This window comes from Helianthus annuus, chromosome 6, assembly GCF_002127325.2.
Source record: "Helianthus annuus cultivar XRQ/B chromosome 6, HanXRQr2.0-SUNRISE, whole genome shotgun sequence".
Lineage (NCBI taxonomy): Eukaryota > Viridiplantae > Streptophyta > Magnoliopsida > Asterales > Asteraceae > Helianthus > Helianthus annuus.
In genome coordinates, this window is record NC_035438.2 from 99752553 (window position 1) to 99824641 (window position 72089).

Below are 72089 nucleotides of genomic sequence, written 5' to 3' on the forward strand. Positions count from 1 at the left end.
GGTGCTAGTCGATCGGTTAGCCCGGCCGATCGGCTGGCATTGTTCGTTCGGTTGGGCTGTTCGATCGAATAGCCTAACCGTTCGACCAGCATCTGACCTGGTTAGCCTATCTCCTAACACTTGGTTATTTCCCGTTACTTGGTGATGTTTTAGAGATAGTTTGATTACGAGTTGAACCATAGAACCTCAGCCTTTACTCGACTCACTGACTCGGCTGGAATCACCCAAGTCCGGTCAGTGGGCGTTTCAGGACCTAAGTCTAACGTTTAACCCGGAATCGGTAAATCTCTCGATAGAACCCGAATCTTGAACCATGTGTTTGTTTAGAATGGTTTATAAATCGGTTCAAGCTTCGTTTTCACCGGTTTTGAGTGTAAAAGAGTTGAAAGATAGATGAAAACCCATCTTCCAATCCTTTCCCACCGTGAAATGTTAAGATCCTTGGTAGATTTTAGGTTATTCATGTGGAAATCGGTTAGATCTAAGTTATTCATGGTGGAATGATGCCAAACTTAGTGTTCTTGAAGAACACCATGATGACATCACCCAAGAACACCTAGATCTTGGTGATTTCACGGTTGGAATTCAGATTTTGAAAGATAGAAAGATGGAGAATCGATCAAGGATCAAAAACGTACAAAGATTGGAGTGAAATACTTACAGGTTTGAGAGAAATCTGAGAAATGGCGAGAATGGAAGGCTGGTCGGTCAGAGCTTTTCCAAAAGTGGAAAGCTTGACAAGGACAGCCCTATTTATAGGCTTCCAAAAGTGGAAAGGGGTTAGCTGATCGAACAGCATCCCTGATCGAGCGGCTGCCCGATCGAACAGCCTGTTCGATCGGCTAGCCTGTTCGATCAGGTTGCCCTGTTCGATCGGCTTGCCTGGTTTTGAGTGTTTCGCGACGATTTTTGATATTTCGAGTTCGATAGTTGAGGAGTGGAGTAGGATAGAGTTTCTATTCAAATTACTTTCAGTCCCAACTACTATATCTAACATACAAGCATCCTTACAACCTATTTTCAAAGTCGGTTTCGATTGAGTTTGATTATCCTTCGATTCTTGATTGATTTTGATTGATTCACCACACACTTTAACATAAAGTAAGCATGCACAAGTAACACGTAAGGCACACACGTATAATAAAGCATTAAAATTATCCACACTTGAGTTCGATGATTGATTTGATTAGCTTGATTATTGATTGACTAGCTTTATTGCATTGTTACTTCCTATCATTCACAGTCGGTCGTTGATTCACAGTTCGATTATCGGCCGATTAGTTTGATTATACAACACTTACTCCAAATAATATGAAAATCAAAATGAAACTAAAATGAAATTAATCTTTATTGATCTTTAATTCCAATAACAGTCAACTCTTGACTTGACTTGACTTTGACTTTTGGGAAAACACGGGGTGTTACAGTCTCCCCTCCTTTAGGGAATTTCGTCCCGAAATTAGGCCGAGAACCGTACATCGCCGTGTGATTTTACCAATTTGATGCTTCAGATCTATCTGAACAACTGCGGGTACTTGGCCTTCATGTCACTTTCGAGTTCCCAAGTGAACTCCGCGCCTCGTTTGCCTTCCCATCGTACTTTTACAATAGGAATGCGAGAGCGTCTGAGTTGCTTGGTCTGTCGGTCCATGATTTCGACAGGCTTTTCCACGAAGTGTAGCGTCTCATTGACCTGAAGATCGTCGAGTGGTATTATTGCGTCGTGGTCGGCTACGCATTTTCGAAGGTTTGAAATATGGAAAGTCGGGTGGACATTGCTGAGTTCCTCCGGTAATTCGAGTTTGTAGGCAACTTTACCGATCCTTTCCAGAATCTTAAAAGGTCCAACAAATCGAGGCGCAAGTTTCCCTCTTTTGCCGAATCGGACTACTCCCTTCCAAGGTGATACCTTTAGGAGTACGTAGTCGCCAACTGCAAATTCGCGGGGCTTGCGTCGTTTATCGGCGTACATCTTTTGTCTGTCCCGGGCCTTCACCAAGTTTTCCCTTATCTGGTGGATCTTGTCAGTCGTTTCTTGCAGAATCTCGGGCCCAGTCAATTGTGAATGACCGACCTCGTGCCATACAATAGGCGAGCGACATCTCCTACCATACAAGGCTTCGAAAGGTGCCATTTCGATGCTGGAGTGATAGCTATTATTGTACGAAAATTCGACCAACGGTAGGTGTTTGCTCCAACTACCACCAAAATCGATAACACACGCACGGAGCATGTCTTCAATAGTACGAATCGTTCTTTCAGTCTGCCCGTCGGTTTGCGGGTGGAATGCGGTACTCAAATTCAGCGTCGTACCAAGAGCTGCTTGAAAAGTTTCCCACAATCTCGATGTAAACCGAGCATCGCGATCAGAAATGATGTCTCGAGGCGTACCATGATTCTTAATGATCTCGTCGGTGTAGATTTGGGCTAACTTGGCCACCTTATAGTCTTCTCGTATTGGCAGAAAGTGGGCTGATTTGGTTAGACGGTCGACTATAACCCAAATACTGTCGTGACCTGATGGCGTGGTCGGAAGCTTAGTTATGAAATCCATAGCTATGCTTTCCCACTTCCATACGGGTATCGGCGGTTGTTCGAGTAAGCCTGAAGGTCTTTGGTGTTCAGCCTTGACTCTTGCACAAGTTAAACAGCTACCAACATATAGAGCAATATCCCTTTTCATCCCAGGCCACCAGTACTTGTAGCGAAGGTCCTGGTACATTTTGTCCGCACCGGGATGAATGGAATATCGGGATTTGTGGGCTTCGTTCATGATGATCTTTCGCAAATCTGTCCTCCTCGGAACCCAGATTCGGTCCAGATAATAGAATATCCCGTTGGCTTTGCTCACGAGCTGAGTTCCATCGTGATAGATTCGTTCTTTCTTCAACGTACGCTCGTTAAAGCAAGCGTGTTGTGCTTCGCGGATGAGAGCTTCGAGGTTATACTGAGCCTGGATGTTTCGAACACCTATCACGTAATTCTTTCTGCTGAGGGCGTCTGCAACTACATTCGCCTTGCCTGGGTGATAACGGATCTCACAGTCGTAATCGTTGAGAAGTTCTACCCATCGGCGTTGACGCATATTGAGTTCTCTCTGGTTAAAGATATGTTGTAGGCTCTTGTGATCGGTGAAGATCGTACACTTTGTACCATACAGGTAGTGTCGCCAAATCTTTAAGGCAAAGACAACTGCGCCTAGCTCAAGGTCATGGGTTGTATAGTTCTTCTCGTGGATTTTGAGCTGTCGAGATGCGTAAGCTATAACCTTGTCTCGTTGCATGAGAACACAGCCAAGTCCAAGGTTTGAAGCATCACAATAGACAACGAAGTCATCGCTTCCGTCCGGCAGTGTAAGAACTGGTGCATGGCACAGCATGTGTTTGAGGGTTTGGAAAGCAGTCTCCTGCGCGGTTCCCCACACAAAAGGCTTGTCTTTATGAGTAAGGGAGGTAAGCGGTACAGCAATCTTTGAGAACCCTTCGATGAATCGCCGGTAGTAACCGGCTAATCCGAGAAAAGAGCGAACTTCTGACGGATTCTTTGGCGTAACCCATCCCTTGACTGCCTCAATCTTTGCAGGATCAACGTGTATACCCCGACTATTCACAATGTGACCCAGAAATTGAACCTCCTCCAACCAGAACTCACACTTGGAGAATTTGGCGTAGAGTTGGTTTCCCTGAAGCAACTCGAGAACCAATCGCAAATGCTGCGCATGTTCGGCCCTCGATCTGGAATAGATCAGGACATCGTCGATAAATACAATGACGAAACGGTCTAAGAACGGTTTACACACGCGATTCATCAGATCCATGAAGACCGCGGGTGCGTTGGTCAACCCAAAAGGCATGACAACAAATTCGTAGTGGCCGTATCGGGTTCGAAAAGCGGTTTTGGGTATGTCTTCCTCTTGAATCCGCAACTGATGGTAGCCTGAACGTAGATCAATCTTGGAGAAACACTGAGCACCTTGTAATTGGTCAAACAGATCATCGATTCTTGGTAAGGGGTATCGGTTCTTGATGGTCAGCTTGTTCAATTCCCGGTAATCGATGCACATTCGGAACGACCCGTCCTTCTTTTTGACGAAAAGGACTGGTGCGCCCCATGGAGAAGTGCTCGGGCGAATGAAGCCTTTTTCAAGTAACTCTTGGAGTTGGTTTGAGAGTTCTCGCATCTCAGATGGAGCGAGTCGATACGGAGCTTTGGCCACTGGGTTGGCTCCTGGAATAAGGTCGATTCGAAAGTCGATATCACGACTTGGAGGTAATCCAGGAAGATCATCAGGGAACACCTGAGGAAATTCTCGGACAACGGGAACATCCTTGACTTCAACTTTCCTTTTCTTGTCCGTCTCTGCTACAACAATGTTGGCCAAGAAGGCTCGATATTCCTTGCGGAGATATTTGCGAGCTTGAAGACATGACATGAGCTTGAGATCTTTTGCAGTAGTTTCACCATAAACACATAGAATATCACCACTAGCTAGCACAAAACGAATCATCTTATCGGAACACACAACTTCAGCATGGTTTTCACGAAGAAAGTCCATGCCTACTATGACATCGAAACTTCCGAGCTGCATTGGAATGAGATTAATCGGGAATATATGATTGTTGAGCTCGAGAGTACAATCACGGAGCACAGAATTGACAGCAATGGTTCTTCCGGTAGCGACTTCTACTTCGAAGGGTGACGAAAGATAAGAGCGCTTACGTCTAAGAAGCTTCTCAAATTCAAATGACACAAAGCAGTTATCGGCTCCAGTATCAAACAAACATGATGCATATATACCATTCACAAGGAACGTACCATTGACCACGTTGTTATCAGCTTGAGCCTGGCGTGTGTTGATGTTGAAAGTTCTGGCGTGAGCGGCTTGTTGTTGAGGCTGTTGTTGTTGTTGCTGGGGTTGTTGGGCTTCTTGTTTCACCACTCTGTTCGGGCACCGGTTTGCGAAGTGGTTAGGGTCACCACATGCAAAGCAGGTCCGAACATTGTTTGCCAGGGCCTGTGCAGCTTGAGGAGCTTGAGGAGCAGGTAGCAGGGCTTGGTTAACAGCGGCTTGAGCTTGCGTTTGACGAGGACCATAGCGGCAATTCGCAGTGAAATGCCCGTAAACGTTGCAGTGGGCACAGTAACGGCAGGCCACACCCACCGGGTGATGATAAGAACATGTAGCACAGAGTGGGTGGGGGCCGGTGTACGCACGCTTAGCCGGCGGCGCATTGATCACTGGCGCAGTGCGCTGTGGTTGTTGCTGTTGTGGCGGTACTGACTGAAGAGTAGCAGCATTGGTTGCGGCGGCGCAACTCTTGTTCTTCTTTCTTCTTCTCGAGGACTTGGAGGTTTGGGCAGCAGGGTTGTCGGTTGATGCGGCAGTAACTTGATGCAACGACTTGGATGGCTTATCCCAGACACCAGCCTTAACTCGCTTGTCGTTAATCTCGGCAGCGAGTAGGTAGGTTTCTTCGATTGATGCGGGTTTGGCGGCGAACACAAAATCTGCAACACAATCCGGAAGAGCACGGATGTATTTCTTGATGGTCATCTCGGGAGTCTTGACCTGGTCTGGACAGATAATGCTCAGTTGTTTGAAACGGGCGGTGAGACCAGCGTTGTCGCCCTCCTTCTGCTTGATGGTCCAGAACTCATCCTCCAACTTTTGGCGTTCGTGGGGAGGACAGAACTCGTCCAGCATGATAGCCTTCAGTTCCTCCCACGTCAGCTCGTAGGCAGCGTCGTTCCCGCGCTTATTCCTTTCGGCTGTCCACCAGTCCAATGCCCGCGACTGGAAGACACCGGTAGCATTGAGAGTTCGAAGATGATCCGGGCATCCGCTTTGACGAAGGGTAACTTCCACAGAGTCAAACCAGTGAAATAAGCCTGTAGGGCCCTCTTCACCGGTGAACTCCTTCGGTCCACATGCCTTAAATTGCTTGAAACTGAACGGAGCTTTGCTGGATTCAGTGAGGGTTCGGGATTCTTCCGACGACTTGCTGGTGTTTTCGTACACCTCACTGACAGCTTTCGCTACAGACCTTGAGATGAGCTTGGCGAGACGTCGGTCTCTCTTTTCCTGACGGGAAAGGTTTTGGCGAGTTCTTGATGATGACGACATGGTCTGCAATAGACATCGCCATAGGGCTCAACACAACGAATTCGAATCTCGTACGTCTTAGTTTACTAAAGCTTAGAATCACGTCGCATCTCACGTCACGTAGCACATATAAACACATAAGCACATAATCATAGAGGCACATAAGCATAGAAGCAATTAGAGCACATAAGCAATTAAGCAAATAGAGCACTTAATTTCCTAAACACGTACGCACTTTTATCACAGAGGCTGTCAGAAAACAGAAACCTATAACCACAAGTCGAGTGTCGTTCGTTTTGCATATCGGATAGCATCACATTGTATCGTCTAACTTAGTCGTATAGCGTAGCATAGCACACTGGTTTCGTTTAGATCACATCAACAGGGATTTGAATCGAGATAGGATAGCAACAAAGGTCACGCAGATTGATAACAAATGGAGCAATCAACGAATCTTAAAACACGTAAACAGATAAATCATATAAAATCAACAAAGCAACACTCAAAATCGGAAAATGGATTGTCCGCGGCTACTAGACTTTGACTAACCATGGCAATTTAACTATTCACAGTTGACTTGTCGTCACTTTCGACTCTAGGGGACATGTTTCTGCCTCGATTCTTGGGCATTATGCATGCGCATTCTAGGCCATACTCGTGAGTTCAGGTCGTTGGAGTCCGTCAATTGCCTTGGCGAGATAAAATAAAGTCGGAATAACTGCCAAGGTTAGGGTTTCACCCCTAGCTCAGCAATTTCTTCCTCGTTTTAAGAAAATTTAGAGGAAAGTTTTCATCAAATTACGGGTTTCAGCCCTGATTTGGTATAATTCTCCCCCGTTTGTTGATAGAAAATCGCACAAAATAATCGGCAAGAATTTGTAATTTAGGCAGGAATTCGCGGGTTTCACTCCTAATCCCGTCCAAATTACGAAATTTGGCTCGGAGTTCGGATGTAATGATAGAATAGAAGGAAACAACATAAAATAAACACATAAACTTGGTCTCTTGGTTCCTAGCTATAGTCTAGGTCTCTAAGACAGCGATCCGGACTAGATCGTGTCTAACCTAATTCCCTATAGTTATGGCTCTGATACCAATCTGTCACACCCCAACCGATGGCGGAATCATCGGGGCGCGGCACTGAGCGAAACAGATTGTTCAGAAGTTTCCACAACAACTATCATACAATTCAGTTATATAACACGTCCCATACCGTGTCCCAAATAATAACAAGTTATCATAGAAATCAACTAAACAATATGGGAACTGTTCCGACAACTCAGATTCTTAATTATTACAAACCGAATTTAAATATTGTTTTAAGACTTCTAGACGGCTAACTGTAGATCTTACTGACTACAGGTGCCAGTACAAGATCTACAGAGAATTATGGCCCTGGAGCAGGTATGTGGACACTGTCCTAAGGTCACAGGCTCCTAGAAGCTTATTATTGCCTCGCTTCCCTAGCACGCTAGTAGCTTAAACACCTGTCACATACGTTAAAATAAAAGTCAATACATATAATGTAAAGGTGAGTACACAAGTTTAATATAGCATATAAAGTTCGAAAGTTTACGCATAACCAAGCACGTACACAAGGGCAAACGATGCATGTAAATTATCAACATGGGACCATCGATACCAACGACTTCGAGTTGACTGTCCGAGACAGTTCGCAATACATGATTACCACTGTAATCCATGCAAGTAATTGTCCTTAGCAACCCCCGTGTGAACGGGTGCTGAGTCCAAACTATAGTACTATGTTGCTAAAGCAGGCAGATAGCACTCCACGTGTAAACATAATAAACAGCAATCATTTAGTCAAGTAATACATGCAAGTAGGTTAGCGTTCAAATAGTTTGTGTCGTTTGTGAATTTGATAGATTACGTATGTAACACCCAAAAGTGCTGAAAGCAAAAAGGGATCGAGTATACTCACAGTGGTTGGTTGTAGATTGAGAGGAGCACTGAGAATAGGTTAGCCTGAATAGTTCGATAACAATACAATGAGTAATGCGGAAAAAGTGAACAGTGGAAACTGGATCGGATAGACCATTCGATCGGACGGCTGTTCGATCGAGTGGGCTGTTCGATTGGGCTAAAGTCCGTTCGAACGTCCCGTTCGATCGGCCGGCTGGCTCGATCGGCTGGTTCTTTCAAGTGGATTGTTTCTTCCTTTGATGTGAAGGATGTGTTTGTGTATGATGGTTTGTACTTTTGAAGTTTTTGCAGCATTACCTTTCAAGTTGGCCGATCGAACGGGCTGTTCGATCGGTTAGCCCAACCGATCGGCTAGCACTTCATTGTTTTCAAATATGTCACTCGATCGGTTGGCATGCTCGATCGGGTGACATTCCAATGTTTCGAAAAGTCTAAGTGTTTTGAAGTGTAGTATCTCATGATTCGAGTAGTAATGATTACAATCGAGTGGCTCGATCGATCGAATAGAACTCTGTCAATATTACACTTTGAGTTTGTGGGCCCAGGTGCTAGTCGATCGGTTAGCCCGGCCGATCGGCTGGCATTGTTCGTTCGGTTGGGCTGTTCGATCGAATAGCCTAACCGTTCGACCAGCATCTGACCTGGTTAGCCTATCTCCTAACACTTGGTTATTTCCCGTTACTTGGTGATGTTTTAGAGATAGTTTGATTACGAGTTGAACCATAGAACCTCAGCCTTTACTCGACTCACTGACTCGGCTGGAATCACCCAAGTCCGGTCAGTGGGCGTTTCAGGACCTAAGTCTAACGTTTAACCCGGAATCGGTAAATCTCTCGATAGAACCCGAATCTTGAACCATGTGTTTGTTTAGAATGGTTTATAAATCGGTTCAAGCTTCGTTTTCACCGGTTTGAGTGTAAAAGAGTTGAAAGATAGATGAAAACCCATCTTCCAATCCTTTCCCACCGTGAAATGTTAAGATCCTTGGTAGATTTTAGGTTATTCATGTGGAAATCGGTTAGATCTAAGTTATTCATGGTGGAATGATGCCAAACTTAGTGTTCTTGAAGAACACCATGATGACATCACCCAAGAACACCTAGATCTTGGTGATTTCACGGTTGGAATTCAGATTTTGAAAGATAGAAAGATGGAGAATCGATCAAGGATCAAAAACGTACAAAGATTGGAGTGAAATACTTACAGGTTTGAGAGAAATCTGAGAAATGGCGAGAATGGAAGGCTGGTCGGTCAGAGCTTTTCCAAAAGTGGAAAGCTTGACAAGGACAGCCCTATTTATAGGCTTCCAAAAGTGGAAAGGGGTTAGCTGATCGAACAGCATCCCTGATCGAGCGGCTGCCCGATCGAACAGCCTGTTCGATCGGCTAGCCTGTTCGATCAGGTTGCCCTGTTCGATCGGCTTGCCTGGTTTTGAGTGTTTCGCGACGATTTTTGATATTTCGAGTTCGATAGTTGAGGAGTGGAGTAGGATAGAGTTTCTATTCAAATTACTTTCAGTCCCAACTACTATATCTAACATACAAGCATCCTTACAACCTATTTTCAAAGTCGGTTTCGATTGAGTTTGATTATCCTTCGATTCTTGATTGATTTTGATTGATTCACCACACACTTTAACATAAAGTAAGCATGCACAAGTAACACGTAAGGCACACACACACGTATAATAAAGCATTAAAATCATCCACACTTGAGTTCGATGATTGATTTGATTAGCTTGATTATTGATTGACTAGCTTTATTGCATTGTTACTTCCTATCATTCACAGTCGGTCGTTGATTCACAGTTCGATTATCGGCCGATTAGTTTGATTATACAACACTTACTCCAAATAATATGAAAATCAAAATGAAACTAAAATGAAATTAATCTTTATTGATCTTTAATTCCAATAACAGTCAACTCTTAACTTTGACTTTGACTTTGACTTTTGGGAAAACACGGGGTGTTACATGTTTCTAATAAAACAACGTCTTTTAATAAGATACCAACAAAAATCCAATGCCTGGGGTATGCAATTTTAAATGATAAAAACTATAATTACTCCCAGGAAATATTTGATGATTTGGTAAAGAACGTTGATAATAAGGCATTTCTGCTTGTCACACCCCCAAAATCCCACACGCAGAGTACCACCGCTTAGGAGCGTGACTGACCAGGATCAAGCCATCAATCATATCAAACATAGCATTTAATAATAATAAAAGTAGTTAAGGTAGTTCATCATGACATGATTGATGTTTCAAAACCAAACATTGTTTAAGTAGCGGAAGCATAGTAATGTAATCTCAAAATAGTTATAAGTTCAGATATTGATCATGATCCGTATCCCACAACGACCTGCTCCTCCTTGTGCAAGCTCCTTAATGTACCTAAGGTCCTGCAAGGCATGCAGCAAATAATCAACAAACTAGTTGAGCGAGTTCACAGGAAGTAAGTGCGTAATAGTAAAGCGTAAGTTCATCTAGTGGGGGGTTTCCCATGTATATACTACTGGTGAGGGATTCTCACGTTTATCCTTTATAATGGGGGATTCCCATTATGGTACTTACTAGACTAGTGCAACCATGTGTTCTTCTTAAAACGAGAACAGGAATACGTACTGGGTCACGTAGGCTTTACATGACGTGCCCTTCCCCGAGGACAGTGGTACGCGTGGGGGCTACGTAGGCTTTACGCAGCGTGTCCTTCCGACCCGGAAGACAGTAGATGGTATTGGGTTACGTAGGCTTTACGTAACGTGTCCTCCCGACCCGGGAGACAAATGGCAATTACTGGGTTACGTAGGCTTTACGTAACGTGTCCTGACTATCCTGAGGACAATGGTCTATAGTCTAGTGAATGCGTAAGTACGAGTAACTCTTTCAATATCAACATTTCCAACCCAATTCCCAACCAGGGAATCCCATGCCTTGGCTGTGTGAACTCACCTTGGTTTGCTCGGCAGATACACAAAGAGTACAGGTAAGCTAGTAAATGGTCAACCACGTCCTATCATGGTTATAATACAAGTCAGGTTTTGACTTCACGTAATGCACGTATAAAACATACAAGTTAACATGTTTCGAGCACTTATAGAACATGGTAACACTTAGCAGTCAAGAGCATACTTGTGCGTTCTAATCTTGGCCCAACATAACCCGGCCCAATATAAGTCCAATGGTATACACAGCCCAAAAACATAACGCATGACAGTCAAATGCATAAGTCCAAAATGTTTAGTCCAGAATGATTGGGCCCGTGACACTGCAGGCCCAAAACAGTGTACGTGCAATACTGGTCTCGAGTCGCAACCGGCGATCTCGAGTCGCAACAGGGGGTTACGAGTCGCGACAGCTGGTTACGAGTCGCAATAGGTGGTCTCGGCTTGTCATGGTCCGGTTACGAGTCGCAACGGGACTCGCAACCATGGTTTCGGCTTGTGCTGTTGTGGTCTCGAGTCGTGATTGTGAGGTTTCGACTCGCAATCTGGGTCGCAACCAAGTGTGTAACTGATTTCCATAACTCATGCAATGATTTATCCGTGATTCTAGCAACATCTAAGGCAGTTTCGGAAATCAGATCAAACAACAGTTTCAAACAATTCAAAGTATATTCATATCATCATCATCAAGAACAGCAATCATCAATTAATCAAGCATAGAATCGGATCATCATTCAAACCAAATTGACTCCTTTATCTAACATGCAACCTAATTCTTTAATCACAGCCGGTTATCAAGCAATATCCGAAAGAATTTAACATGTTACCAACACCAATTCAATTCAATAATTCATGCAGCCGGTTCACAATCATTATTAACTATTATCATAAACAACATGTTAACAAGAAATCCTCGGGTATCAAGCAAACATATCCGGAAACATCAACACCCAAACAATAACAAACATATCAAGTACTAACCGGATTAGAGAAGAAGCAAGGGTGATCCAAGTATGGAATGATCTTGCCGTCGGGTTCAAGCAAAACGAGAGAAAGAGAGAGCAAGTCGCCTAGGGTTTGTGTGATAATGTGTTTTGTAACAATGAGAGAACAAAACCTCCTAACTTGGTTTAGTGTTTGCGAGTGGGGAGTGGGCCGAGCCCAACTCGGCTATCTAATGGAATCCGGTTTCAAGGAGCGGCCCGAATGGCTTGTGTGACCGGTTAGCCTTGTGCGATCAAGTGTGGGTGTGCGGTCGGATCGTTTACAACATACATACATACAATCACATAACATATAGCACAAAGCACATAATAACATAACGTGCATTTAAATCAAAGCTCGTATAATCATAACACGTTCACATACGTTACACAACGATAGGTCTAAAGTTCGAGTTGTCACATTATCCCCAACTAATTGGAAATTTCGTCCCGAAATTTGGTATGCACTCACTGAGGAAGCTAGGTAAACTGTATTGTTCACTGAGGAAGCTAGGTAAACCGTATTGTTCACTGATTTTCCTGGGGTGTCACATCCTCCCCCCGTTGATCTGGAATTTCGTCCCGAAATTCCGAAGTAGTAGCTTCATCCTCAGCAGTGGTTGGATTGGTTTCGAATAACTGGGGGTACTTTTCTGTCATCCTGTCTTCGCGTTCCCAGGTGTACTCTGGGCCACGTTTGGAGTTCCAACGTACTCGAACAAGAGGGATTCTCTTGTTTTTGAGGACCTTCACATCCCGGTCCGTGATTTCGACTGGTTCCTCGACGAACTGCAACCGCTCGTCGATAGTGAGTTCTTTGAAAGGAATGATAAGGGTCTCATCTGATAGGCACTTCTTCAGATTCGACATGTGAAAGACATTGTGAACTGCCCCGAGTTCAGCTGGTAGGTTTAGCTTGTATGCTACTTTGCCAATCTTTTCTACGATTTCGAACGGTCCGACGTATCGCGGATTCAGTTTGCCCCGTTTGCCAAAACGTACCACACCCTTCCAGGGTGAGACTTTCAATAAAACCCGGTCCCCGACCTGAAATTCCAAAGGTTTTCTACGCTTGTCCGCGTAGGCTTTTTGACGGTCGCGTGCTGCCGCCATGCGTTGTCGTATTTGTGCAATCTTTTCTGTGGCGTCCACTACAATCTCTGGACCCGTGATCTGGCTATCCCCCACCTCTGCCCAACAGAGAGGTGACCGGCATTTATGTCCGTACAATGCCTCGAATGGAGCGGCTGGAATGCTGGTGTGATAACTGTTATTGTACGAAAACTCCACCAAAGGGAGATGCTTTTCCCAGCCGTTGCCGAAATCGATAACGCACGCCCGAAGCATGTCTTCGAGAGTTTGGATCGTACGCTCAGACTGCCCATCCGTCTGAGGATGATATGCTGTGCTCATGTCTAACCGTGAGCCGAAAGATTTGTGCATCGCTTGCCAAAGCTCTGACGTGAATCGTGCATCGCGATCCGAAATGATGGAAGTGGGCACCCCGTGCCTCGAAACAACTTCTTTAAGATAAACGTCTGCGAGAGTGGAGAACTTATCCGTTTCCTTTATAGGTAGGAAGTGTGCGGACTTGGTGAGTCGATCCACGATCACCCATATGGTATCATTCCCACGCTGGGATCTAGGTAGGCCTGTAACGAAATCCATGGAAATTTCTTCCCATTTCCACTGAGGTATCTTAGGCTGCTGAAGTAGGCCAGCTGGTTTCTGATATTCAACCTTGACTCTCGCACAGGTCAAGCACTTTCCAACGTACGTAGCAATGTGGGCCTTCATACTAGGCCACCAATAAGTAGTGCTGATGTCGTGGTACATTTTGTCCGACCCTGGATGTATCGAGTAGCGAGACTTGTGTGCTTCGTCCATCACAAGTTCGCGTAGACCACCATAAAGTGGGACCCAAATACGCCCCGTTACATAGTAGGCGCCGTCTGCCTTCTGTTCCATTTGCTGTCGTGAGCCGCGTAAGGCTTCCGCCTTGACGTTTTCGGGCTTCAATGCTTCTATCTGAGCATTTCGTATCTGTGTAGGAAGGCTAGACTGAATCGTAAGCTGTAGCGCTCGCACGCGCCGAGGTAAAGTGCCTTTCCGACTGAGGGCGTCAGCCACAACATTGGCTTTGCCTGGATGGTACTTGATAGCGCATTCGTAATCGTTCAGTAATTCAACCCATCGCCGTTGACGCATGTTCAAATCCTTCTGCTTAAGGATATGCTCGAGACTCCTGTGATCGGTGTAAATCGTGCACCTGGTACCGTACAGGTAGTGTCGCCATATCTTAAGCGCGAAAACAACAGCTCCCAGCTCTAAATCGTGCGTCGTGTAGTTCCGTTCATGAACCTTGAGTTGACGAGAGGCGTAAGCAATAACCTTGTCGCGCTGCATTAACACACATCCAAGTCCCCGAATGGATGCATCACACTAAACCACGAAGTCATCTGTGCCCTCTGGCAGAGAGAGGATAGGTGCGCTGCAAAGTCTATCCTTTAAGTGCTGAAAAGCAGTCTCTTGGGGGTCTCCCCAACGGTAGGTGACACCCTTCTGCGTCAGTATCGTAAGCGGCTGAGCAATCTTCGAGAAATCCTTGATAAACCGTCTGTAGTAACCCGCCAAACCCAAGAATTGGCGTATTTCCGTTGGCGTTCGTGGTGCAGGCCAGTTCCTGATCGAGTCTACCTTGGATGGATCGACATGGATCCCATCCTGGTTTACTACGTGGCCTAAGAAATGGACTTCACGAAGCCAGAAGTCGCATTTCGAAAACTTAGCGTATAGCTGCTCCTTCCGAAGGAGTTCCAAAATAAGGCGAAGATGCTGCTCGTGTTCCTCCTGACTCTTGGAGTAGATCAGAATGTCGTCGATGAAAACAATGACGAACTTGTCGAGATAGGGTTTGCACACCCTGTTCATAAGATCCATAAATACGGCAGGCGCGTTCGTTAACCCGAACGGCATGACAAGAAACTCGTAGTGGCCATAACGAGTTCTGAATGCAGTCTTGGAGACGTCCTCATCCCGGACTCTCAGCTGATGGTACCCCGACCTCAAGTCTATCTTCGAGTAGTAGCACGACCCTTGTAACTGGTCGAATAAGTCGTCGATGCGCGGAAGAGGATAACGGTTCTTCACCGTCACCTTGTTGAGTTCACGGTAGTCTATGCACATTCTGAACGTACCGTCTTTCTTTTTCACGAATAGCACTGGAGCTCCCCAAGGCGAAGAGCTTGGACGAATGAAGCCCTTTTCCAAGAGCTCTTGTAGCTGCTTTGACAATTCTTCCAATTCTGATGGAGCTAGACGGTATGGTGCGCGAGCTATGGGTGCTGCTCCTGGAGCGAGCTCGATTTGAAATTCGACCTGACGATGAGGCGGTAAGCCAGGTAAGTCTTCAGGAAACACCTGAGGGTAATCGCGTACAATTGGAATATCCTCCAATTTCTTTTCTTTTGCTGATGCGTCTGTAACGAGTGCCAAGATTGCGGTGTGACCCTTCCGCAGGCACTTCTGAGCCTTCAAGAAAGAGATGATGCCAACCACAGCACCACTCCTGTCGCCTTGAACTTCCAGAGGTTCCTGACCAGAACGTGGAATACGAATTATCTTCTCGCTGCATAGGATTTCTGCCTGGTGTTGGGATAACCAATCCATCCCAATCACGACGTCGAAGCTACCCAAAACTATGGGAATGAGGTCGATAGTGAAAGCTTGACCAGCTAGGATAAGATTACAACCCTGAACTACGTGCGTGGCTTCTAGACTTTTACTGTTAGCTAACTCTATTACATGTTTGGTGGGTAAAAGTGTTGGTGCACGTTTTAGCAGTTGACACATTTTCACAGACATATAGCTTGTATCCGCACCCGAATCAAACAAAACAGTAACGTAAATATTGTCGAGGAGAAACTTACCCATAACTACGTTGGGATCGTTCACTGCGTCGCCTCGACCTAGTACGAATGCACGACCCCTTGCCTCGTTGCCGTTGTTGTTTCCCCCGTTGTTGTTATTCCCGTTGCCCTGGTTGTTGTTGCGGTTCTGGTTCAACTGAGGGCAATCGCGCTTGAAGTGACCTTCAGCCCCACACTGGAAACATCCCCGGTTTCCACGCTGTGGCTGCTGTTGCTGCTGCTGGTTCTGTGGAGCTGGTTGTTGTGGTTGCTGGTTCTGATTTGCAGGACGAGGGCTCCTACAGTCTTTAGCCTCGTGCCCCATCTTGAGACACCTTTGGCAACGACCCTTGTTGCATGGGCCGCTATGGTGCCTGTTGCAATTGTGACACTTGGGGTGAAATCCCTGATATCTTCCCCGTCTATGACCACCAGAGGATTGCTGACTGGGACTCTGGTAGTGGTCAGTCTTCTGTTGCTGAGCTTGAGACTGAACGGATGCTGAACCTTTACTAGAATCTCCATCCCACTTTCTTTTGCTGTCACTAGTAGTAGCAGGAGTAGCTGAAGGAGTGACTGTAGCAGTAGCGCTGACACGCTTAGGTAGTTTGTTCTGATCCACTGCCTGGTCGGTAAAGCGATGAGCGAGGCGTTGAATCTCCTGGATGTTATCGAGATTAGCCGAGGTAACATGACTCTGGATCTCTGGCGCCAATCCCTTGAGATACATCTCAATGCGCTTGTATGGAGGGTCCACCATAGTTGGGCACAGAACAGCCAGCTCATTCGACCGTTTAGTATACGCTTCAATCTCTGACCCAACCATCTTCAAATTATACAGCTCGTCTTCCAGCTTGTGAATATCTTCATGCGTGCAATACTCACGCTTGATGAGTTCCTTGAAATCGTTCCATGGGGTGGCTTTAGCAGCTGCCAACCCCAGAATTTGCACCTGCGCATTCCACCAGGTTAGCGCGATTCCTTCCAAGGTGCCAGTTGCATACTTAACCTTGCGAGCCTCAGGGCACTCGCACATTTCGAATACTGACTCTAGCTTTTCAAACCAATGGAGGAGTCCCACTGCCCCCTCTGTGTCGCTGAAAGTACTTGGACGACAGTCCATGAAGTTCTTAAAGGTGCAAACTTGCTGCGCTGGTTGACCTATTGTGTACGAATAGGGCAAAGTTTAAATACAAGGGCTAGTTTAGGAGTGTAGGATCTAAAGATCCTAGCGTAAGTTATGACTACAGGATATACTACCTGCTTGAGCAGCTGCAAGTGCCGCAGCAACTTGAGCTTGGACGAGAGCCTCTAGCTGGGCTTGTGTCATGTTAATTCTTCCAGACATGATCTTCATAGTAAAAAGTAACGTAAATGAGAGTGGTTCGCGAGTAGGGCGATGACAGAAAAGTGTAAGCACGTAGGGATTCTCATGCTATAGTATCATGTGTATCTAAACGTAATGCGAGCAAAGTTCTAAGCAGTTCTAGCAAACAGGCAATAAACATAAACCTTATTACCTAGGATGTCGAGTCTTGCACGTGGAGTGAAGCGTCGTTGTGGATCGTTGAGAGCACTGTTCTGGTTATAGTCTGGTTTTAATAAAAACGTTTTCCCATATTAAAACCAAGTTCTCTATAACCAATGGCTCTGATACCAATCTGTCACACCCCCAAAATCCCACACGCAGAGTACCACCGCTTGGGAGCGTGACTGACCAGGATCAAGCCATCAATCATATCAAACATAGCATTTAATAATAATAAAAGTTGTTAAGGTAGTTCATCATGACATGATTGATGTTTCAAAAGCAAACATTGTTTAAGTAGCGGAAGCATAGTAATGTAATCTCAAAATAGTTATAAGTTCAGATATTGATCATGATCCGTATCCCACAACGACCTGCTCCTCCTTGTGCAAGCTCCTTAATGTACCTAAGGTCCTGCAAGGCATGCTTCAAATAATCAACAAACTAGTTGAGCGAGTTCACAGGAAGTAAGTGCGTAATAGTAAAGCGTAAGTTCATCTAGTGGGGGGTTTCCCATGTATATACTACTGGTGAGGGATTCTCACATTTATCCTTTATAATGGGGGATTCCCATTATGGTACTTACTAGACTAGTGCAACCATGTGTTCTTCTTAAAACGAGAACAGGAATACGTACTGGGTCACGTAGGCTTTACGTGACGTGCCCTTCCCCGAGGACAGTGGTACGCGTGGGGGCTACGTAGGCTTTACGCAGAGTGTCCTTCCGACCCGGAAGACAGTAGATGGTATTGGGTTACGTAGACTTTACGTAACGTGTCCTCCCGACCCGGGAGACAAATGGCAATTACTGGGTTACGTAGGCTTTACGTAACGTGTCCTGACTATCCTGAGGACAATGGTCTATAGTCTAGTGAATGCGTAAGTACGAGTAACTCTTTCAATATCAACATTTCCAACCCAATTCCCAACCCGGGAATCCCATGCCTTGGCTGTGTGAACTCACCTTGGTTTGCTCGGCAGATACACAAAGAGTACAGGTAAGCTAGTAAATGGTCAACCACGTCCTATCATGGTTATAATACAAGTCAGGTTTTGACTTCACGTAATGCACGTATAAAACATACAAGTTAACATGTTTCGAGCACTTATAGAACATGGTAACACTTAGCAGTCAAGAGCATACTTGTGCGTTCTAATCTTGGCCCAACATAACCCGGCCCAATATAAGTCCAATGGTATACACAGCCCAAAAACATAACGCATGACAGTCAAATGCATAAGTCTAAAATGTTTAGTCCAGAATGATTGGGCCCGTGACAGTGCAGGCCCAAAACAGTGTACGTGCAATACTGGTCTCGAGTCGCAACCGGCGATCTCGAGTCGCAACAGGGGGTTACGAGTCGCGACAGCTGGTTACGAGTCGCAATAGGTGGTCTCGGCTCGTCATGGTCCGGTTACGAGTCGCAACGGGACTCGCAACCATGGTTTCGGCTTGTGCTGTTGTGGTCTCGAGTCGTGATTGTGAGGTTTCGACTCGCAATCTGGGTCGCAACCAAGTGTGTAACTGATTTCCATAACTCATGCAATGATTTATCCGTGATTCTAGCAACATCTAAGGCAGTTTCGGAAATCAGATCAAACAACAGTTTCAAACAATTCAAAGTATATTCATATCATCATCATCAAGAACAGCAATCATCAATTAATCAAGCATAGAATCGGATCATCATTCAAACCAAATCGACTCCTTTATCTAACATGCAACCTAATTCTTTAATCACAGCCGGTTATCAAGCAATATCCGAAACAATTTAACATGTTACCAACACCAATTCAATTCAATAATTCATGCAGCCGGTTCACAATCATTATTAACTATTATCATAAACAACATGTTAACAAGAAATCCTCGGGTATCAAGCAAACATATCCGGAAACATCAACACCCAAACAATAACAAACATATCAAGTACTAACAGGATTAGAGAAGAAGCAAGGGTGATCCAAGTATGGAATGATCTTGCCGTCGGGTTCAAGCAAAACGAGAGAAAGAGAGAGCAAGTCGCCTAGGGTTTGTGTGATAATGTGTTTTGTAACAATGAGAGAACAAAACCTCCTAACTTGGTTTAGTGTTTGCGAGTGGGGAGTGGGCCGAGCCCAACTCGGCTATCTTATGGAATCCGGTTTCAAGGAGCGGCCCGAATGGCTTGTGTGACCGGTTAGCCTTGTGCGATCAAGTGTGGGTGTGCGGTCGGATCGTTTACAACATACATACATACAATCACATAACATATAGCACAAAGCACATAATAACATAACGTGCATTTAAATCAAAGCTCGTATAATCATAACACGTTCACATACGTTACACAACGATAGGTCTAAAGTTCGAGTTGTCACACTGCTCTTTCCAAGATTTCTAAGCTACTATTTTGAACAAAAATTTGTAGAGAAAGATGCAGAATTACCCAAACAAGGTGTCTCTTTCAAAATAAATTGTTTAACAATTGAAACATTTTCAAGAATGATGGCACCAATAAAATTAAAAACAAAGGAGCCTGAGCAGGTTTTAGAAACTGCCACTAATCCTCAGGCAACCTCTGCTGAGCCCACTGCTCCAGGTGATCAAAGTAGCACACCCACTGCTTTGAAACCCACACCTGCCACCAAAAAGACCAAAAGAAAAACATCCAGAAAACCCACCAAACCCAAATCAAAGGCATCTCTGGAAGATGAGATCCCAGAGACAATGCCAGTGACAGCACAAAAGTCACCAATAACCACTGCTGCTACTTCCTCACAGCAGTTGGAAGAAAGATCTCAAACCCAGCCTAAAACTCCTACTGCATCCTCACAAAAGGATCAGGTTGTAAGCACAGGGACACCACAATATGAAGCTCTGGACCCACTCGGATCTATCTTCCACAGTCCTGATCCCAAGGACATGTCTCTTTCAACACCCATACCCTCACCAATCATATTGCCACAATCAATAATACCCCTGTTGCATGCAGTTGATATGGCACAGACACAAACCAGTTCCTCTCTATCACCCATTACTGAGAGTATACCTCCACAAGTGACTGGGTCTGATGCTCATACCTCTGCTATCCCAGCAACAGCTGAGGAGGTTACACCCCCTGAGTTACAAGTAACTCTCGGAGGTAGTTCAAGTGGAGCAGCAACTACAACTGATGGATCAACAGATCTTCAGTTGGACAGTTGTTACATTACTAAGACTCCCTTGAAGGCAATTTCTTCCATGGCAACATCGGTAACCACCGGTGAGTTAATTTTAACCACCGGTACCATCAAAGGTTTATCGGTTGCTGAAGAAAGAAGTCCCCAGTACCAAGAAAAAGGGGCATCAATGGATGATTTTTGGGACTCAACTCCTAAGTCACACATTGATACAACCACCACTGGTGGGGACTCAGATGATCCTACCAATGTAGGTGTTGATTCAAATTATCAGGAATTGACGAATAGAGTTGAAAAACTTGAAGATTCAGTTGCTGAAATTAAAGAAATGGTGCAAGAGATCTTAAAATCTCAAAAAGCACAAGCTACTGCAGTTCCTGCTCAAGCACCTGCCCCACAAGCATTTGCTGCAAATGAGCTATGGAATATTTTCCAACCAATGCTTGAAAAACAACAACAAATGGCTGATAAAAAGCATGCTATTCAAGTACAAATGTTGACCAATATGGTTGAATCAAGGTTCAAAGACACTCAAGCAGATATCAAGGCTATAAAGGCTAGCTTACAAAAGACTGCTCAGAGTGAAAAAGGTCCGTCTACCATCTTCTTCATGGATACACCCCTGGCAGATAATGCCAAAAAGGGGGAGAAAATCAAGTTGAGAAAGAAAGGTATAGAAGATGGGCTGTACATTGAACCAGAGGAACCCAAAACCTCAAAAACTTCAACTCAAACAGCTGATACACCAGTAGTTACAAAAACTACTGTCAATAGCCAAACAGCTATCATATCATCAACACACACACCTTCAACACACACCACCTCAACACACACTACAACCACTGTTCCACCACCATCATCTGTGTCCACAGCACAAAAACCACCATCAAAACCAAAAACTACCAAATCATCATCACCCCCTGCCAAAAAGCAGAAGACAACAGATATAACATCTGTTGTAATGGCAACAGTGGTTGAAACACAAGTTGTTTCAACTACTGCTAGTCAACCACTGATCACCACCCAAATAACTGCCACAATAACCCCTGCTCAAAAGCAGAAGACATTTGTTGATACATCAGTAGTTGTAATGACAACAGCAGTTGAGACACCAGTTGTTTCAGCATCTGTTAGTCAATCATCCACCTCTGCTCTCACTTCTCTTACATCACAACCAAAGCTTCTTAGTAGAAAAAGAAAGCCAATACCTGCCATGAGGGAACACATGATCCTAATGCTGCAAAATATCCATTGGAAATTGAAGCTCTCAAAAATGAGATGAGGCAATTCTTTACAGAAGAAGATCCTTCAAAAAGAAGATTCTCCTCACTCATAGGCTACATGCCACCAGAGGATATGGATGATTATCTCAAAATAAAGGCAAGGCAAGCTAAAGTAAAAGCTAAGGTTGACAGTGAAAAGGAAAGTCTAAGCGAAGAAGGCATTGCTAAAAGACTAGAGTTCTACCTTACAAAGGTAAAGCAGATAGAAGAATTTGCACAAGAACTAGACAAAGAAAAGGCTGATCAAAAGAAGAGGTTAAGAGAACAACTTCTAGCCTTTATCATGAAAGAAAAATTCTATCCTGCTGAAGAACAACAGTTCAAAGAATGGCCATTAGTAGCTTTAAAGCATGAGGCTGAAAGGATCCAAAGAATCAAGAATGATCCTTCAAAGAAGAAAAATGCTCCAAACTGGAGCAAATACAAAAAGCTCATTGCTGATCTCACTGCTGAATACAAAGGAAAGAAACGGGAGCTGGTGGATGCTAAGATGGACACTGCTGAAGCCATATCAAAATGGTCTAGGCAGCAGATTGATGAAGCCTATGAGAGGCTAAAGAAAAGGAAGAAAACTGCTTCAGATGCGTCAAAGAAAAGAGAACATATGATGAAGCTTGAACAGAAAATTGAAAACCTCAAAACAATGTTTAAATCAGCAGACAACCTTACTCTTGTGACAAACCAAGAAGAAGGTAAACAGCTGTCTGATAAGGAGGTCAAAGAAAAGGAAGCAGTGTATCTCAAGGACACCATCATGAAAATGGGTCTAAAAGAAGATAGCTCAACAAGAGTTCAAAACCTTTTTAAGAAAGTTTTGAACAGACCTGCATCACCCAGCACTGCAAAAGACGAGACAGAAATTGAAAGACAAGAGCTTACTAAACAAGAAACTGTAGAAGATATAGCTGTAGCAGACAAAGTCATTGAAGAAGCTTTCAAAAGAATGTCTGAAAGTCTGCAGGTGTTTTCAAGGCCATCATCCCTCAACTCATCAGCAAATAAGTCTCTCCCAAGAAACCCACTTGGCTTAAAAATACTAAAGTGGATGTCTGATCAAAAGACCCACATATTGACCCTGGTCAGAGCCAATGGCGAAGTGAAGTACATATCAAGGAAAGAAGCACTAGGCCTTAGTGTTGAAGATTTGCAGGATCTCCTTGAACTTTCACTGTGTAGGGATGAGGATGACCAGAGTGCAAAGGAATTTGAAGCTGAATTCAAAGAACAAGCTAAGACACTCTTGATGAGTAATAAAGGTCCTGAATAATGAAGGGTTTTGGCATTATCTGTTCCAGGGGGAGATTGTTGGGATTGTACCCTACCAGAGGAACAGATAATGTAAAGCCAAAACCGGATCACATCAGTGGACTACCAATAAGCAGCAATTTACACTTTGCTCTCCCCTTGACAGTGGTATTCTAACAGCTGATGGATCTTAAGTGCTGCTCAACTACAACAACTGATGAATCAAACACTGATGATACTCAAAAGACTGCTGAAGATAAACTCTGTTGCTCTATCTACTGCTGTGTTCTAAGTACTGCTGAAGACTCAAGCACTGCTCATTCAAAGACTGATCACCTTTTGAAGAAAGCACTGTTGTTCAAGTAATCAGTGCTTAGGCTACAACAGTGGAACGTGAAGCAGTAGTTATCTCTAGTTTGTATTATGCTGATTATCAGATGTTGTATATCAGTAGTTTGTATAGAACAGTGTTTATAGTTTGTTAGGTCGTTAGATGTCACTATCATGGTGACGTCAGCTGAGGTACATCAGTAGTTTGGTTTGCCTATAAATGGAGCGGTACTCTGTACTGTTACATTTGATTCGTTTTGAGTGAGTTCTCCTCCTCAATTCAATCCTTTCATCTTGTGCAACCAACTCTGGAGTATCAGGCTGAGGGGGAGTTTAGTATGTGAACATGTTGTAATCATTTGCTTTGTATTGTAATCATTTGACTTAATGTGAAGCAATTGTTTTTCAAACTATATTCTCCTTTGATTGTGTTTACAAAGTTTGCTACTCATTTCCGCTGCACTTACATCATCACATATGTTTTGAATGTTCATTTTATGCAAACAAACACAATCAAGACGGCCTCAGATCCTAACAAAATCTAATCTAAAGCTCTAAGTTGAGGCCTTTGCTTCATACCTGAGCTCCTGGATCGAGATTAGCTTTCGGGGACCCTTCGTAAGTTTTCTTTCGTTCTTTTAATCGCTTTCTAGTCCTAAAGTCAAACTATGTTTGACTTTCTGCGTTGACCAGCCTATGGTCAACACGAAGTTCGTTTGAACTTCATAACGTGAGCATGATCACGATGGTTATAGTCTCTAATGACTACACCTACTGATTACCACGTTATCAAGGCTCGTTGACGAGTCGTAGTTTCGGCCAAAATGCGCACTCTTGCGTATTTTGTAACCAAACTACTCGTGGGTATCAACACCGTTTGTCTTGATACCAAACCTGTCTTTTAAACTTAGTTAAGCATGTGTTAACATGCTTAGCTCGTCACTTTTAGTTTAGTGCTTATATAGGGTCGTAAGGTAAGCGATCTAAACAATCGCTTATGCTTTCAAACTCGACCCATTTGGTCGATCTTTAGGATCCGACCAAACACATTAGGTGACCATAGTATATAGGGAATAACCTTCCGAGGTTATACCTTATGGTCACGATGTTAGGCTTTCCAAACGCGTTTTACGCGAACGACTCGTTAAGATAGCATAAGCTACCTAAACGGGTCGTAATGGGTCGTAAGCACTTAGGTTAAGTTTCATTTTAGAATGTAGGTTTTGTTAAACCATATTACACGAGCCTCTAGACTCGTTTGGTTTACGAACCCTCATTCTATCCAATCTTCCGATTTTGGTCCGGTATATTAATATAGCTACCTATTAGGTGCCGTTTGATATTCTCTGATCTCTAGCATTGTGTGATTATTACACAAGGACTTCTAAGCAATCTCAGGTGAGTACATAGACCCCTCTTTTACTATTTTCCATACTGTTTTGGGGAGAAACACATGTGCCTACTTGTTACTTTCGTGTTTTCCTGTTTTCACATCATATACTTGCTATGCTCATCAGTACACTATTAGTACATGATTTACATTACATTGTTTCGCTATGTATGTTTACTTAGCATACTTAGTACATTGATTTACCTTACATTTCTGCTATGTGTATTGACTGATAGCATGCTAGCACATTGATTTACATGACTTTTATGCTATGTATGCCCATTGTGTGCGTACTTAGTACATTTATTCATCACATGCTCACATTTTGGTATGACATTTGGTTTGTTCAAATTATACAATGTACATTCATTAACACCGATCATGCCGCCCGTTAGTAGGTAATGGTACCATAGGACTTAACAACTCCCATTCCTGAAATCTCGGGTTTGTTTGGATTGGAAGGAATGACCGAATACGATAAACATAACACATATAGACCTTTAATTTGTTTAAAGGTCTATCACCACAGTCACAAAGGCTTGAATGTATGCATTTTCACAATACCACATAAATGTTTGTATCAGTATAGCATGCGTTTGTTCCACAAAACATAACTTTGACTTAAACTATGTTTAATTCAATACCCTGTTTTTGTGCATTTTTACCTATGGCCTAGTTGATATATTTCACATGCCATACATGATATTTTGGATACACATTACATGATTTACATTAAACATAAACAATTTGACATTTATATACACACTTGGTGGTTTACATTAGACATGAACATTTTGACATGGTTTACACAATAACACTTGACAATTGATTTATATATGTACAATTTACATGGTGGTTGGTTTGGGTAAATGGTTTGAGTAACGTGGCGTATGTAATATGATACAAACATGGTGGATACGCCGCTGTTACTTCCTATATATAAATGTTTGTATAATATTACCTATCGTAGCATTATTTAAATCATTTCAGCATAGACATATTACATTTTACACAAATAACATATTCTTCACAAAACGTTATTTTTACAAACAACTTATCTTATACAAACTCATTTTACTAGGATTATTCATTTAACCTTACATTTTATTTATACATATTTTCTGATCTTATCGTTTTTCATATGATTTACATAACAAAACAATTTACAAGGTTCATGACTGACTGTTATTAAACGTTTTCCTTAAACTCAAGTCATGAATCCCATTTTTACAAAACCTATGTATCTCACAGGCATTTTTATGCTGACGTGCCTACTTTCACATGTGTTTTCAGGAGCTATCGCTTAGGATGACGATTGTGACACTAGGGCGGACCTGTGCCTTAGAGACATAAAACAAAGATAGACTTAGTTTAAATATGTTCTGAACACTTTATTTCCTGTTTTGAAACGATGTAACACTCGTGTTTAATAAATAAAATATAACTTTGTATGCCATAGTTGTGAAACAATTAATTCTGTCTCAACACTCCCCGACGTTTCCGCCGCGGTTGCATGTTATACGCGGTCGGGGTGTGACATGAAGTGCCGCAAATTCCTAATTTCTGGACTTATAGGTCATATAGCGAGGGTTTGCCGAGATGCAGCTGCACCAAATCAAGCTGACAACAATCCTGGTCAAGCTCCTTTTCCACAGGGTCTTGCTACAACTATACGCGGTCGGGGTGTGACAGAAGAGTTGGTATCAGAGCCAATGGTTATAGGGAATTAGGTTATTAGTAATGCTTTGACCTAGACTATAACTTTCTAGGACCCTAACACAAGTTATCTTGTGTTTAGATTTTAAAACATGCACTTCACCTATCCTTAGGTGATAACCACAACGAGAACTTCGATTCCGAATCCGCTTTGAAAATTAATCATCTGTTCTAGGATGATTGATTACTAGGTTTTGAACCCTCTGTTATATGGTTTTGAACCCTTTTGAATTTTCAAAATCTTGTCAAAGTTTTGGGTTTTAATAGTGTGAACACGTGCAAACTGGAAGAGTGAATGCCTGTACCCCGGGTTTTCTGTCTAAGGCTAGAGTGTTCGTACAAATCCACATAATCGGAGCAGTCACTCTTACCTGGGAACTCTTGGGGTGAGTGTTCACTTATAGGCGAACATGTCTTCGCGATACATTATTATCGACCCATTTACTTTGATTAGACATTGTGTATCGCTTGTTTGCTTAGCGATGCATAACCACCATCTTTGCTTTTGTTGAAATTGTTTCATCTCATTCTCTTCATCCAATCATCTCACTCGTTCCTTTCATGTTTTCCTCTTTTAGAATGCCTCCTCGACGTGACAATCAGGTAGCAAATGCCGAACTGGCAGAAATTATTGCACAGTAAATGGCTGCTGCACTCCCAAACCTCTTTGCTCAATGGAACCAAGCCAACAACAACAATGATGCTCCATTCAATTTCAAGAACTTTAACTCGGCAAAACCACTCAAGTTTAGTGGTTCTGAGGGAGCAACTGGGCTTCTTCAATGGTTCGAGAGCATTGAGAATACTTTCCGTCACGTGCAGTGTCCTGACAATCGCAAGGTCGAGTTTTCTTCAAGTGTGTTTTAGAAGAGGGCTCTTATGTGGTGGAACGGGGTTATGAGGGATCGCGGTGCAGAAGTTGCTCTAGCTCAGACATGGGCTGAACTTAGGGCAGTAATGATGAGGGAATTCTGTCCTCGTCATGAATAGCGAGCTTTGGAGAAAGAATTTGATGACTTAAAACAATACAGTGGCGAGCACTGGGCATATACTGATAGGTTTGAAGAGTTGAGTCTGCTTTGCCCGACAATGGTTGCCCCACTCGACAAGGCCATCGAAAGGTACACCGACGGCCTACCTGACTCGGTACAAGACATCATTACTGGTAGTAACCCTACCACACTCCGTCAGGCGATCGAGTTATCAGTGACACTGACTGAGTCGCAGATTCGAAAGGGAAAGCTGCACAAAAAGGGTGACAAGGGTAAGAAGCAGGCAGCTGACCAAGAAGATAGCAAGAAAGGTCAAAACAAGAAAGGAAAGGATTCTAGTTCTACAAGGGGGTCTAGGAAGCAGAAGGCTTCCCAAAACTATGCCGTTACTACACAAGCTCAAGCTGTACCAAATCAGCCTGCACAACCACTAGCCAAGAAACCTTATCTTGGCAATGCACCTTTGTGCAACAGGTGTAACGACCATCACCCACCACAGGTTCAGTGTCGTCAATGCACCAACTGTGGAAGAAATGATCATCTTGCTGCCACCTGCCGCATTCCTGCTAACCAGAACCAAGCTCAACAACTTGCTCAGCCTCTTGCTCAGCAACAAGGCCAAGCTGCACGACCTCATTTTCCTCCTGGTTCGTGCTATAATTGTGGGGATTTGACCCACTACAAAAACCGGTGCCCAAGGCTAGCCAACCAGAATCAGAATCAGGCTCAGGCTCGAGGTCGAGTCTTCAACATGAACGCACAAGAGGCACAAGCAGATGATAATGTGGTGAACGGTACGTTCTTTATTAATAATCAGCCAGCATCTGTTCTTTTTTATTCGGGTGCCGATAAGAGTTTTGTGTCGTTATCTTTTGAACCATTGCTTCGCGTGTCTAGAATGAAACTAGGTAAACCATTGACAGTAGAAGTGGCTAGTGGTGAACCAATTGTTCTTGATTCTGTTCTCCGCAACTGCCAGTTGAACCTTAACAACCATCTTTTTCCTATTGACCTCACGCCTATGCAACTTGGAAGCTTCGACGTTATTGTGGGTATGGATTGGTTAGCCAAGTATCGCGCAGAGATAGTTTGTTTTGAGAAGATCATTCGCATGCCGCTTTCGTCAGGTAAGATCCTACAGGTTCGTGGTGAGAAACCTGCTGGTGGTCTCAAACTCATGTCTTGTTTTAAAGCTCGGAAGTATCTGCGAAAGAACTATGTGGCATTTTTGGCACATGTGGTAGCAGATAAGGGCAAAGGTAAGTCTATTCAAGATATTCCTGTTGTTCGGGATTATCCTGAAGTATTTCCTGAAGAGTTACCTGGTCTACCCCCAGCACGCCGAGTCGAGTTCCGTATTGATCTCGTACCTGGTGCAAATCCCATTGACAGAGCTCCATACCGTCTTGCACCGTCTGAGATGCAAGAATTGTCTAAGCAGCTTTAGGAGCTCTCTGACAAATGTTTTATCCGTCCTAGCTTTTCCCCTTGGGGTGCTCCCGTTCTTTTTGTCAAGAAGAAGGATGGATCTTTTAGGATGTGTATCGATTATCGTGAGCTCAACAAGCTCACCATCAAGAATCGATATCCCCTACCTCGCATCGATGATCTCTTTGATCAATTGCAAGGTGCTTCTTATTTTTCAAAGATTGATCTGCGATCTGGATATCATCAACTTCGTGTGCATGAAGAAGATATTCCCAAGACAGCGTTCCGCACTCGTTATAGGCATTATGAGTTCACAGTCATGCCATTTGGTTTGACTAATGCTCCTGCTGTTTTTATGGACTTGATGAATAGGGTCTGCAAACCCTATTTGGATAAGTTCATCATCGTTTTCATTGATGACATCCTGATATATTCTAAGACCGAGCTGATCATGAGCAACATCTTCGTCTTACTTTGGAACTCCTAAAGAAAGAGCAACTTTTCGCCATGTTCTCCAAGTGTGAATTTTGGCTTAAAGAAGTTCAATTCTTGGGACATATTGTCAACAAACAAGGTATTCATGTAGATCCCTCCAAGATCAGTGCGATTAAGGATTGGGATACGCCTACTACTCCTACTGAAGTTCGTTCTTTTCTTGGTCTAGCGGGTTATTATCGCTGCTTCATTGAAAATTTCTCGAAGATTGCACTTCCACTAACTGCTCTAACTCAGAAGAACAAGCCATTTGATTGGGGATTCAAGCAAGAGGAAGCGTTCCTGACTTTGAAACAAAAACTTTGCGACGCGCCTCTCCTAACTTTGCCCGAGGGCAATGATGATTTCGTCGTTTATTGCGATGCATCTAAATTAGGTCTTGGCTGCATCCTGATGCAAAGAAACAAAGTCATAGCATACGCATCAAGGCAGTTGAAGATACATGAGAAGAACTACACCACTCATGATCTTGAGTTGGGTGCAGTTGTCTTCGCTCTTAAGATTTGGAGACACTATTTGTACGGTACAAAATGTGTGGTTTTCACAGACCACAAAAGTCTTCAGCATATCTTCAATCAGAAAGAACTCAACATGAGGCAACGACGTTGGGTGGAGCTTCTAAACGACTATGACTGCGAAATTCGCTACCATCCAGGTAAGGCGAACGTAGTAGCCGATGCTTTGAGTCGCAAGGAACGTACTAAGCTTCATTGTGTTCGTGTCCAATCTGTTATTCAAGCTCAATCCGATATCCAAGCCCGTATTTCTCAGGCTCAACAATCTTGTGTTTCACAAGGTTTGATGGATAAGGAATTTCCTTATCACATAACACCTGCTCTTGAAGTGAAGGACAATGGATCGTATTACTTCATGGACCGTTTGTGGGTCCCAAGCCAAGATAACCTTCGTACCTTGCTTATGGATGAAGCCCATAAGTCTCATTATTCTATTCATCCTGGCTCAGATAAGATGTATAAGGATCTTCGTATTCAGTATTGGTGGCCTGGTATGAAGAAAGACATTGCCTTATATGTATCAAAATGCTTTACTTGTCTTAAGGTTAAGGCTGAACATCAGCATCCTTCTGGTTTATTGGAGCAACCAGAGATCCCAGTTTGGAAGTGGGAAAACATTACTATGGATCTCATTACTAAACTCCCGCGCACAAAGAAAGGTCATGATGCCATCTGGGTAGTCGTTGATCGTCTTACTAAGTCAGCGCATTTCTTGCCAATCCGTGAGGATTTTTCTGCTGACAAACTTGCTAAAATCTATGTGGATGAAATTGTAGCTCGACATGGTGTTCCTTTGAACATTATTTCTGACAGAGATGCTTGTTTCACTTCTCATTTTTGGAGAAGCATGCAATCTGCTATGGGGTCCCAACTTAATCTGAGCACAGCTTATCATCCGCAAACGGACGGTCAGTCTGAAAGAACAATCCATACACTGGAGGATATGCTTAGAGCTTGTGTGATCGATTTTGGTGGTAGTTGGGATTCACATCTTCCATTAATTGAATTCTCCTATAACAACAGTTACCACTCCAGCATCAACACGGCTCCTTTCGAGGCTCTCTATGGTCGAAAATGTCGTTCACCAGTCTGCTGGAATGAGATCGGCGAGGCTCAGCTTACTGGACCTGCCCTCATTTTAGAGACAACAGATAAGGTTAAGAAAGTTCGTGATAACCTTTAGACAGCTAGAAGCCGTCAAAAGAGTTACGTGGACCTAAAACGCAAGCCCTTGGATTTTCAAGTCGGTGATCGTGTATTACTTAAGGTCTCACCTTGGAAAGGTGTGATCAGATTTGGAAAGAAAGGAAAACTTGCACCTAGATACGTTGGACCATTCAAGATCGTCGAAAGAATCGGTAAGCTAGCCTACAGACTTGAGTTACTTCCTGAACTTGGAAATGTTCATCCAACCTTTCACGTGTCCAATCTCAAGAGGTGTTTAGCTGATGAGAACCTCCACATACCACTTGATGAAATTCGTGTTGATAAAACACTGAAATTTGTTGAGAAACCGGTGGAAATCATGGAACGTGAAGTCAAGTGGCTTAAACGCAAGCGCATTCCTTTGGTCAAGGTTCACTGGGAATCTAAACGTGGACCCGAGTTTACTTGGTAACGCGAAGATCAAATGAAGGCAAAGTATCCGCATCTTTTTCCACAAGTTTCCTCTAAATAATTTTCGGGACGAAATTTCCACAAGTAGGGGAGACTGTAACATTTGTGCTTGAAATCATTGTGAACAGTTCAATTATCAATAAAACAATGTTATTTGATCCCAATGTTTGTTTGGTTGTGTTTTACATTTTTCATGTTTTGACTTTTATTCAATTTCAAACTCTACATCGCTTTCTGGAGAATTATACGCAAACTGGTGCGTAAACGTACTCAGTTTAATGCGACAAATACTTCGGAACATCAACATATACTCAACATACCTAAAATAACCTTTACATAACTTAGAAATAAGTTTTGAAGGCTTTGGTATGGCAAAAACAAGTTAATTCGCTTACAGGGACTAAACTTGACAAACTGCGAAAGTATGCCAATTTGAACTATAACAAACATTCCGGAACATGACCATAAGTTAAACATACCATAAATATCCTCTCCATAGCTTAGAAATAGGCTTTGAGGTGTTCGGTGTGCTAAAATAAACTTTTGGGTCATTCAGGGACTAAAAGTGTCAAGAAGTGCATAAATTTGCACTTTCGCGCATAACTTACGTTCTGAATACATCCGGACATCCAAAAATTTATGTAAGCATCCTAATATTATGTTTTAAGGTTTGGCTTGTCAAAAATCCATTCGTCGTGTCATTTGGATCGTTTTTCGCGCTTATGCGCATTCCGTCGTAATTAACCGAACATCGCGATCGTACGGCCAAACGAACCAACATCCGACATATTTTTGAGCATGTTTCATGTCCTCAATGCTTAAGCATCATTTTAGGGCCTTAAAGATGGCTTAACGGGCCTTAAACATGTCGAAAATGGCCCTAAACCACAACAGGGACCTAAACTGCAAATTATGAAACTTATTTTCTGAGCTGGACTCCCAGGCGGGGCGCGTAAGCCCTGTCTAAACTCTCACGCGGGCCGCGTCAGCCCTGCAAATGCAAACACTCGTTTTTCTTGCAAAATTTGGCCTTTCAAGCACCCAAGGGGCAATGCCTCTTCACAATCTCTAGGGTTAGGGTCACATATTGATACCACAACATCTTGACAGTGTACGAATGAGATCAAGGCACGATATTCAAGAAACGATCCTAACGGTCTTGCTTTTCCTATAAATACCCCCCCCCCCCCCCCATTTGGTGTAAAACCCACAAAATCTGATCTAAAGCTCTATGTTGAGGCCTTTGCTTCATACCTGAGCTCCTAGATCGAGATTAGCTTTCGGGGACCCTTCGTAAGTGCTCTTTTGTTCTTTTAATCGCTTTCTAGTCCTAAAGTCAAACTATGTTTGACTTTCTGCGTTGACCAGCCTATGGTCAACACGAAGTTCGTTTGAACTTCATAACATGAGCGTGATCACGATATCTAGGCTCGGTGACGAGTCGTAGTTTCGGCCAAAATGGGCATTCTTGCGTACTTTGTAACCAAACTACTCGTGGGTATCAAAACCATTTGTCTTGATACCAAACCTGTCTTCTAAACTTAGTTAAGCATGTGTTAACATGCTTAGCTCGTCACTTTTAGTTTAGTGCTTATATAGGGTCGTAAGGTAAGTGATCTAAACAATCGCTTATGCTTTCGAACTCGACTCATTTTGTCAATCTTTAGGATCCGACCAAACACATTAGGTGACAATAGTATATAGGGAATAACCTTCTGAGGTTATACCTTATGGTCACAATGTTAGGCGTTCCAAACGCGTTTTACGCGAACGACGCGTTAAGATTGCATAAGCTACCTAAACGGGTCGTAATGGGTCGTAAGCACTTAGGTTAAGTTTCATTTTAGAATGTAGGTTTTGTTAAACCATATTACACGAGCCTCTAGACTCGTTTGGTTTACGAACCCTCATTCTATCCAATCTTCCGATTTTGGTCCGGTATATTAATATAGCTACCTATTAGGTGCCGTTTAATATTCCGTGATCTCTAGCATTGTGTGATTATTACACAAGGACTTCTAAGCAATCTCAGGTGAGTACATAGACCCCTCTTTTACTATTTTCCATACTGTTTTGGGGAGAAACACATGTGCCTACTTGTTACTTTCGTGTTTTCCTGTTTTCACATCATATACTTGCTATGCTCATTAGTACACATTAGTACATGATTTACATTACATTGTTTCGCTATGTATGTTTACTTAGCATACTTAGTACATTGATTTATGTTACATTTCTGCTATGTGTGTTGACTGATAGCATGCTAGCACATTGATTTACATGACTTTTATGCTATGTATGCCCATTGTGTGCGTACTTAGTACATCATTTTACACTACATTTTATGCTATGTATGCCCATTGTGTGCGTACTTAGTACATTTATTCATCACATGCTCACATTTTGGTATGACATTTGGTTTGTTCAAATTATACAATGTACATTCATTAACACCGATCATGCCGCCCGTTAGTAGGTAATGGTACCATAGGACTTGACAACTCCCATTCCTGAAATCTCGGGTTTGTTTGGATTGGAAGGAATGACCGGATACGATAAACATAACACATATAGACCTTTAATTTGTTTAAAGGTCTATCACCACAGTCACAAAGGCTTGAATGTATGCATTTTCACAATACTGCATAAATGTTTGTATCAGTATAGCATGCATTTGTTCAACAAAACATAACTTTGACTTAAACTATGTTTAATTCAATACCCTGTTTTTGTGCATTTTTACCTATGGCCTAGTTGATATATTTCACATGCCATACATGATATTTTGGATACACATTACATGATTTACATTAAACATAAACAATTTGACATTTAGATACACACTTGGTGGTTTACATTAGACATGAACATTTTGATATGGTTTACACAATAACACTTGACAATTGATTTATATATGAACAATTTACATGGTGGTTGGTTTGGGTAAATGGTTTGAGTAACGTGGCATATGTAATATGATACAAACATGGTGGATACGTCGCTGGTACTTCCTATATAAAATGTTTGTATAATATTACCTATCGTAGCATTATTTAAATCATTTCAGCATAGACATATTACATTTTACACAATTAACATATTCTTCACAAGACGTTATTTTTACAAACAACTTATCTTATACAAACTCATTTTACTAGGATTATTCATTTAACCTTACATTTTATTTATACATATTATCTGATCTTATCGTTTTTCATATGATTTACATAACAAAACAATTTACAAGGTTCATGACTGACTGTTATTAAACGTTTTCCTTAAACTCAAGTCATGAATCCCATTTTTACAAAACCTATGTATCTCACAGGCATTTTTATGCTGACGTACCTACTTTCACATGTGTTTTCAGGAGCTATCGCTTAGGATGACGATTGTGACACTAGGGCAGACCTGTGCCTTAGATACATAAAACGAAGATAGACTTAGTTTAAATATGTTCTGAACACTTTATTTCCTGTTTTGAAACGATGTAACACTCGTGTTTAATAAATAAAATATAACTTTGTATGCCATAGTTGTGAAACAATTAATTCTGTCTCAACACTCCCCGACGTTTCCGCCGCGGTTACATGTTATACGCGGTCGGGGTGTGACATGAAGTGCCGCAAATGCCTAATTTCTGGACTTATAGGTCATATAGCGAGGGTTTGCCGAGATGCAGCTGCACCAAATCAAGCTGACAACAATCCTGCTCAAGCTCCTTTTCCACCAGGGTCTTGCTACAACTGTGGCGAGATGGGCCATTTCCGAAAGAATTGCCCAAAGCTTGCTAATGCAAATCCAGCGCAGGGATGAGCATTTGACCGACTGGATGTTGACGTTGTTTAGAAATAATCGAGCCTTATGTATTATTTTCTTTTGTTATCATGGTCTATGAAACAGTTGTTTTTGTTTATAAATAAATCTTTTATTTACATCGCAGTGTACAAATGTGGTTACTTTATGAACGACATATCCCCTACGATACCGACAATCAAGGAACCGCGTTCCTTGTAAAACAATCTACTCTCAAAATTCTTCCATCTTATGATTTCTTGCGATTTCCCCGAAAATCCTAAGTACCCGTTTTTTTCCAAGGAAACGGAGTACAAGACGCAACTTACAACTCTGGACGAATACCCAAAGTACCACTATAAATCCTTAATAGTGTACCTAAGGGTACTTCCGTAAGTCCTTAATTGGATTCCTTGTGTACCTTAATTCGAATGTTACGATTCCTTGTAATCGAAAATCGAATTTTCTTTTTAAGAACATCATATCTTTATAGATAGATTCTTGAGGACGTCGAAGTCCATCGACTGGGTTCCTGGTATACCTTGAATACCCATGTTCAAATCAACAACAAGTTAATAACAATTAATGAAAAACTGATAACAAATTAATAACCAAGAAAACAATTATATGCTTATGTGTTTATGTGTTGACCTAATCAAAGTTATCTCGAGCTTGTTCAAATTCTATCCCCTTCACATTATAAAACAAACTGTGATTACTATGCAAGGAATTACGTAATTATGGATGCATACATAATTATGGAATTTAGTGCACAGAAATCACAGTAAGTTTTGTCATGTATCTAGAGTTAACCCTATTCATTTCCATTTCTGACGAAGAACCCGTTGAGGAAAATGACTCAATCTGTTTATTTTCGCTTCTAAAGAATATCCTTTGAGGGATATGAATATCCTTTTGATTATTCCTTCATTTCCATTTCTGACGAAGAACCCGTTGAGGAAAATGACTCAATCTGTTCATTTTCGCTTCTAAAGAATATCCATTAAGGGAAATGAATATCCTTTTGATTATTCCTTCATTTCCATTTCTGACGAAGAACGCGTTGAGGAAAATGACTCAATCTGTTCATTTTCGCTTCTAAAGAATATCCGTTGAGGGAAATGAATATCCTTTTGATTATTCCTTCATTTCCATTTCTGACGAAGAACCCGTTGAGGAAAATGACTCAATCTGTTCATTTTCGCTTCTAAAGAAAATCTGTTGAGGGAAATGACTATCCTTTTGATTATTCCTTCATTTCCATTTCTGACGAAGAACCCGTTGAGGACAATGACTCAATCCGTTCATTTTCGCTTCTAAAGAATATCTGTTGAGGAAAATGAATATCCTTTTGATTAATCCTTCATTTCCATTTATGACGAAGAACCCGTTGAGGACAGTGACTCAATCCGTTCATTTTCTCTTCTAAAGAATATCCGTTGAGGGAAATGATTATCCTTTTGATTATTCCTTCATTTCCATTTCTGACGAAGAATCCGTTGAGGAAAATGACTCAATCCGTTCATTTTCTCTTCTGAAGAATATCCGTTAAGGGAAATGAATATCGTTTTGATTATTCCGTCATTTCCACTTCTAACGAAGTACCTGTTAAGGAAAAATGAATCATCCATTCATTTTCGTTTCTGAAGTATATTCACTGGAAAATGACAAGATTATGCCTTGCATTTCTTTGATGGGTTACTCTATGAAAATTGATGACACCCTAGATTCCATGCAAGACAATTATTTAACACAAACGTCACAGACAGACTCCTACGAATAAATTTCGGGACGAAATTTCCTAAAGTATGGGAGACTACGACATCTGTGTCTCTTTGACCATCAAACAAATACCAAATCATGAAAGATTGTGTTTCATACTTGGAATTTGTATAAATATGTGTATCATTCGCACATATCAATTCTTGTTCGATTTCGAGCTTTAAATCGCTTTCTAGAAAGTTATGCGCGAACTGATGCGTAAACGTAATCAGTTTAATGCAACAAACACACCGGAACAGTGACACAGGCTTAACATACCTTAAATAACCTTTACATAACTTAGAAATAAGTTTTGAAGGGTTTGGTGTGTCGAAATCAAGTTTATTCGATCGCAGGGACTATTTACGTCAAACTGCAAAAGTATACCAAATCGAATAGTAACAAACATCCCGGAACTTGATTGTAAGTTAAATATACCCTAAATATCCTTTCCATAGATTAGAAATATGCTTTGAGGTGTTTGGTGCGCAAAAATAAACTTTTTGATCAATAGGGACTAAAAGCGTCAAAAAGTGCATAAGTTTGCATTTTCGCGCATATCTTACGTTCTGAACATATCCAGACATCAAAAATGCATCGGAAAGCAAGTTTGACACAAGCAGGGACCTAAATTGACATTCTGTGAAACCCAGCCCTCGCGGGGCGCGTAAGATGGGCTCTCATCTTACGCGGGGCGCGACAGCAGCCCAGTTCCGAAATTATGTTTTCTGTTTCAGCAGCTGGTTTCTTGTTTTGAACATGGTTTTCTTCATACTATGGGCTTGTTTTGCACACCCATAGTATTATAATTCAGTGGGCACACATGGAGGGCCAAGATTGAAGCTCGTTTATTGAGGAAAGATCCTAACGGTGGTCCGAAATCTATAAATACCCACCTTGAATTCACTTGTTTCTTCACACTTGATCTGAGTTTATGCTCTAAGTTGAAGCTTTTGCTTCATACTTGAGTATCTTAGATCAAGTTCTTCCTAGCTTGGACCTTTTATAAGTATTCTTTCATGCTTTTATGCGTTTTTAAGCACGAAAGTCAAACAGTGTTTGACTTTCTGCTTTAACCGGTCAATAGTCAACACAAAGTTCGTTTGAACTTTGCAACATGAGCGTAATCACGATGGTTATAGTCCCGTGTGACTATACCTACTGATTACCACGTTGATTAGGTCTAGTGACGAGTCATAGTTTCGGTCAAAATGCGTATTTATGCGTATTTTGCAACCAAACTATTCTTGGGTATCAAAACCCTTTGTTTTGATATCAAACTTGTTTTCAAACTTCGTTAAACATGTTTAACATGTTTAACTCGTCACTTTTATTTTAGTGCTTACATAGGGTCGTAAGATAAGCGATCTAAACAACCGCTAGACTTTCGAACTCGACCCGTTTGGTCGATCATTAGGATCCGACCAAGCATATATTGTGACCATAGTTGTATAGGGAATAACCTTCCGAGGTTATACCTTATGTCACTTCGTTTAGTTAGTTGTATGATAGGTAGTTTATATGCCTTAGGTAAATGAGCAAAATGCCCTTTTCCTGCATAATTGGTAATTAAGCATATGTAACTTAACTTTTGTCACTTAAACTAATTATGCAACATGTTAGGCATATAATACTTGTCATAGGACTAGTTAGGCGTCTCAAACACGCATTTGCGCGAACGGCGCGTTAAGGTGGCGTAAGCTACCTTAATGGTTCATAACGGGTCGAAAGCACTTAGGATAGGTTCCGATTTTGAATGTAGGCTTTGTTAAACCATATTATATGAGTTCCAACACTCATTTGGGTTACAAAACCTCATCCTATCCGATCTTCCGATTTAGGTCCGATTTATTAACATAGTTACCTATATTAGGTGCCGTTTGATTCCGTGATCCCTCTAGCTTTGCTTGGTTGTTATTCAAGACTTCTAAGTATCCTCAAGTGACTACATAGTTCCCCTCTTTTACCGTATTAAACTGTTTTGGGGTGATTCATATGTGCTAAATGATTTCGAGTCTTTTAAACAAATGCTATGGTTTATAATAATATGTGAAATATTTGAACTGTTTGAACCATTTGGAACTGTTTGATCTATGTGAACCGTTTGGAACTGTTTAATTTGTGTGAACTATTTGAACTGTTTGAACCATTGGGTTAGGGAAGTGATTAGGTAACCGGGTGGGTGTAATGTGGAATAAGCATGGTGGATATGCCGCTGGTACTTACTATATATAAGTTGTCCCACCCCCAAAATCCACAAGCGGAGTATAACCGCAGGAGGCATGACATGACGAGGATTAAGCCACCAATCATATTGAACAATATAGTAAAGTAAATAAAAGTTCAACCACAAAATATAATTGGTGTTCAAAACAAGTTATTCAAGTTTAAGTTAATCAGCGGAAGCATAAAATGTAAAAACCAAAACATAAGTCATAAGTTCATAAAGTAAAACATGGCACACACGGTCCATGTCCCACAACGACTCCTCCTGCTCGTGCAAGCTCTAGCTAAGCATCTAACGACCTGCAAGGCATGTAACAACGAGTAAACAACAAAGTTGAGCGAGTTCACAATTGGTTGTCCATTTTTAAAGTTGTTCTAAAAATCATAAGTTCATTCGAAAACCAGTAGTTAATCAGTTCGTTGTTTCCCAAACCATAAACAGTGGGGGCTACCCCATGTTGTGAACCACTAGACTAGTTATATACATTGGCGTCCTCCCCAACCGAGGACGGAGGTACGTATTCTACCCGTCCGAGAATACGCAGGTTAAATGTAGTCGTCCTTCCCAATCCGAGGACGGGGGTACGTATTCTTCCCAATCCGAGAATACGCAGGTTTAGTGTAGGCGTCCTTCCCTATCCAAGGACGGAGGTACGTATTCTTCCCAATCCGAGAATACGCAGGTTTAATGTAGTCTATTAGTGGTGAATATACAGGCTTGATCTTAGCTTCTTAATCCCATTCCCAACCCACCGGGAATCCCATGCCTTAAGAGTGTGAACTCACCTTTGGTTGCTCGGTTTGACTCTTTAAAAATAGCTAACAGTCAAGGTCGGTCAATCACGTCCTACTACGATTACCAGTTAGTCCATTAGTGGTTTCAAATAGGGCACAAAGTTCGTACACGTATCTAGCATGTAGCACATTTAATCATACAATGCTAATTATCACAACATAGTTTAGCGACGACACAAGTGTCACAAAAGGTTCAAAATACCCATCAATAAAATTCAGCAATATAGTGCATTTTTGGCAGTTTTCAGATTGTTATCCGGAATAGTTCATGCACAACAAAATTCCCAAAAAAAAATCAGAATGTTTTAAACGATCCAAATATTATTGTGTCAAAATCTCGGGATCCAATTCATCACCAATTATTTTATAAAATTCATTTACCGGGCTGCAATCAGATTCGTCACTTTCTGACATTAGTCCACGGAAAAATTCATTTAAAATTCATCATAAGTCCGATTGACGAAATTCCTATTGGAGGTTTGCATGAACACTTAAGAGCATCTACAGTATAAATTTCATGGTCTAAATCTAAGTACGCAGCAAGTTATGTCCAAAAACATATCGCGTAAAATCTGCAGAAAACGCAGCTTAATTTGCTGAAACAAAATAAATTATTTAAAATAGTAAACGATGTCTAAAAATCATGATTCCAGCACCATTAGAAGCGTATTTTGAAATAGCACGTTATAGACTCAAGAAACGCTAATTTTTGTTAAGTTATGACCTCGTTATAGCCAATACAAGTCGGCTGTAACTGCTTGACAGGTTCTGGTTTCGCATCTCTTTTTATAAAAGGGTGTTCCGGGTTTATCTATCATGTTTTGCCATTACATGTACCCTTTTAATCGTTCATGACAGGTTATATGTTACTTTTATATCTGATTCATCGCACAAAACTTCACGATTATCAAGTACACAAATCCCTAATCAACCTATATGTTTCCATACATACATAAGTAGGAACACAAATCCTCATACATGATTTTTATGAATCCAAATCCACAAGTTAACATCACAAACCTCAACACAATAAAGAATAAATACAAACACAGCCATGATCACGGATAATTAGCATGATTATTACAATAGTTAGACGCATTACCGAGTTTAGAAGGGGTGATGGATCGCTAGAGCGTGCGAACCGAACGAACCTTGGATTGATTGTGCCTTGTTAGCGTTCACAAAAGAAAGGAGAAGGGGAGGCAGCTGCATTTGATTGCCAGTGAGGTGAATTAGGGTTTGCTTTTGGGGAACATTATGAGAATATTGTGACAACCCGAGTTTTCAAGGTTTCTACTCGACTTAACCTGGTACTTATTTGCAAAGTGTGTTTTATATATTGATGTGTAATATAAGCATGTATGTTAATAAAATGTTTTGTATTGTGTTGTGTAATTAAAAACAACAAACATGGAACCTTGCCGAACACCCGACCCACGAAAACACCCCACCCGAAATACCCACCCGAAACACCCTTGTGGCGAAAACACTTTACTGTTAAAGTGTTTTCGTCCACTACTGATCGGTGAAAACAACACATGGGCTTCGGCCCAGTAGTAATCGGATAAAAGATTGGTTATAACCTGTGCACGAAATCAATAACTGACAGAAACCCTAATCACATCTCCTCCTCTCTCTCGTTTTTTCTCTAAACCCGACGGCTGCCCCCTCTCATTCGAAGCCAGATTTCCCTTGTTCGATCATCCTTAGTTTGGGTTAGTGATTTACATGTTTAGTTCTTGATTTCGATATGCTTGATTGATTGGTTACGTAACTGTATGCGAAACATGATATCGATTTAGGGTTCTAGGATTGATGATTGAATGTTTAGTCTTGAATGATATTGATGGGATCATAGTCCGAGGGCATGCTAGTATATTGAAAATGTTCGCTTACGTGATTGATATGTTAATCGATTTGATGTGTATGTAAACTAGGGTTCATGTTAGATGTTATGTATGGTACTGTGATGCTTCTGTTATAATGGTTAGTAGTGCTGATGATTGTTATGATTGAATAACAACTGTATGGTTAATGGTAAAGGTGAAACAGTGGTAATCGGTTAAGGTTTCTGGGTTGGGTAGCTGTTAACGAAGATGATGACCAGTTGACGAAAACACAAGGCCGACGAAAACACAAGTCCAGACGAAAACACTAGGTGTTTTCGTCACACCCTAGGCCCAACGAAAACCCTTGGATTTCGTCGCCTAGGGTTTTTGTCCAAAAGTGATTTCGCCATATAGCGGATTTCGCCAAGCATGTGATTTCGTCACACATGATTTCGTGTGTATTCTGGCATAGTAACATTGTTAGCTTATTAATCCTGTTAGTTATTAACTCTGTTAGTCATAAACCCTGTTAGTTTAATTACTCTGCTAGTTTATTAACTTGGTTAAGTTTATTAACTCTGTTAACCTTATTAACTGTGTTAAATTATGTAACTCTGTTAAGTATGCAACTCTAATGGTTTGTTAACCCTGTTAGTTAATTAACCCAGGTAGTTTATTATTCCTGTTATGTATGATAATCCTGTTAGGTTTGTTAACTTTGTTAAGCCTGTTAACCCTGTCAAGTATGTTAGGGGACAACCATGTTAGAATAAACTGTGAAGGACATTTATGTGAAGCATGAATTGCATGAATTTGATTAACTGTCTATGTGTTACATGATGTTAACTGCCAACCACACCCTGTGGTATTGATTGCATGTGAAACTTTACGAACTTGAACTGATTGAGTATATGTGCATACTTTAGGACTTGACTGATTACTTGTGAGCAGATAGTTTAGCATGCCGAGCAAACCAAGGTGAGTTCACACTCTCTACAAGGCATGGGATTCCCGGTGGTTTGGGAATGGGTTAAAGAATTAAAACGGAATCTACATATCCTCCTTGGGTAGGATATGTATGGCCATCCTCCTTGGGTAGGACGCCACTATAAATCCTGTGTATTCTCCTTGGGTAGAACTACGTACGTTCGTCCTCCTTGGTTAGGACAACAACCTTACAACTTACTAGACAAAACTCTATCATGAAGGCCCTCACTTTATATCGACTTAATCGCCGAGGCCAATGGCGAGCGGGTCATTAGTTAATAGCGCTGTTAGGTTTGATAAACCTCACACTGTGTCGTTCGATCGTGTCACACCCTGGCTTTGCGGAAGCGTGGTTAATTTTGGTGTGACTTCTTAATACCATAGCTTAATCATAACAAGCTATATGAATTAAAAATATGCAAGATCATCCATTGATAATAAAAATATTAAACATTGTCTTAACAGGTTAACACCCAACAACCATAAACTTGTCTAAACATTACAAATGCAAACTTAAAGTAAACATGGTTCAGGGACTGTGACTTGTCCAGGAAAGAGTCACAAGTCTCGAACCCTGGATGACCTCGGGCCTAATGCAGCGGAAAACAAGCCATACCGCGCCAGATCGTTAGTTTCCTGAAATACATGTAAGTTGAAAAATCAACAATAATGTTGAGCGAGTTCATGCGATAGTGAGTAAATAAACCTTTATCTTTATCAAAAACCTGGTATGTAGCAAATAAGGAAAAAGAGATCACCAATGGTTTGCAAGGCCATTGATATGTGTGAAGTGCAAGTAGGGATGACTCAAACCTAGCGGATTTATGCGTCGGGCACTAAGTCACCCCGAGGTCCGTTCAGATGGACCTGGGGCTGGGCTCGCTACACCCAGATAGATCTACCGCTCCTGTCCCTCGGTCCTACTATGAGGATTAATGGCCTCAAGTTTCCGCCTACCCACTCACATGATCTAAGTAACAAACTTCCTTACGCTAACCATACCATGTATAAACATATTCATAATCATTGTAACATGTATTTCACCCCCGCAGTTTAGAAAACTGAAAACAGTTAAGAGAAAAGGGGGACATGAACTCACAGTCAGTGCGTAGCTAAATCAAGCACTCCAAATGTCCGAAAGCTGTGCAACGACCTACATGTGCTAATTCTATTAGACGGATGGCCGTGCTTTAGCTTTATAGTTTAATTTTCGGGAAACAGTTAGACAACCGTTCCTTGTATATATTTGGTAGTAAATCTCCTTCCCAAGGATGGGGGAATTAATACATGTGCGTTTATAATATTAAGTCTCACTTAATATATTTATTTCTCATTCCAAAATATAATTATTTTTCTCAAAAAAATAATATATTTTCTCTTCGTATAATACTTTCCAAAATAATACGTTGACAATATCCGCATTTATGAATATTTCCGTATAAAGCGTAAGTTACGTTTTGGCGATTAAGTGGTAATAGTAATTACCGGTGTAACTTATACGTTCGTCGTGTAGGCGTTGGTATTATTTTGGGTTCGTCAAAGTTTGTAAATATTATTTTTACTCTAAAAATAATATTTATATATTTTCACAAAATAATCATAAACAGTGTGGTGAAAAATATATCTATCGAATAAATATTTACCACGTTTAGTTTTGTGAAAAATCCCACCTCCGATTATTTAATAAATAAAGTCATGGCGAAAAATATTTGAAAACATTTCAAAATAGTTTAACACTTGTAAATAATTCTAAGTGTTAGATTTTTAGAAAAATTTCGCCAGAGTTTCCCCTGTAACTGGAGGTGGCCACGCTTTCAAGCGTATCATTTTCTTTTACAAAATCACTTCAACAATTTCTTTAATCAACCAATCAAGTTTTCGATACTTCAAACCAATTTCAATACATCAAACTTGTAGACTAGTATGTAAAGTCGCGTTGTTACATGAACTTGTAATTTTTCCGAAAGTCATAGTGTAGATCACCTTATATTTACTGGATCTATGTATAAAATAGTTTTAGTCTTGTAAAAACCCGTTTTTAAAACAAACCATCCTTTACAACTTCCCGACAACTTTTATAAAAATTATTATTTTGTCGGATCTTTCGTTTCACAAGTGTTTATACACTTGTAGTTTGTAAAAATCATATTTGTTAACATGTCATCCATCTTTTATAAAACATGATTTTTCTCGACACTTGGTTCTACGAATATACCACTTGTACATACGTAGATCGGCTCGTTTTAAATACTATTTTACAAGTCAAAATACTTTTACACAAGTTCATGTTTCTCGTGTGGTGGAGTTTCACCTTTTAACCCTTGTACCGATAGAAACAAGCGTATGTCAAGATTCGTGATCTTAACAAAGTCGGGTTAAACGATGATAAGAGCCACCACATCGTAGATCGGGCCTCAATAATCAACATATTCGAATACTACGACTTTTACACGCGTTATAAGCTTTTAACCAACAATATTCGAGTTCTAGTAGCCTTTAAAGATTCAAAACGCATGATTCCAACTTTTAACCGTTAAAAATCATATTAACCACTTTAGATACGATCAAGAGCGAGTTTTAAACGTTATACCTCTAGCTCGGGGCTAGGGAAGAATCTAGTCGAAAATGGCGTGGATAAAAGCAAATGAACGAGGTCCTTCAACTTCCGCTTGCTTCAAGCTTCCTTATACGTGACCCGAATGCCTTGTATAAGCTTGGAATGGATGAATCAAGAACCGACAATGGAGGTGTGTGTGTGGGTAGCTTCGTCCGAGAGAGAGGGAGCAAGAGGGAGAGAGAGTGAAGTGGTGATTTGTGGGAGAAATCTAATGTGTTTAGTGTGCATTTTATAGACAAAACTTGGTTCATCGTCCAACTGTTTCTATTTCTCTAGATATCCACGAAATCTAATATAATAATAAAAAAGGTGTACTCTTTGGTTCCCTCTTGTTGGCCGAAACCTTTAGGGGGGGGGGTGTATCCGGTTGGATCTCGATTGTTCAGTTAGAGTTCAGTTATGTAAAGTAGGTTAAGTTTAGAGATTAACCCCGTTAGTTGCGTGACGCGTTATACAGCGGGTGTTAGGGTAACCAGGGACCCTAACTGGCTCAGAAAAAGGCTAATAATATTTCTGGCAATGTTTTTATGTTCCGGGTATAGTCCGGTTGTTCGGTTGGATAGTAATCCGTTAAAGTGCTTAAGTAATCCTTTAAGCGTCGTAAATAATATTTTTAGCGACACAATTTATTCTGCAACGTGTCAGGAATATTTTCTCATATTTTGGCACTTTATTAATTAGGTAGAAGCTAGTATGTTGATAAAAGTGCTGTGTTTCGTGCTTAGAGTACGTTTTAGGCACATCCATTCTCTGTATCTTATTCCTAGAGACGCGGTTATACAACCCTTGTATCCCTACACACACTACGGGTGTAGTAAAATATTTCTGGCTCATTCAGGCCTTTAGAGGCAGTGTTTGCCTGATGCTGGCTATATCAGCATGTTCAATAGGTTATCCATCCAAATGCTACTGTGCTTTTGTGCATCATGTTTGTCACTAGCGTTCAGTAAGTAAATAATGTAGTGACGGAAAAATCAAAGTATGATGCAGATATGTACAAGTATCAACAATCAAGTAGCAGTTTATCAGAAATCTCAGTTAAGCACAGTAATTAGGCAACAATTAATAGTTAATTAAGTCGTACGGATACCTGGTTTTGTGAGGGTTGTCACATTCTCCCCCCGTTAAATAAATTTCGTCCCGAAATTTTAAATTCTGCTTGTAGAAGCAGGGTTCTCAGGAAATAAGTGGGGGTATTTCTCTTTCATTCGGTCTTCACGCTCCCAGGTGAACTCAGGACCATGTCTAGCATTCCAGCGAACTTTGACGAGCTTGACACTGCTCCGGCGGGTCTTGTTTACTTTCCAATCCGTGACCTCGACAGGTTCTTCAACGAAGTGGAGCGTGTCGTCAATATGAATTTCGTCGGTAGGAATGGCAACGTTAGCTTGAGTTGGACTTCTCTTCAGATTGGATACATGAAATGTATCGTGAACATTATTCAGTTCGGCAGGTAGATCCAACTTGTATGCTACGGTCCCAATTCTTTCCAAAACCTTGAAAGGACCAATGTAGCGTGGATTCAACTTCCCACGTTTCCCAAATCGTGCCACACCCTTCCAAGGTGATACCTTCAACAAAACCATATCTCCAACCTCAAACTCCTGAGGTTTCCTTTTCAGATCTGCGTAGGTCTTCTGACGGTCACGAGCCGCACTAATGCGATCTCAGATTTGCGCGATCTTATCTGTAGTTTCCTGAACTACATCGGGACCTACCAATTGTCTATCACCTGCGTCAGACCAACAGAGCGGCGACCTGCACTTGCGCCCATATAACGCTTCGAATGGCGCGGCACCAATACTGGTGTGGTAGCTGTTGTTGTATGAAAACTCAACCAGGGGTAAATGCTTATCCCAGCTACCGCCTAAATCCATCACACATGCTCTCAGCATGTCCTCCAACGTCTGAATCGTCCGCTCGCTTTGACCGTCGGTCTGCGGGTGAAAAGCTGTGCTCATATTCAGCTTTGAGCCAAAAGCTTCCTGGAAGGATTGCCATATCCTCGATACGAACCTCCCGTCTCTATCAGAAATAATCGAGAGAGGTACTCCATGGCGTGTAACAATCTCTCTCATGTAGATTTCAGCCAATTTGCTTGTATGATCCTTCTCGCGGATAGGTAAGAAGTGTGCTGACTTCGTTAAGCGATCCACTATCACCTAGATAGTGTCATGGCCTTTTGGCGTCCTTGGCAACTTTGTAATGAAATCCATGGAGATTTCTTCCCACTTCCACTGGGGAATTTTTGGTTGCTGCAGAAGTCCCGAAGGCTTCTGGTATTCCGCCTTAACTTTGGCACAAGTTAAACATTTGCTCACGTAAATAGCAACATCGCCCTTCATCCTAGGCCACCAGTAGTAATCCTTAAGATCCTGGTACATCTTATCCGCTCCAGGGTGGATAGAGTACCGCGATTTGTGAGCTTCATCAAAGATAACCTCTCTTAAACCACCAAACAGAGGAACCCAAATCCTTTTCTCAAAACACAACGTTCCTTCCCTGTTTGGCACCAAAATCTTCTCCACACGGAGATATTCTTCCTCAAGGTTTCCCTCCTTGAGAGCTTCCTTCTGTGCTGCACGAACGCGCGAGGAAAGGTCGGTTTGAATTATCATTTCCATAGCCCTAACCCTTATGGGCTTGATTCTCTCTTTACGACTTAGGGCATCAGCGACCACATTCGCCTTCCCTGGATGATACTTGATCTCGCAGTCGTAATCGTTCAACAACTCGACCCATCGCCTCTGCCTCATATTCAACTCCTTCTGATTGAATATATGCTGGAGGCTCTTGTGATCTGTGAAGATTGTGCACTTTGTACCGTAAAGGTAGTGTCTCCAGATCTTCAAAGCAAAAACCACTGCGCCTAGCTCCAAATCATGAGTGGTATAGTTCTTTTCGTGCACTTTCAGTTGGCGTGATGCGTAGGCTATAACCTTTTGACGTTGCATCAACACACAACCCAACCCTTGACGCGATGCGTCGCAGTATACCACGAAATCGTCAGTGCCTTCTGGTAGAGCTAAGATTGGCGCGTTGCAAAGCTTATCTTTCAATATCTGAAACGCTTCATCCTGTTTGATTCCCCAATCAAACTTCTTATCCTTCTGCGTGAGGAGTGTCAACGGTTGAGCGATCTTTGAAAAGTTCTTGATGAACCTTCGATAATAGCCAGCCAAACCCAAGAATTGCCGAATCTCGGTTGGCGTCTTTGGCGTTTCCCAATCTTTGATCGCCTCGATCTTGGTTGGATCCACGTGGATTCCATCTCCATTCACCACGTGTCCAAGGAATTGCACTTCCCTTAGCCAAAACTCACACTTAGAGAACTTGGCGTACAGCTGTTCCTTCTTTAGCAGCTCCAGAATGGCTCTAAGATGCTGCTCGTGCTCAACCTTTGTCTTCGAATAAATCAAAATATCATCGATGAATACAATCACGAACTTATCCAGGTATGGCTTACAAACTCGGTTCATCAAATCCATGAACACTGCAGGTGCGTTTGTCAAACCAAACGGCATAACGAGAAACTCATAGTGCCCATATCGAGTTCTGAAGGCTGTCTTCGGAATACTCTCCTCCTGTATCCGTAGCTGATGGTATCCAGATCGAAGATCGATCTTTGAATAGAAGCTTGAACCTTGAAGCTGGTCGAACAGATCGTCGATTCTTGGCAGGGGATACCTATCCTTGATCGTCAGCTTGTTCAACTCTCTGTAGTCAATACACATCCGAAAACTACCGTCCTTCTTCTTCACAAACAAAACTGGAGCTCCCCAAGGCGAGAAGCTTGGTCGGATAAATCCCTTGTCTAACAACTCTTGAAGTTGTGTTGACAGTTCTTGCATCTCAGACGGAGCAAGTCTGTAGGGTGCCTTAGCCACAGGCGCGACGCCTGGAACTAAGTCGATGCGAAACTCCACCTGCCTCTAAGGCGGCAATCCAGGCAAGTCTTCTGGAAAGACTTCTGGGTATTCCCTCACGACAGGGATGTCTTCGATCTTCGGCTCAGCAGCCTTTTTATCCACAATGTGTGCCAGAAAAGCAACACATCCTTTCTGCAAACACTTTCTCGCTTTCAGGCAGCTAATCATCCTTAACGGCGTCTCACGCTTCTCCCCATGAACAACAATGGTCTCACCATCATTGGTCGGGATACGAATAATCTTCTCGTGACAAACTATCTCTGCTTTGTTACGCGATAACCAATCCATTCCTACTACCACGTCGAAGCTTCCCAACTGGACTGGTAGTAGATCTAGAGCAAACTCACGCTCTCCCAGTTCGATTACGCAACCTCGAATCACCTCGTTAGCTTCTACTAACTTTCCATTCGCTAATTCGATCGAGTATGGAATATCTAACTTACTAGCGGCTAAACCAAGCATGTTTCTAAATTCTAACGATACGAATCTATAATCGGCACCAGTATCAAACAAAACGGATGCATAGCGTTGGTTTACAGGGAACGTACCAGTGACAACATTGGGATCCTGGCGCGCTTCCCTGGCTTCCATGTTAAAAACTCTTCCGCGTGCCTGGGTTAATTCTGGGCAATTCCTCTTGTAATGCCCTTGATCTCCACAATTGAAACATCCGGGCCTCTGCCCGTTTCCACCATTGTTTCCAGCTTGATGGTTTCCCTGGTTCCGATTCATGGCGCCCGCTTGGTTAGCATTATTGGCGCGGTTCGCATCACCTCCCTGGTTTCCTTGTGGACGGTTCCCATTACCACCACGGTTATTCCTATTCCCAGATCCTCCCTGGCCTCCCCGGCCAGCACTAGCCCAACAAAAATCCTTCGTATGACCAGTCTTCCCACATGATTCACAAACTCTTAGGCTGCAACGACCAGAGTGATGTCGTTGGCATGAGTTGCACTTGGGTTGTGCACCCATGTATCCCTTCCCTTTCTTTTTACTACCAGCTGTATCTTGAGCTGGCGCATTCGATTCCCCTTTCTTAACCACCATCCCGGTGCCCTGCTTGAAATTCGAAAACTTTCGCTTGCTTCCACCTGACGACTCCACATGAGTCTCTTTCTTCTTCGGCTCGACTTCATCAAACTTGTTCAACCGAATTGCCTCTTCGGTGAGAGCCACACTCAAATCAATGGCTTCAGTGATTGTTGCAGGTTTGGAAGAGGTCACCATGCTGATGATTTGAGGAGCTAGTCCCCAAATGAAGCGTTCAATCCTCTTGAACTCAGGCGTAACCATGTAGGGTACCACGTGCGACAAATCGTGGAACCTCTGAACATACTCAGCTATCTTGGGACCTTCCATCTTCAGGTGCCAGAATTCGGTCTCTAACCTCTGGATTTCAGCGCAAGAACAGTACTTTTTGCGCATGAGTTCTTTCAACTCAGTCCACGTCAGTGCGTAAGCTGCAGCTTCGCCAAGGGTCTGGACCTGTAGATTCCACCAGGATAGGGCTCCATCCACAAATAGCCCTGAGATGTAGGTGACTTGTTGATCTAGCGCACATTTGCTCATGCGAAGTACGGACTCGGTTTTCTCAGCCCAGCGGACGAAAGCAACAGCACCTCCCGTGCCATCGAAGTTTATGGGCTTGCAGTCCAAGAATTGTTTGTAGGTACACCCATGCGGTGGATTGTTGTTGTTGCCCGTGTTGCCGGAGTTGCTTCCGCTCATTCCTCCCTGAGAGGCAGCATATTGAGCAATAGCAGCAGCAATGACTTGCTGTAGTTCGTCCTGAGTAGTAGGCATCGGCTGAGGTTGTCGTCTTGGCGCCATCTTCTAAAGATGTGTACGTTGGTCAGGCCATAATAAAGCGTACGTATATAGTAATAATAATAGCACATAACATCTCATGTTATCAACATATCACACACAACATCCCATGTCCCAACATCCCATGTCACAAATATCATACATACAACATCCCATGTCCCAACATCCCATGTCACAAATATCATACATACAACATCCCATGTCCCAACATCCTATGTTGCAACTATATAAATAAGAAATCAAATGCATCAGATATGGTGAGAATACCGCGATTGCTACATATATCGAGACCATAAAGTGTAGTAAGTGTGTCATACAACCATCAATCAAATAGGGGCTACATCACCCCTTTACAAAACTATATCATATCAGTATCACATACATCAGGTACATCAAATAAGTATCAACAAAAGTCAGAAATCATCAGATGGTCTCCAAAAGGCTGTGCAGTCACAATCGCTGTCGTCTCACCATCGTCTACCACTATGGCACCAATGAGCTCTATGCGGATGGGGGTGGAGGAGGGGGAAAGTGAGTGTAGAGTAAGCGGCGTAAATGAAGCCAATCCTCCTCCATCGCCTGCTGAGTGCGAATAACAGAAGCGATCTGCTACTCCATAGTCGAAAGTCGGGCAGCAAAGTCCGGGGGTAATGATCGAAAAGGCTGAAAAGATGAAGATGTCTGGCCATGATATGGACCTAGAGATAGCTGAGCTCTCTCGAGCTCCTGGAGTCGCTGTGTATGGGACTCATGCTGATGGACAAAGGACATCAAGACGTCCTCTATGGTATGCCCCATATGGAATGGATGATATGGATCAGTGGGTGGCATCGGAGAGGAAGATGACCAAAGCAGTGGCGTGCTGGTGGGATCGAATGGTGCTACATGAACAGGTGAAACAGAAGATGGAACAGATGTCCTCTGGGGCATGAAAGGCATAGGCATCGGTATGTGCCCAAAAGGGTGGGTTGAAGAGCCCTCTCCAGGCCCCGCTGGAGGTACAAACGATGGGATCTGAAATGAAAAATCAGTATGATGTGCATCAGTGTGATGTGGTGGAAATGGTGGAACATCCTCGTCAGCAGGTATCCAACCGTGCTGAGCCTCCTCATCGGGTGGATCCATATGCTCTGCAAATAGAGCGTGCTCAGGCTCGAGGGGTACAGGATCAAACGGAGCAATGACAGGATCAACGGGTGCAACATGCTCAACTGGGTGGTCAACAGGGATATCAGCAATCAAAGGGGGATCAACAAAAGGTGGATCAACAACAGGATCATCAGCTATCAAAGGAACATCACCAACAGGTGGGTCGGCCAAAACGGGCTCAACAGGAACGTCAGCATGTACCAAGTCATGCTCATGCACAGGATCGAGAGCAGCTGCCTGCTCTGGGGCCAAGGCAGGCTCTGGGTCATCAAAAGCCATGTCAAAATCAAACTCTGGATCAAAGGGATCGATAGGATCAACGGGATCAACAGGGTCCTCCATATGCTGGTCCATAGGAATATACTCAATATCGCGGTCAGGATCAAATCCTGGAGGAAAAACGGGATCCGAATCCTCAATGTCGTCGTGCTCGAACACAAAGCTCGGGATGGGTGCGGCAGAAGATGCCTGATCGGGGTCCGAGTCGTGTACAAAATGCTGAGTGCTCACCTCGTGAGACGGTACAGATGCCACAGACTTAAAGGAGTCTGGGACTGGCGAATGGGCGGGCGAGTCCTCAACGGGAGCACCAGCGATCATCAAAAGATCGCCAGCGGGAAGAGGGGCTGCATCAGGAATCTCATCCTCGTAAGGCTCGTCCTCAAAGAGATCAATGTTGCCGTCAGCCTCGGCGTCGGGTAGCAAGTCGTATGCTGGATAAGAAGCAAGGGGTATGGGAGCTGGAATCACTACCAAGGGAAGATACTCAGCAGGTGGGTCATCGATATGCTCATCAGCGCCGTCGGGCAGAGCGAAGGGCTGGAAGTCATCATCATCGGTGCTGGTGAAGTCGGAGGTATGCACCTCGTGCTCTGAAGACACAATGTCATCCGACACTATGGGTAAGGGTCCGGTGGTATCTGAATCACATACGCATAAACATGTCGCATGCCACGGGTGATTCACAATGTCAGTAACACAATCACAAACATGCACAAATAATTAGTAAATCAGGTAATCACACAAGTTACCAAGTAATATTCACATAATCCTCCTAGTCCCACTAGCCTCCCAGCCTCCCAGACTGTCCTTCCTAGTCCCACTAGCCAACTTTCCCAGCCTCCCAGACTGACTCCCTAGTCCCACTAGCAAACTTTCCCAGCCTCCCAGACTGACTCCCTAGTCCCACTAGCAAATTCTCCCAGCCTCCCAGACTGACTCCCTAGTCCCACTAGACAACTACCTCGATCCATTAGATTAGATCGAGCCTCGGCCTCCCAGACCGAGCCTCAGTCTCCCAGACCGAGCCTCAGCCTCCCAGACTGAGCCTAAAAACAATAAATAAGATATGCTCAACATTTTATAAAAACGTTTTGGATCTGGACTTAAGTGGTATGCAGTAAAAATGTTTTCGTGAGAGCCCTAGTGATCATAGTCTAGACTCGAGAAGGAATCCTAGTTCGCTATGATCAGAGCTCTGATACTAAGCTGTCACACCCTGGCTTTGCGGAAGCGTGGTTAATTTTGGTGTGACTTCTTAATACCATAGCTTAATCATAACAAGCTATATGAATTAAAAATATGCAAGATCATCCATTGATAATAAAAATATTAAACATTGTCTTACGGGTTAACACCCAACAACCATAAACTTGTCAAAACATTACAAATGCAAACTTAAAGTAAACATGGTTCAGGGACTGTGACTTGTCCAGGAAAGAGTCACAAGTCTCGAACCCTGGATGACCTCGGGCCTAATGCAGCGGAAAACAAGCCATACCGCGCCAGATCGTTAGTTTCCTGAAATACATGTAAGTTGAAAAATCAACAATAATGTTGAGCGAGTTCATGCGATAGTGAGTAAATAAACCTTTATCTTTATCAAAAACCTGGTATGTAGCAAATAAGGAAAAAGAGATCACCAATGGTTTGCAAGGCCATTGATATGTGTGAAGTGCAAGTAGGGATGACTCAAACCTAGCGGATTTATGCGTCGGGCACTAAGTCACCCCGAGGTCCGTTCAGATGGACCTGGGGCTGGGCTCGCTACACCCAGATAGATCTACCGCTCCTGTCCCTCGGTCCTACTATGAGGATTAATGGCCTCAAGTTTCCGCCTACCCACTCACATGATCTAAGTAACAAACTTCCTTACGCTAACCATACCATGTATAAACATATTCATAATCATTGTAACATGTATTTCACCCCCGCAGTTTAGAAAACTGAAAACAGTTAAGAGAAAAGGGGGACATGAACTCACAGTCAGTGCGTAGCTAAATCAAGCACTCCAAATGTCCGAAAGCTGTGCAACGACCTACATGTGCTAATTCTATTAGACGGATGGCCGTGCTTTAGCTTTATAGTTTAATTTTCGGGAAACAGTTAGACAACCGTTCCTTGTATATATTTGGTAGTAAATCTCCTTCCCAAGGATGGGGGAATTAATACATGTGCGTTTATAATATTAAGTCTCACTTAATATATTTATTTCTCATTCCAAAATATAATTATTTTTCTCAAAAAAATAATATATTTTCTCTTCGTATAATACTTTCCAAAATAATACGTTGACAATATCCGCATTTATGAATATTTCCGTATAAAGCGTAAGTTACGTTTTGGCGATTAAGTGGTAATAGTAATTACCGGTGTAACTTATACGTTCGTCGTGTAGGCGTTGGTATTATTTTGGGTTCGTCAAAGTTTGTAAATATTTTTTTTACTCTAAAAATAATATTTATATATTTTCACAAAATAATCATAAACAGTGTGGTGAAAAATATATCTATCGAATAAATATTTACCACGTTTAGTTTTGTGAAAAATCCCACCTCCGATTATTTAATAAATAAAGTCATGGCGAAAAATATTTGAAAACATTTCAAAATAGTTTAACACTTGTAAATAATTCTAAGTGTTAGATTTTTAGAAAAATTTCGCCAGAGTTTCCCCTGTAACTGGAGGTGGCCACGCTTTCAAGCGTATCATTTTCTTTTACAAAATCACTTCAACAATTTCTTTAATCAACCAATCAAGTTTTCGATACTTCAAACCAATTTCAATACATCAAACTTGTAGACTAGTATGTAAAGTCGCGTTGTTACATGAACTTGTAATTTTTCCGAAAGTCATAGTGTAGATCACCTTATATTTACTGGATCTATGTATAAAATAGTTTTAGTCTTGTAAAAACCCGTTTTTAAAACAAACCATCCTTTACAACTTCCCGACAACTTTTATAAAAATTATTATTTTGTCGGATCTTTCGTTTCACAAGTGTTTATACACTTGTAGTTTGTAAAAATCATATTTGTTAACATGTCATCCATCTTTTATAAAACATGATTTTTCTCGACACTTGGTTCTACGAATATACCACTTGTACATACGTAGATCGGCTCGTTTTAAATACTATTTTACAAGTCAAAATACTTTTACACAAGTTCATGTTTCTCGTGTGGTGGAGTTTCACCTTTTAACCCTTGTACCGATAGAAACAAGCGTATGTCAAGATTCGTGATCTTAACAAAGTCGGGTTAAACGATGATAAGAGCCACCACATCGTAGATCGGGCCTCAATAATCAACATATTCGAATACTACGACTTTTACACGCGTTATAAGCTTTTAACCAACAATATTCGAGTTCTAGTAGCCTTTAAAGATTCAAAACGCATGATTCCAACTTTTAACCGTTAAAAATCATATTAACCACTTTAGATACGATCAAGAGCGAGTTTTAAACGTTATACCTCTAGCTCGGGGCTAGGGAAGAATCTAGTCGAAAATGGCGTGGATAAAAGCAAATGAACGAGGTCCTTCAACTTCCGCTTGCTTCAAGCTTCCTTATACGTGACCCGAATGCCTTGTATAAGCTTGGAATGGATGAATCAAGAACCGACAATGGAGGTGTGTGTGTGGGTAGCTTCGTCCGAGAGAGAGGGAGCAAGAGGGAGAGAGAGTGAAGTGGTGATTTGTGGGAGAAATCTAATGTGTTTAGTGTGCATTTTATAGACAAAACTTGGTTCATCGTCCAACGGTTTCTATGTCTCTAGATATCCACGAAATCTAATATAATAATCAAAAAGGTGTACTCTTTGGTTCCCTCTTGTTGGCCGAAACCTTTAGGGGGGGGGGGTATCCGGTTGGATCTCGATTGTTCAGTTAGAGTTCAGTTATGTAAAGTAGGTTAAGTTTAGAGATTAACCCCGTTAGTTGCGTGACGCGTTATACAGCGGGTGTTAGGGTAATCAGGGACCCTAACTGGCTCAGAAAAAGGCTAATAATATTTCTGGCAATGTTTTTATGTTCCGGGTATAGTCCGGTTGTTCGGTTGGATAGTAATCCGTTAAAGTGCTTAAGTAATCCTTTAAGCGTCGTAAATAATATTTTTAGCGACACAATTTATTCTGCAACGTGTCAGGAATATTTCCTCATATTTTGGCACTTTATTAATTAGCTAGAAGCTAGTATGTTGATAAAAGTGTTGTGTTTCGTGCTTAGAGTACGTTTTAGGCACATCCATTCTCTGTATCTTATTCCTAGAGACGCGGTTATACAACCCTTGTATCCCTACACACACTACGGGTGTAGTAAAATATTTCTGGCTCATTCAGGCCTTTAGAGGCAGTGTTTGCCTGATGCTGGCTATATCAGCATGTTCAATAGGTTATCCGTCCAAATGCTACTGTGCTTTTGTGCATCATGTTTGTCACTAGCGTTCAGTAAGTAAATAATGTAGTGACGGAAAAATCAAAGTATGATGCAGATATGTACAAGTATCAACAATCAAGTAGCAGTTTATCAGAAATCTCAGTTAACCACAGTAATTAGGCAACAATTAATAGTTAATTAAGTCGTACGGATACCTGGTTTTGTGAGGGTTGTCACAGAACGGGCGTGTACTATTGGATCATGGCAAACTGTCAATGATGATAGACATTGATGTAGGGCACAACTATTATTTGTCAGTAGTCGATATGGTAACGGTCTAGTGGTTCACATGGGAAGCCCGCACTGATTATGGTTGTGGTTTGGGAAACAAAAGTACTGGTTAACACGTGGTTTACAAAAGAACTTATGATTTCAAAACAAACTGGTAAAACTAAGCAGCCAACTGTGAACTCGCTCAACTTTGTTGTTGACTCGTTGTTACATGCCTTGCATGTCGTTAGGTACTTCAGGAGCTTGCACGAGGAGGTGTGATCGTTGTGGGATATGGACTGTTATGTCCTATGCTTAACGTTTGAACTTTAAACTATGTTTTGGTTATTTAAACATTACTATGCTTCCGCTGATTTCTTAAACATGTTTGGTTTATTTTGAAACACCAATTATATTGGGTTTGGTTTTATTTACTTAATTGTACTGTTCAATATGATTGGTGGCTTGATCCTGGTCAGTCACGCCTCCAAGCGGTGATACTCCGCGTATGGATTTTTGGGGGTGTGACAGATTGGTATCCGAGCCATTGGTTATAGTGAACTTGGTTTTAAAAAGGGGAAAAGCTTTTTGGTAAAACCAGACTATAACCTGTACAGTGCTCAACGATCCACAACGACGCTTCGCTCCACGTGCAAGGCTCAACACTATAGGTGATATGGTTTATGTTTTTATTGCCTACTTGCTAGTTACATAGAACTTTGCTTATGGTATGCTTAGATAAACGTAACAACTGTTGTTTAAAAACACATGTGTGCTTACTCTCTTCTGTTATCGCACTTTTGCGAACCTCTCTCACCCATGTTTCCTTTGATATGAAGATCATGAGTGGACACGTTAACCAAAATCAAGCCCAGCTAACGGCTCTAATCAATGAACAAGTTACTGCAGCACTCGCAGCCGCTCAGGCAGGAGGTATAATCTGCCATTGCAACTTACTCTAGGATCTTTAGATCCTACTCTCGTGAACCAACACTCATGTTTAACTTTGTCTCTTCTTACACACACGACAGATCAACATGCTCAGCCTCCTCCATGTACTTTCAAAACTTTTATGGACTGCCGACCTACTACTTTCAACAGCACTGAAGGAGCTGTAGACCTCCTCCACTGGTTCGAGAAGCTCGAGTCTGTTTTCGAGATGTGTGAATGCCCTAAGACTCGCAGGGTGAAATATGCTACTGGTACTCTTGAGGGTGTAGCGCTCATTTGGGGGAACGCTCAGGTTCAAATGCTGGGGATTGTTGCTGCTAATGCCACCCCATGGAATGACTTCAAGGATTTGATCAAAGAAGAATACTGCAACCGTGATGACATCCACGAGCTGGAAGTAGAGTTCTTCAACTTAAAGATGACGGGGTCAGAAAACGAAGCGTATACGAAAAGGTGAAATGAACTGGCTATTCTGTGTCCTACTATGGTAGATCCTCCCATCAAGCAAATTGAGCTGTACCTTAAAGGTTTAGTGCCAGAAATTCAGAGTCACGTGACCTCAGCTAACCTTGGCACTATCCAGCAAGTTATTCGTTTGGCTCATCGTCTCACTGATCAGGCAGTCGAGCAGAACAGGTTGCCCAAGCGTATTGGTGCTACTGCTACAGTTACTACTACTTCTGATGCCCCCAGCGAAAACAAGCGCAAATGGGATGGAGTCTCAAGCAAGGGTTTGACATCAGCTCGGTCTCAGTCTCAGCAGCGAAAGACTGATGATTATCAGAGTCCTGGTCAGCAATCTTCTGGTAGTCAAGGGCAGGGTGGATACCGAGGAAACCTGTCACACCCCGACCACGTAAAACAACAAAATGTGGCAGAATCGTCGGGGAGTGTTGTAACAGAAACATTGTTTCATAACACATGGAAAATTGAAATGTTGTTTTATTGATTAAAAGAATTATAATGTCTTAACAAACAAATAAGCATAACATAATTAACTAGTCTTGCATCTTTTAATGTCACTAAGGCCCATGTCCGCCTATGTGTATCTTGATCAATCCTATGCATCATCTCCTGAAACACATGTGAAAATAGGTACGTCAGCATAAAAATGCCGGCGAGTACATAAGTTTTATTGATTTAGGATTCATGACTTATAAGTTTAGAAAAAAAGTTGTTTAACAAAAGTCAGTCATGATCCTTGTAAAATGTTTTGTTTTATAAAACATTTGAAAAGCGATGATAGATATGTATATTTAAAAGAATAACGTAAGGTTAAATGAATAACCCAGTAAAATGAATTTGTATAAATCAAACTGTTTTGTAAAACAATGTCTTGTGAAAAATATGTTATTTGTATAAAATGTATAAGTCCAAATTGAATGATTTAAATAACGCTACGACATGTAATATAATATAAGCACTTATATATAGGAAGTACCAGCGGCGTATCCACCATGCTTGTATCACATTACACACGTCTCGTTACTCAATCACTTACCCAAACAAACCATCAATGTAAATTGCCCATGTCTAAACCATTTGTCAAATGTCATAGTAAAAACCATGTCAAAAATGTCTATGTCAAATGTAATAATGAAATGTGTAAACAAAAAGTCATGTCAAGTGAAATATGTATCAACTAAACCATAGGTGAAAATGCACAAAACAAAGTATTGAAGTAAAACTCAGTTTAAATCAATGTTATGTTTTGTGGATGTGCATGCTATACTGATATAAACACTTATGCGGTATGTTAAACGCAATACATTCAAGCCTTGAGACAGCAGGATAACCTTAGAGTAAAGGTTATCAAAGTGAAAATGTTCACGGATTCAGTCATTCCTTACACCCAAACAAACCTAGGATGTCAGGAACGGGATTTGTCAAGTCCTATGGTACCATTACTTACTACCGAGCGGCGTAGCTAATGTTAATGAATGTAGTAAAAGAACCGTTTAAACAAACCAAATGTTTTACCGAATGTAAGATGTGATGTGATGTGAATGTACTAAGTATGGACTAAATAAACATACATAGCATGAAAAAGGTAAATGTAAATCAAATGTACTAAGTATGCTAAGTAAGCATACAAAGTAGAAAAGTCATGTAAATCAATGTGCTAGCATGCGCAGTAAACATACATAGCAGAAAAAGTAGTGAAAACAATGTGCTAGCATGTTAAGTAAACATACATAGCAAAAGAAATGTGATGTAAAACAATGTGCTAGCATGTTAAGTAAACATACATAGCAAAACATAATGAAATCATGTACTAATAGTCTACTAATGAAAATAGCAAGTATATGATATGAAAACATGAAAAGCATGAAAGTAACAAGTAGGCACATGTGTTTCACCCCAAAATGTTTGGAAACAGTAAAAGAGGGGACTATGTACTCACCTGAGGGTGATTAGAAGTCTTGAACAACAACCAAGCAAAGCTGGAGGGATCACGGAAATCAAACGGCACCCTATATAGATAACTACATAAATAACCGGACCTAAATCGGGGGATTGGATAGTATGAGGTTTCGTAAACCAAATGAGTATTGGAACTCATATGATATGGTTAATCAAAGCCCACATACTAGAATGAAACCTAACCTAAGTGCTTACGACCCATTACGACCCGTTTAGGTAGCTTATGCTACTTTAACGCGTCGTTCGCGTAAAACGCGTTCGGACCACTTAACTAGTCCTATGACAAGTAAAATATGCCTTAACATGTCTAATATAGTTACCTAATCAGTTTAGATGTCAAAATTTAGGTTACATATGCTTTAAATAAATTTTGGTGCAAAAAGGGCATTTTGGTAATTTACCTAAGGCATAAGAACTACTTATCATACAACTACTTAAACGACGTGACCATAAGGTATAACCTCGGAAGGTTATTCCTTATACAACTATGGTCTCTTAAAGTGTTTGGTCGGATCCTAATGATCGACCAAATGGGTCGGGTTCGAAAGTATAAGCGATTGATTAGATCGGTTACCTTTACGACCCTAAACAAGCACAAATCTAAAAGCGACGAGCTAAACATGCTAGAACATGTTTAGTAAAGTTAGAAAACAGGTTTGGTATCAAAACAAATGGTTTTGATACCCTAGAGTAGTTTGGTTACAAAATACGCAAGAAAACGCATTTTGGCCGAAACTACGACTCGTCACTGAGCCTAGATAACGTGGTAATCAGTAGGTGTAGTCACTAGGGACTATAACCATCGTGATTACGCTCACGTTATGAAGTTCAAACGAACTTCGCGTTGACCAAAAACTGGTCAAAGCAGAAAGTCAAACGCAGTTTGACTTTAACGCTAAAACGAACGAAAAACGCGAAAGAATACTTACAGAAGGTCCCCGCAAGATTGAATTCCAAGTATTTCTCAGGTATGAAGTGATAACCACTCCAACTTAGAGAAAATCTCATAATTCAAGTGAGTTGGGGGTGAGAAGGGTGGGGGTATTTATAGGATTTCTAGCACCGTTAGGATCGTTTCTTGATTCCCGTGCTTTAATCTTGAGCGTACAAGTGGGCACAAGGTTTTGTGATACTAGGGGCATCCAAAACCAGTCCATAGAATCAAAGAAACTAAGTGCAAAACCATGGGAGCAGCTGGGTTTTAATTAAATGAAGTATTCTGACCTGGGAGAGGCTTACGGACCGTAAGCAACTCCATACGGTCCGTAAGGACCTTATTTGCTGGCAGTAACTTTCAGTAATTGGCAGAACAGGCCCCTACACCTCCAAACTTGGTTTTTGATGCGTTTTGACACGTTTAAGCCCCGTTAACCCCATTTTAAGGCTCTAAAATGAAGTTAAAGTATAGGGAACTTGAAACATGCTCAAAAATATGTCGGATGTCGGTTCGTTTGGCCGTACGGTTGCGTTGTTTGGTTAATTACGACGGAAGTCGTAACGGACGCAAAAACGATCCAAATTGCGCGACAAATGGATTTTTGACAAGCCAATCACTAAAACATAATATTTTAATAATTACATAAATTTTTGGATGTCCGGATGTATTCAGAACGTAAGATATGCGCGAAAATGCAAACTTATGCACTTTTTGACGCTTTTAGTCCCTGAATGACCCAAAAGTTTATTTTAGCACACTGAACCCCTCAAAGCCTATTTCCAAGCTATGTAAAGGATATTTAGGGTGTGTTTAACTTATGGGCATGTTCCGGAATGTTCGTTACAGTTCAAATCGGCATACTTTCGTAGTTTGTCAATTTTAGTCCCTGTAAGCGAATTAACTTGATTTCGGCATACCAAACCTTCCAAAACTTATTTCTAAGTTATGTAAAGGTTATTTAAGGTATGTTAAGCCTATGTCATTATTCCGGAGTGTTAGTTGCATTAAACTTGTTATATTTACGCATCAGTGTGCTTATAACCCTCCAGAAAGCGATCTAAAGCCCGAAATCGAACAAGAGTTGATATGTGCAAATGATACACATGTTTATACAAATCCCAAGTATGAAATACAATATTTCATTGGTTTGGTATTTGTTTGATGGTTGAAGTGACACAGGTGTCACAGTCTCCCCTACTTCAGGAAATTTCGTCCCGAAATTTATTTAGAGGAAACTTGCGAGAGCTTGAAACATGAAGTTGAAAAGATCGAACAGCACTGGTTAGAGTCCTGAACTTCTAGTAACTTTAAATAACATCATGCTTGCAATGTGAGAGGGTCACTTATATACAAGTATATAAAGTGTTATTGGTGCGTCCACCGTACCTCTATTACATTATTCACATTTTGTTATGGTTGCCACTATTGGTTCTTACATAATAAGTCTTACCGCGGTTTCCGTGCACTGAACTTCATAATTATGTATGCATCCATAATTATGTAATTCCTTGCATAGTCACATAGTGCATCTTATAATGTGTAGGGGAAGGAAACAATGAACGAGCCGGTGATGATTGTGATTAGACCATACTGGGGTCCTTTAATTAAATCAACGAATGATTTAAATAGACTACCAAGAGTCTGTTCAGCTATATCACCATATGTCATTCTTAACCAGGTTCTGAATTAATCTTTTGACTAGACCACTAAAAGGGGTCTCTTTGAATTATGGAATGGTACTATATAATCAAAGGGTCTTAACGATTACGTAGAAGCCCATTAAGGATTTAAGGTAGTACCTTATGAATATCCTACTACGAATCCCTCATATGAAGATATGAAAGGTTCTACGAGGATTTGGATAACGAATATCCAGAGTATAAAACACAAAATATGCATAAAAGAAAACGCAAAATGCATAAACACATAGTCACATAACCACAAAATTGTTTATCTTGATTTTTAAACTTGTCATGATTTTGTTAATTTGTTCTGCTAACAGAGCACATGTATTTAAAGCACACCAGGTATCCAATCAGTGGATTTTGATTGGTGCTTTAAACATTATCAAGAATCTAACTATGAAGATAGAAAGATCTTAAATAGGAAATTCGATTTCGATTATAAGGAACCGAAATGTTCAAATTAAGGTACACAAGGAATCCAATTAAGGACTCTGATTTGAATGATAATCATCCACAAGGATCTAATTGTGAAGATAAAAAGATCCCATATGGATTTTAGAAGTTGAAGATGTTTTGAAACCTTGCACTGGATGTGTTGAAGTCAAAACATGAAGTAAAAATGCTTATGAAGTTGAGATGCTAGATATGCCAAGGCGACATATGAAGCGGAGTTTGAAGGCTAAGTCAATGTATGAGGAAAATATTTTTGAAAACTATGCATGGGGTTTCTTTTAGGAATGTGTTTAATGTTTTTGAAACCTTATATATAATACTTTTGAAATCATAAAGTAGGTGTACTAGGTAAGTAAAAAAAATGTTTTAAAATCATGCGAGGTGAATTTTTGAAATTATGTATAGGGTTTTTTTTTTTTTTTGAAAACATGAATGATGCTTTTGAAATCATGCACTTGATATAAGTAATTATACTGTATTAATAACATTTTGAAATCATGAAGGTTGTTTTTGAAAACATAGACAATGTTTTTGAAATCATGAAGGTTGTTTTTGGAAACTTATGTTATGCATGATTAAAAAAAATCAGAATGTAATGGGTATGGGATTGAATATCCACTCAGTTATCTAACCAAGGATCCAAAGGTAGAGATGTGCAAAAAGCACGATTACTCATAATTTCGCTTTATTTCTTGTACTTCGTCTCCTAGAATGAAACGAGTACTTAAAATTTTTCGAGGAAATCATGAGCGATTACTTGAAAGGGAGAATCACAAGAGTAGTTTGTAAAGAACATAGTTCCTTGATGTAGATATCAAAGGGAAATGCCATACATGTAACTACACTTGTACATCAGAATTGCGAACAGAAACTTTTATTTATGAGCAAGGCAGATTGTTTCACAATACAAGAAAACAAAGGAGACAAAGGCATAAGACAACAACATCTTTTGCTTAGCCAAATGCTCATCCCAGGGTTGAAATTGCATTGACAATCTTCGGGCAGTTGTTCCTGAAATGGCTCGTCTCGCCATAGTTGTAGCAAGCACCAAACGGGAAACGAGCTTGAGTAGGGTTGACTTGGAGTTGGGTAGCAGCAAGGTTTATAGCAGCTTTGTTCTGGATAGCAAAGCGGCATATGTTAATCAAATGTCCCAACCGTCCACAGTAGGTACATTTGGAGCAGGGTACGAGGTTTGAATGATGACGGTTGCATCGTTTGCACCATGGGGCAGTTCCTATGTACGGCTTCCTAGCTGGTGGCGCTGCCACTTGGCTAGGTCCCACTTGATTAGGTGTAACTGCTGCGGGTTTCCTTGAAGCCTTACGCTTCCTTGATTTTGGTGCAGGCCTGACTTCTGCTTCCTTCGGTGACTCTTGAGTGGCTACATTTTTTGAGACGAGACATGGCAATGCCTAGATCCACAGACTTCAGTATCACTTCGCCTATTTGCTGGGAAAATTTGGCTGTTTGCTCGGACATTTGACCGTTGCTGAGATGAAGAGACATTCTAGAAGAAAATGAACGATATAGGGAGTAACAAATGAAATGTTATCGGATAAGCAAAACAGAAAGGCAATGCATACGAATTGCGATCATTTGTTTGTTACCTAAGGCAAACAAATGAGATGGTGACAAATCAAAGTAAGCGGGTCATAATAATGTATCGCTGAAGACATGCTTGCCTATAAGTGAACACTCACCCCAAGAGTTCCCAGGTAAGAGTGACTGGTCCGATACTGCGGATTTGTACGAACACTCTAACCTTAGACAGAAAACTCAGAGTACAGGCGTTCACTCTTCCAGTTTGCACGTGTTCACATCATTTAGACCCAAACTTTGACGGGATTTTGAAAACTCGAAAGGCACTAAGCCAAATATGAGTCAAACTGGAAGGGTTCAAAACCTTATAACAAAGGGTTCAAAACCTAGTAATCAATCATCCTAGAACAGATGATTAGTTTTCAAAGCGGATCAAATTTATGTTCTTGTTCTGGTTGTCACCTAAGGATAAGTGACGGTATTGTTTTATGACTAAACGCAAGTAAACTCGCGTAAGGTCCTAGGAAGGTTATAGACTAGGTCAAAGCATTACTAATAACCTAATTCCCTATAACCATGAGCTCTGATACCAACTTTTCTGTCACACCCCGACCATGTAAAACAACAAAACGTGGCGGAATCGTTGGGGAGTATTGTAACAGAAACATTGTTTCATAACACATGGAAAATTGAAATGTTGTTTTATTGATTAAAAGAATTATAATGTCTTAACAAACAAATAAGCATAACATAATTAACTAGTCTTGCATCTTTTAATGTCACTAAGGCCCAAGTCCGCCTATGTGTATCTTGATCAATCCTATGCATCATCTCCTGAAACACATGTGAAAATAGGTACGTCAGCATAAAAATGCCGGCGAGTACATAGGTTTTATTGATTTAGGATTCATGACTTATAAGTTTAGAAAAAAAGTTGTTTAACAAAAGTCAGTCATGATCCTTGTAAAATGTTTTGTTTTATAAATCATTTGAAAAGCGATGATAGATATGTATATTTAAAAGAATAACGTAAGGTTAAATGAATAACCCAGTAAAATGAATTTGTATAAATCAAACAGTAAAAGAGGGGACTATGTACTCACCTGAGGGTTCTTAGAAGTCTTGAACAACAACAAAGCAAAGCTAGAGGGATCACGGAAATCAAACGGCACCCTATATAGATAACTACATAAATAACCGGACCTAAATCGGGGGATTGGATAGTATGAGGTTTCGTAAACCAAATGAGTATTGGAACTCATATGATATGGTTAATCAAAGCCCACATACTAGAATGAAACCTAACCTAAGTGCTTACGACCCATTACGACCCGTTTAGGTAGCTTATGCTACTTTAACGCGTCGTTCGCGTAAAACGCGTTCGGACCGCTTAACTAGTCCTATGACAAGTAAAATATGCCTTAACATGTCTAATGTAGTTACCTAATCAGTTTAGATGTCAAAATTTAGGTTACATATGCTTTAAATAAATTTTGGTGCAAAAAGGGCATTTTGGTAATTTACCTAAGGCATAAGAACTACTTATCATACAACTACTTAAACGACGTGACCATAAGGTATAACCTCGGAAGGTTATTCCTTATACAACTATGGTCTCTTAAAGTGTTTGGTCGGATCCTAATGATCGACCAAATGGGTCGGGTTCGAAAGTATAAGCGATTAATTAGATCGCTTACCTTTACGACCCTAAACAAGCACAAATCTAAAAGCGACGAGCTAAACATGCTAGAACATGTTTAGTAAAGTTAGAAAACAAAATTGGTATCAAAACAAATGGTTTTGATACCCTAGAGTAGTTTGGTTACAAAATACGCAAGAAAACGCATTTTGGCCGAAACTACGACTCGTCATTGAGCCTATATAACGTGGTAATCAGTAGGTGTAGTCACTAGGGACTATAACCATCGTGATTACGCTCACGTTATGAAGTTCAAATGAACTTCGCATTGACCAAAAACTGGTCAAAGCAGAAAGTCAAACGCAGTTTGACTTTAACACTAAAACGAACGAAAAACGCGAAAGAATACTTACAGAAGGTCCCCGCAAGATTGAATTCCAAGTATTTCTCAGGTATGAAGTGATAACCACTCCAACTTAGAGAAAATCTCAGAATTCAAGTGAGTTGGGGGTGAGAAGGGTGGGGGTATTTATAGGATTTCTAGCACCGTTAGGATCGTTTCTTGATTCCCGTGCTTTAATCTTGAGCGTACAAGTGGGCACAAGGTTTTGTGATACTAGGGGCATCCAAAACCAGTCCATAGAATCAAAGAAACTAAGTGCAAAACCATGGGAGCAGCTGGGTTTTAATTAAATGAAGTATTCTGACCTGGGAGAGGCTTACGGACCGTAAGCAACTCCATACGGTCCGTAAGGACCTTATTTGCTGGCAGTAACTTTCAGCAATTGGCAGAACAGGCCCCTGCACCTCCAAACTTGGTTTTTGATGCGTTTTGACACGTTTAAGCCCCGTTAACCCCATTTTACGGCTCTAAAATGAAGTTAAAGTATAGGGAACTTGAAACATTCTCAAAAATATGTCGGATGTCGGTTCGTTTGGCCGTACGGTTGCGTTGTTTGGTTAATTACGACGAAAGTCGTAACGGATGCAAAAACGATCCAAATTGCGCGACGAATGGATTTTTGACAAGCCAATCACTAAAACATAATATTTTAATGATTACATTAATTTTTGGATGTCCGGATGTATTCAGAACGTAAGATATGCACGAAAATGCAAACTTATGCACTTTTTGACGCTTTTAGTCCCTGAATGACCCAAAAGTTTATTTTAGCACACCGAACCCCTCAAAGCCTATTTCCAATCTATGTAAAGGATATTTAGGGTGTGTTTAACTTATGGGAATGTTCCGGAATGTTCGTTACAGTTCAAATCGGCATACTTTCGTAGTTTGTCAATTTTAGTCCCTGTAAGCGAATTAACTTGATTTCGGCATACCAAACCTTCCAAAACTTATTTCTAAGTTATGTAAAGGTTATTTAAGGTATGTTAAGCCTATGTCACTATTCCGGAGTGTTTGTTGCATTAAACTGGTTATATTTACGCATCAGTGTGCTTATAACCCTCTAGAAAGCGATCTAAAGCCCGAAATCGAACAAGAGTTGATATGTGCAAATGATACACATGTTTATTCAAATCCCAAGTATGAAATACAATATTTCATTGGTTTGGTATTTGTTTGATGGTTGAAGTGACACAGGTGTCACAAAACCACCCCAAGTGTAATCGATGCAACAAGCATTATAGTGGGCAGTGCAACAAAGGTCGTTGTCTGAGGTGTAACAAGTTTGGTCATGAGGCAAAGGATTGCAGGGGTGCACGACCTGTGAATCAGAATCGTCAACAGCAACAACATGTTCCACAAAATCAGCTGCAACAACAACAGGGTAACAGGGGATGCTTTCAGTGTGGTGTTGAAGGTCACTTCAAGAGAAACTGCCCCCAGTTGAACCAGAATCAGAATAACAACAACAATCAGGGAAACAGAAACAACAATGGGGGTAACAACGGGGGAAACAATGGAAATAATGGCGCCCGGGGCCGTGCATTCGTAATTGGTCAGGGTGATGCTAGGAATGACCCCAACGTCGTGATAGGTAAGTTTCTACTGGACGACTTTTATGTTAATGTTTTATTTGATTCGGGTGCCGATACCAGTTATGTGTCCTTAAAAGTTAGTCAAATGTTAAAGCGTGTCCCAACACTTTTGAACACCAAACACATGGTAGAGCTAGCAAACGGTAAAAGTCTTGAAGCCACACACATAGTTAGGGGTTGTAATCTCATCTTAGCTGGTCAAACTTTTTCTACCGACCTCATTCCTATCGTTTTGGGTAGTTTCGACATTGTTATTGGTATGGATTGGTTATCGCAACATCAAGCAGAGATCCTGTGCAAGGAGAAGATCGTCCGCATTCCTCGTCCAGATGGGGAACCTTTGGTGATTCATGGCGACAAGAGTGGTGCCGTGGTGGGCATCATTTCTTTTCTTAAGAACCAGAAGTGTTTGCGAAATGGCCACACTGCTATCCTAGCCCTCGTTTCTGATGCATCCTCGAAAGAAAAGAAGATCGAAGATATCCCGATTGTACGTGATTTTCCTGAGGTATTTCCTGAGGAATTACCTGGTCTTCCACCTCATCGTCGGGTTGAGTTTCAAGTCGAGCTAGCTCCTGGAGCAGCGCCTATAGCTCGTGCACCTTATCGTTTAGCTCCATCAGAACTTGAAGAACTGTCCACGCAACTACAAGAGCTCTTGGATAAGAGTTTTATTCGTCCTAGCTCTTCGCCTTGGGGAGCTCCAGTATTATTTGTGAAGAAGAAAGACGGTACCTTCATAATGTGTATTGACTACCGCGAACTCAACAAGGTGACTGTAAATAATCGCTATCCACTTCCACGCATTGATGACTTGTTCGATCAGCTGCAAGGGTCGAGCAACTACTCGAAGATTGACCTGAGGTCAGGCTACCATCAACTGAGAGTCCGAGACGAGGATATCTCTAAAACAGCATTCAGGACTCGGTATGGGCATTACGAGTTTCTGGTTATGCCTTTTGGATTGACAAACGCACCTGCAGTCTTCATGGATCTTATGAACAGGGTGTGCAAGCCTTACTTGGATAAGTTCGTTATTGTATTCATCGACGACATCCTGATCTACTCAAAGAGTCAGGAGGAGCACGAGCATCATCTACGGCTTATTTTAGAACTCCTTCGAACATAAAAGTTGTATGCCAAGTTTTCGAAATGCGACTTTTGGCTTCGTGAAGTTCACTTTCTAGGCTACGTGGTAAAAAAGGATGGGATTCATGTTGATCCATCCAAGGTAGACTCGATCAAGAACTGGCCTGCACCCCGCACACCAACAGAAATCCGCCAATTCTTTGGTTTGGCGGGCTACTACCGAAGGTTCATCAAGGATTTCTCCAAGATTGCGCAACCTCTCACAGCACTAATGCAGAAAGGCGTCACCTATCATTGGGGTAATGCACAAGAATCAGCATTTCAGCACTTAAAGGATAGACTTTGTAGCGCCCCTATTCTCTCATTGCCAGAGGGCACAGATGATTTCGTGGTTTATTATGATGCGTCAATTCAGGGTCTTGGTTGTGTGTTGATGCAACGGGATAAAGTCATTGCTTATGCATCGCGCCAACTTAAAGTTCACGAAAGGAATTACACTACACACGATCTGGAGCTGGGAGCTGTTGTTTTCGCACTCAAGATATGGAGACATTACTTGTACGGTACCAAGTGCACCATTTACACCGATCACAGGAGTCTTGGGCATATCTTCAAGCAGAAGGAGTTGAACATGCGGCAACGTCGATGGGTCGAGCTCTTGAATGATTACGAATGCGCAATCAAGTACCATCCGAGCAAGGCCAATGTTGTGGCTGACGCCCTTAGTCGAAAAGATACTACACCTAAACGCGTGCGTGCGTTACAACTCACCATCCAATCTAGTCTTCCTACTCAGATACGAGAATCTCAGGTTGAAGCATTGAAAGCAGAGAACGTCAGGGCGGAGTCCCTATGTGGATCAAGGAAACGATTAGAACAAAAGGAAGACGGCGCTTACTACGTTACAGGGCGATCTGGGTCCCACTTTATGGAAACTTATGCGAGCTAGTGATGGATGAAGCACATAAGTGTCGTTATTCAGTACATCCTGGTTTGGATAAGATGTACCACAACTTGAAGACTACGTACTGGTGGCCTAGCATGAAAGCCCACATAGCAACCTACGTTGGTAAATGTTTGACTTGTGCGAGAGTGAAGACTGAATACCAGAAACCATCAGGCCTACTCCAACAACCAGAGATACCACAATGGAAATGGGAGCAAATTTCCATGGATTTTGTTACCGGCCTGCCTAGATCTCAACGTGGAAATGACACTATTTGGGTGATAGTGGATCGATTGACTAAGTCTGCACACTTTTTGGCCATCAAAGAAACAGACAAGTTCTCTACCTTAGCAAACGTTTATTTAAAGGAAGTGGTTTCGAGGCACGGGGTGCCAACCTCCATTATTTCTGATCGTGATGCACGTTTTACTTCTGAACTGTGGCAAGCAATGCACAAGTCCTTTGGCTCACGTTTAGACATGAGCACCGCCTATCACCCACAGACGGATGGGCAGTCTGAGAGCACCATCCAAACCCTTGAAGACATGCTTAGGGCATGTGTGATTGATTTTGGCAACGGTTGGGAAAAACATCTACCATTAGTGGAATTTTCGTATAACAACAGTTACCACACCAGCATCCAAGCTGCTCCGTTTGAGGCATTGTTGTGACAACTGGCACAAAACCGGTAACTTCCGTACACTTTAATTATTATTTAATGACTGCAATTATGTGCTTAAATGTCAGCATTGACTAATTAGATGCTAAGCAAGTGAATTCATGCACGTTGTATACTACAAAATATTGCTTTATGCAAAACGAGAGCGTTGCGTCAGAAATATTAGTAAACTCACCGGTAAGACACAATGTGTCAACAAAACTGCAGAAAGCAGTCAGACATTAGAATTGAGGCCTAGGTGTAGGTCCTACAACAAAGGTACATTAAAACCCAAGAGTACATATCAGGGTTTAATTTATGGTCGTTACGAAAGCTAAAACAC